This window comes from Malania oleifera, chromosome 2, assembly GCF_029873635.1.
Source record: "Malania oleifera isolate guangnan ecotype guangnan chromosome 2, ASM2987363v1, whole genome shotgun sequence".
Taxonomy (NCBI): domain Eukaryota; kingdom Viridiplantae; phylum Streptophyta; class Magnoliopsida; order Santalales; family Ximeniaceae; genus Malania; species Malania oleifera.
Genome location: NC_080418.1, coordinates 6,565,662 through 6,630,507, shown reverse-complemented (window position 1 = coordinate 6,630,507; position 64,846 = coordinate 6,565,662). Strand labels below are relative to the sequence as shown.

General features: G+C 35.5%; 4 protein-coding genes and 1 long non-coding RNA gene across 8 annotated transcripts; 4 read left to right on the top strand and 1 right to left on the bottom strand.

Annotated features, from left to right (window-relative positions):
- The first annotated feature begins 14,957 nt into the window (after positions 1 to 14,957).
- On the top strand, positions 14,958 to 16,569 carry LOC131149907 (uncharacterized). The gene is made up of 2 exons (XR_009135321.1): positions 14,958 to 16,260; positions 16,458 to 16,569. It is a non-coding gene; the product is annotated as an uncharacterized LOC131149907 (long non-coding RNA).
- Positions 16,570 to 19,524: 2,955 nt separating this feature from the next.
- Positions 19,525 to 24,566, top strand: LOC131149903 (non-specific phospholipase C1). The gene is made up of 3 exons (XM_058100697.1): positions 19,525 to 21,158; positions 23,193 to 23,369; positions 23,973 to 24,566. The coding sequence occupies exons 1-3, from the start codon at positions 20,060 to 20,062 to the stop codon at positions 24,293 to 24,295; spliced, it is 1,599 nt and encodes a 532-aa protein (XP_057956680.1). The 5' UTR covers positions 19,525 to 20,059; the 3' UTR covers positions 24,296 to 24,566.
- Positions 24,567 to 24,898: 332 nt separating this feature from the next.
- LOC131149904 (ammonium transporter 1 member 3-like) lies at positions 24,899 to 26,809 on the top strand. Its single transcript, XM_058100698.1, has one exon. It carries the CDS (start codon positions 25,136 to 25,138, stop codon positions 26,513 to 26,515), a length of 1,380 nt encoding a protein of 459 aa, XP_057956681.1. The 5' UTR covers positions 24,899 to 25,135; the 3' UTR covers positions 26,516 to 26,809.
- Positions 26,810 to 26,847: 38 nt separating this feature from the next.
- Positions 26,848 to 31,214, bottom strand: LOC131149905 (E3 ubiquitin-protein ligase AIRP2). Of its 3 annotated transcripts, none has more exons than XM_058100699.1 (5): positions 30,833 to 31,214; positions 29,210 to 29,360; positions 28,147 to 28,213; positions 27,747 to 27,981; positions 26,848 to 27,223 (listed from the first exon to the last, which is right to left on the bottom strand). In XM_058100699.1, exons 1-5 carry the CDS (start codon positions 30,895 to 30,897, stop codon positions 27,013 to 27,015), a joined length of 729 nt encoding a protein of 242 aa, XP_057956682.1. In that variant the 5' UTR covers positions 30,898 to 31,214; the 3' UTR covers positions 26,848 to 27,012. The 3 variants fall into 3 exon arrangements, with proteins under 3 accessions (XP_057956682.1, XP_057956683.1, XP_057956684.1); XM_058100700.1 differs by having other exon boundaries at positions 29,654 to 31,211; XM_058100701.1 differs by having other exon boundaries at positions 30,894 to 31,186.
- A 3,235-nt stretch (positions 31,215 to 34,449) lies between these two features.
- LOC131149475 (protein DAMAGED DNA-BINDING 2) lies at positions 34,450 to 45,336 on the top strand. Of its 2 annotated transcripts, none has more exons than XM_058099931.1 (11): positions 34,450 to 34,792; positions 34,934 to 35,024; positions 35,584 to 35,711; positions 40,559 to 40,681; positions 40,832 to 40,920; positions 41,030 to 41,150; positions 41,347 to 41,438; positions 42,771 to 42,900; positions 43,089 to 43,337; positions 43,435 to 43,631; positions 44,775 to 45,336. In XM_058099931.1, exons 1-11 carry the CDS (start codon positions 34,565 to 34,567, stop codon positions 45,001 to 45,003), a joined length of 1,677 nt encoding a protein of 558 aa, XP_057955914.1. In that variant the 5' UTR covers positions 34,450 to 34,564; the 3' UTR covers positions 45,004 to 45,336. The 2 variants fall into 2 exon arrangements, with proteins under 2 accessions (XP_057955914.1, XP_057955915.1); XM_058099932.1 differs by having other exon boundaries at positions 34,469 to 34,792; positions 43,435 to 43,621.
- The last annotated feature ends 19,510 nt before the right edge of the window (positions 45,337 to 64,846 follow it).

Genomic DNA, 64,846 nt, shown 5'->3' with positions numbered 1-64,846 from the left:
TTTCCTCTATTTTATCGCTTAGTAATGGAAAAATTAAAAATGCTTAGAGTTTTTTTTTTTTTTTTTCGGTTCTCTATGAGATTTCCTCTTCTTCATTGAGTCAATGGTTAGTTATGTAAAACAAATTTATGATGTTATAATTATATAAATAAAATAATAAATATATTATATTATAATACAAGCTAATACTGCATTGCTATATAAAAATGATATAGTTTCTTGTTTTAATATTATAATAATTCATTATACAAATATGTTTGATAATACTATATTATAAGATAATATATATTTTCATATTATTTTATGAATATAGTAGTGTAAATACATTTTGTGCATTATTATACTACATAATAAAATAGCATGGTACTAGTGGTGTTGCCTAATTGCAATTGATTCATGAGCCTTAGTAACTATAATTTAGGGTTATCTCAAATGTATATGATCGAGATTTGTTCTCGACTCTCCGACCATTGTAGACTAAGGTTGTTTTGGCTTTGCGTAATTATATTTAACGTGGTCAAATTTCATACTTGTCCTTTTACTTGCCTTTGTTGAGAAATGATGTTTAAGTTTCAATTTATTTTTCTTTTTTCTATATATATATATATATATATATATATATATATATATATATATATATATTTATTTGTTCCATGTCCTTGCGATCCAGCATCTAACTCCTTTGTAGGTTTCAGGAAAGAGAAAAGTTGAAACTAGTGGGCTTAATTAGTGTAACGATCCCAAAAATATTCCATAATAAATATAGAATAATATCATTATATGATAATACCACAATGCAACATCCACGAACCCAGTGGGGTCCAGAATAATACCATCTCATAATTAATTTAAACAAACGAACAATGGAAGCAAAATGCTCTTCTAATATCAGGCATACTAGAGTACCCTCAACCTTTGTATCCATATCTCTCAAAATATATTACAACCCAAAATAACCAAAAACATTTAGATATAAACAAAATAGTGTTCTATCAACACTCACTCTCAACTAGCTCGTCTAGATCCTACCTTGGAGCTTCTAGACTTGGTTACCTGTAGACCCTGAAAAGTTGATATATTTATTGGGGTGAGACACTTCTCAATAAGGCGAAATTAATTATTATCAGTATGTGGTTAACATGAGTTTCAATGAAATCAGACACATTCTTTAATTTACTTTATCTGACAAATATAGTATTTGTATAACATAACTCACACCTATACAGTTGAAAATACTCAATTCCTTCATAATATAAATCAGCTCAGTAAATAATATCATTTACATAAATTCACATATATATATGCGTAGAAAAAACCCCATTTTGGACAAACAACATCATCATGTATAAACCCCCATGATCGGGTTGTGTGGTCCGAAGATTGGGCTGAGCCATAACTAGCTTACCACTAGGCTAAGTCAGAGAATCCCATCTGTTAGTTCGATTTGCCTACCCAGTCTGCTTCGGACTCCAGAGGGGTACAAAAACTCTTCACGACCAAATCAACTGTTTGAAGGCCTACACATCTCACTACCGTGTGACTGCACTAACTCATTGATTAGCAACGCCACCATGCTCTCACCACATCTGGTCCTTAGGGTTCTTAAACCATATAATGTAATTTAAGTAATAAAAACTGTAATATAATTTCATTTTTGTAATTCAGTATAAAACTTGTCATATCAAAACCCGACATTCAATTGTCATATCAAAACCCGACATTCAACCATCATATCAAACCCAGCATTAAACTGTCATATCAAACCCGACATTTAGTCGTCATTTCAAACCTGACATTCAGCCATCATTTCAAACCCGACATTTAGCTATCATTTCTCATTTCCCAACTTCCACCACTTTTCCAGTATTTCCATCAATTAGTACAAATCACATTTTCACTGTATAATACCATAAAAATACTTAGATTCAATTGTGCAGTAAATAAATCTCATGTCACATGATTTTTGACTGATAAATCATAATATACTAAAATGTCTGGGAAAAATATATTTTTGTTGAAAACTAGGTCTGATCATCTCCATAATTTTATTCAACTCAAAACACCGATTTAATAAGAAAAGGAGACGATCAACTCTACTCACTTTGGTTTTCCCCAAATATATATATATATATATATATATATATATATATATATGATAACCAAAACCCATCATTTCCATATGCCTGAATAATTCATAAAATCATAAATAGTATTTCGATATCCATATTCTCAATTCAATCAGTTCAATTTAGAAAACAAACTGACATAATTTATTCCTCTACCTGTTCCTGAAAAACTGCCTACCACGCTCCCTGGGGCAATTCCTAGGTTCCTTAATATGACGGGAAGAAGGCCACCGGCAAGTCGAGAAGGAAGAGGGAATGACTGGAGGGCTAGCCGGGGCCTCGGGAGACCTTAGGAGAGAGAGAGAGAGAGACGTGCGCGGGGATGAAACCCTAGTAGAGAGAGACGTGGGAGAGGAGAGAAAATGAGATGAAATGATTTTAAAACACTTAAGTTCTATTTATAAGTTTCTAGCTTGGGACGAACCGTCGACAATTTGGCTTTTAACCAAACCAAAAACCTCGTATCTTTTCCTCAAAACCTCTCGGTAACTCAAAATCGTTGACGGTTTTCCTAAGATTTCCAAAACCGTCGACGGTTTGGTCTCAAACCAAACCATTTTGCTTAAAATCGTTGACGGTTTTCCTGAGTCCTACAAAACTGTCGATGGTTTGGTGTTATACCAAACCATTTCCTTTATTTTCTTTTTCTTTTCTCTTTTCTTTTATTTTTCTTTTCTCAGTTCGGATTCCTACAATTAGTCTATATTAGAGTTGTCAAAGCTACACATCAAATTTATTACCATTAATGAATCATTTGTGTGTTCCTCATAAGGAATTTTTAGGCTTATTGTTAAACCTTCCTACAATTAATAGAGGTCTAATGAGATCTTGTGTTACTAATAAAGTAGGTAATAAATAATAAACTAAAATGCTTGAAGGGATTCACTTAGCTTGGCTCAAGGCAAGAAATAAGAATACCAAGTACAAACTCATTTGTTAAGCGTCATAGTGAGTGCTTGCGGTGACATCCAGGTCTATACGCAGAATTACAATGTTTGAAATTTCTAGATCATTCATTAGGATCGTGGTTTCATTTTACTACTCTATTTAGGACACTTCGACAATAGATGTGAGTTGTTTTTGTAATATGTCCTTTATAAAGAATGAGCCACCTTGAAGACGATACGATTCATCCCATAACTAGAGTCATCTCCTTTTCAAATATCTATTTTTTAGGGCATTCTCCCTAAACTCTAACTTTACAGTTTCCTTCTACCATATTTAAAAGTGTGCTTTTGATAAGGAGGCTAAATTAGTCTACTCTAAGTGCACATAATTGATTTCTGTTTTAGAGAATGTGAGTGAACGTTGAGCATCATTGTTCTTTATGGAGGCAAGAACTTTTCTTCTTCTGAGACGAGATAACATATGCAATGAACGAGTTTCCTCATATATATATATATATATATATATATATATATATATATTCATATTGAATCATCTAATAGAAACAATATGATATCTAATTTGAGGAGTTGAAGGGCAAATTTTATGACTTATTCAAATGTAAGAAAAATGAGTTATAACCTTCCTCCTTACACAACTTAGCACATCTATTTGAAGTAGGAACATTAACAAACAATTGCATTTTGTTCATTTTTCTACAAATGACTATATTTTGATCTTGAGATCTTGATTAGATTGAGGGAGTACATATAATTTAACATAGAGGTTTTTAATACTTGAGGGAATAATGTAATAAAGGACAAAGTAGGCTAATAAGTAATAGTACCATGACCACTTATCTTTTCAAGAACATGTAATAAAGTGTTCCTGATAAAACAATTATGAGTTAATTAAGCAAATTATGAAAATCATTGATGGAAAAATACTTAGGAGGGTCTGTCCTTTTACGTGTGATTTGTAATCTGTGAATTTATTGCAAGTCTCTAATAATGTGTATTTTACACTACTTTAATAAATTTAAACACTAATATGATACCTTATGATTGATAAATTATTATTTTTATGTGAAAAAAATTATCTTTTTTAAATCTTTCTTGAAGTGAATATCAAACTCATACGGTTTGTCTAGTTCGTGGAATAACTATTCCTTATATTAGGATGAAACATAATAAAAAATTTGAAAATCTAGGTAATACATATTCCTTATATGTTCTTTATTATTTCATTTAGCATATGAAAAAAAGAAAAAAAAAAAAGAAAAAATCATCTATATGGTAAAATATGCGAATAATTATTCTTTATCTATTTTTTTATTATGTGTTAATCTGTCCTAGCCGAGAGTATATAGAGTCAGAAGGGGGTGAATGGACTCTTTTCGCATAATTAAAATTTTCTCTACAAAACAAAATATTTGGCAAGATTCAAACAATTATATCACAATATATGGAATGTAAATTGATTACGCGTCAAAGTTGCGTAATTAACCGTTTAAATTCATGCATTAAAGATTATAATTTTAATTAAATGCCTGATTATGTTTATTATTTTAATCACTAAGTTCGTTTGATAATTATCCCATTTTATTGAAGAATTTACAAATTTTTATATTTTATTATTGCGGAATAATTTTGGACATTAAAGTTGAAATGAAAATGTATACGGGTCGTGCATAAGGAGAAGTCGTGTATGTGAGCTTGAGCCCGTGAAGAAGACATGCAATCCGTGAGTATTAAATAAGATTACACGTCAAAAGCTTGCGTGAATTCAATAGTGTTAGAATTAATTTTTGTTAAGAATTTAGTTTATTTCAATTCTAAGTTTGGATTAAATTTTTGTTTAAGTTAGTTCTTTAATTTAAGAATATTTTTATTAGATAAAGTTTTGTTCCATCTCTCTTCTTTTCTCTCTCTTTCATTCTCTCTTTTCCTTTAAATGATTGTTTAAGTTAATCTTGCTTATTTAAGTTGTGTTTTAATTTAAGTATTGGAATTTTTAATTTATGTCTGGTTATTATTAAAGTTCAGTTTTTAGTTTACGTTTTGTTAAGTTCTTGATTGTGTTAAAAATTTAATTTTGGTTGCGTTAGTAGTTGATTGAAGATTTTAAGGTTGAAGGTTTCAGTTACGTGATAAAGTTTTCGTTTTTTAGGCGTTGTCCGAAATTTCAAACATAGGTTTTATTCCCTGTTTGAATGGTTAGACGTAGGATTATTTTTCAGCAGTTAATTTTGTTACCATCTATTTCATTGTGCTTGTTTCCTGTTTCTTGTCGTTAATTTTATGTGTGTTAGGTTTATAGTTTAGTTTTTATGTTGTTTCAATTACATCACAAATATCTCAAAAATCTCACAAACCGATTCTGAACTATGTTTAGTAAACTTTTCTTTTCTGAATTTCTTTTGAGATTACACAAAGTTTGGAACTAAACTACATTCCCTGAGGAGACGATCTGATCCTTTGTTTAATTATTACACGACTGAACTCCTATACTTGGGATAACCTTCACGCTGCTCATTTTTAGTTTCAAACATCAAAATCATCTTTCAATTCATACCACTCTCCACTATGCATTGCTCTCAATGGTTGAGCTGTAATTAGTCTTCTGTCAATCCTAGTATTCCACTGTTGAGCATTTTCAGCTAAATGATCTAGAAATCTCAATGCCTCATCAGGCTCCTTGTTGAAAAAATTTTATGCACATAGTATAGACGAACTATTTTGAGTCAGAATCAATGCAGTGTATAAATAGTCGACCAAATGCTATGATTCAAATTCATGGTAGGGACACATATTAACCAGATCTTTAAATCGTTCACAGCTTTCATGAAATATCTCATTAGCTCTTTACTTGAATTAACTAATCTGTGCCTACAAAAATTGAGTTCTCTGTAAAGGTGAAATTTGGTATTCCCCGCCGTTACCAGGGAATGCCAGATTTAGTTTCAAACTTGTGTTTTTCCCTTTTATTTTGTTTTTCTTTATGAAAAAAAAAAAAGGTTTGGGAAAAAAAAAAAAAAACAAACAAACGAAATATGACTACACCTACATCACGCACGCTTATGGATTTTTTGCAGCCTACATGCACCGCTGTACCATCTTACATTGCTTTACCTAATAGCGCACTTAATTTCATTATTAAGCATAAAAGGATGTCATTGATACCTCAGTTGCACGGGACGGAATCCGAGTGTCCTTATCAGCATCTGACGAATTTTGAGTTAACTTGCAATACTTTTTTTTTTTTTTTGGTAGAGTTAGAACTGATGAATTTACTAAACTTCGTCTATTTACTTCCTCTTTAAAGGATAAAGTGAAGATGTAGTTTAATTCTTTGATGCCTCATTCTGTCTCTAGTTGGAAAAATATGGAACGTGAATTTCTGTATAAATTTTCGCCCTTACAGAGAACTCAATTTTTGAAGGCACAAATTAATCAATTCAAGTAAAGAGTTGACGAGACATTTCATGAAAGCTGAGAGCGATTTAAAGATCTGGTTAATATGTGTCCCTACCATGGATTTGAATCATAGCGTCTGGTTGACTATTTATACACTGCGTTGATTCTGACTCAAAATAGTTTGTCCATACTATATGCAGAAAATTTCTTTGATAAGGAACCTGATGAGGCATTGAGTTTTCTGGATCATTTTACTGAAAATGCTCAGTGGTGGAACACTAAGATTGATAGAAGACTAATTGTAGCTCAACCATTGAAAGCAATGCATAGTGGCTAGTGGTATGAATTGAATGATGATTTTGATATTGAGGCATGTCTGGCTGACCTTACTAGAAGATTAGATGCTATGGAGATGGAAAAGGAGAATAGTATAGAGCAACTTTGGAATCAACCTTCCCAGTCCTGTGCACCCTCTTATCAGCCGTCATATCATCAGGCTGTCTTTCAGCATCAGTATCAGTAACAACAAATCTCTCTGAGCTATGCATCTCAAGGATTTCAATCTAATATAGCACCTGCTGCACCAGAGAAATCTCTTGAGGATACACTTTAGCAATATATGCAAACCGTAAATGAATTGCGAGGCACCATTAATGAGATGAGCACACAATTGAATATCTTAGAAAAAGGGAAATTTTTGGCACAAACTCGGCCTAATCCTTAAGAATACCTGCAACAACAGCAACAAGTACATAATGTCTCAGAAGATTCTCTTGAAACAACAGAGGTCGTTATTACTTCGAGAAGTGGAAAAGAAGTTTCCCAACCTGAGATACTCATTGACAGACAAACAGTTGTCCTGGCACTTGAAGTTACAACTGAAACAGATAAAGTCAAAGAAAAATCAGAGGAAGCGAGCCCAAAATTTAAGAAGTCAATTAATGTGGAGACCTAGACTAGTAAGGAATACCAACCTGTGGTACCTTATCCTCAGCAATTGACAGTTGTGGAACCGTCATTCCTTACTGGAGTAAATGTCAAGGAGTGTAATGCTGAAGCAAATCCTTACAATGGTAAGGTAATTGGTACACCCGATAAAGAAGGTGAGCAGAATGGTGAGAATTTAACTTTCAAAGAACCAGGTAAAAATTTTAATATTGATACTTCTGAAAAACCAAAGGTAACTGTTCTGACAACTTTGCCTCAAAAACCAGTTCTTAAAGAAGTACATTCCCTAGAAAACATACTGAATGAAGATCATTTCTTGTTAAAACAAGAAAGTCAATCTGCACATGTATTGTCTGGTATTTTGAAGAGCATTAATTCATTACGGGATTTTCAGTTTTATGGTTTTTTTTTTTTGGGAAAATTGGGGTTTCGAATATCATCTCAGTTTCTATTGGAAAATCATATTTTGAATAAATTGTATTATAGGGATGATCGTACCTTTATTTATGTTAAGTTGTATTCTCGAAGTAATTATGTTGTAATTTTTTATTTACCCAAATAAGTGTGGCATGAGCTTGTGTATTTAAATGATTTGAGTTGTGAATCGTTGAAATGAGATATAGGAACAGGCGTTCCAAATTGTTCCAGGTTTTGTGAAAATGTCGAGTCAGAATAATACTGTAGAGGATATATCAAAGCAGGTCTGATTAAAAAGCCGCAAGCTAAGATATTGAACCGAGTCAGAATAATACCGTAGGCGGCTGAGTCGGTTAACTACCGTAGGCTTAGATATTCGACTTGAGGCTGAGGGTGTGAAATATCACCTATGATTCCGGTTTATCACTGAAGGGTGTGAGACACCAGATTTGCGCTAGTTAAATGCTGTGGAGGCTAATGCTATGCCAGATTACCAGGGGCGTCGTGTAAAGCGGTCGGCTTAGGCCGAAGAGTGTAACGACACTGATAGATCGATGTGATTTGTGAACTATACTGGAACTGTATTGTGAAAATACTGAAATTGTGAAATGTTATGTTTTACTGTTGAAATAACACTCATGTTCCCACGCACTGATATAACATGATTCTCCTTTACCAAGAAGTGTCTCACCTCAATCATAAAAATGTGTTTCAGGTCCTTCGAGTAGCCGACACTAGCGTTCTAGCGTTTTGGGAGCATGGTTGTTGGTCAAAGTTGTATTAGCACTTGTGTAAGTACTAAACTATGGCCGAGTGGTCTTGTTGGGTTATGTTGACACCCGGGGGTACATTTTGTATTATGAGACTTAGATTCTGGTTTTGTATAGATTCTAGTATGGTGTTATGAATGTAAGAGGTTGAATATTTTCACTGCGTATATTGTGTATGTGATGGTGTATAGGGTATACGTAAACACAACGGGGTCGGACCCTTATATTGTGTAGTATCATGGATGGTTGTATGATACAGGGACATGGTAGGTTACTAAATCACACATTGGAGCCCATTTCCGGGTTCGAGGCGTGACATACCGACTCTTCGGTAAAGATGGATTATGAGATAAAGAGGTAATTGACATTAGTTAGCAAATTTCGAGGATGAAATTTTTATAAGGAGAGGAGATTGTAGAGATCTGAATTTGGAGAATAAAGAAATAAATAAGAAAAGAAGGAAAGGGAAGAAAAAAAAGGGAATTTCAGCAGGCTTCATCGGCGAGTCCCTTGTGTTCGTCAACAAAGGCCCTTCAGTGGTTCGTCACTGAAATTCAAAGCTTCGTCGATGAAGAGATCCAAAATGTTCGGAAAATATCATGCTTAGGGGGTTCATTGACAAGGTCCTTCATTCATCAACGAACAACCTTGTATGGCTCGTCGATGAAGGCATCATTTGTTGACGAATTTGACCGGGTCAAGGGGTCTATAAATAGGATATTTTGTTTTCTTCTTCATTAAGAAACATAATCTCTCTCTCTCTCTCTCTCTCTCTCTTTAACCCACACCCACGCACTTTCTCTCTCTCTACGATTTCTCGCTGCTTGTTGACAGATTCGACAAACAGAAGCTACTACGAGGATCTAGTGAAGATTCTTTACAAGTCTAACGAAGCAGATCTTTGATTTGAGCATTTTGAGCGTTAGTAGTTTTTAAGGCTTTATGGTTGTTGTGAACATAAGAAGGCTTAGGAAATGATTAATGGTTGTTAATCTAGAGGTTGTGTTGATTTATTTAGGGAAATTGTGGTTTCAGGATTTTGAATTACAAACACCGTAAGGCGTAGAGTTTGGGATTTCCAGAGGGCTTTCTTGTAAGCTAGATAAGGGGATTTACCTTACATCAGTTACTTTTGAAATTTGAACCGGTTAAACTGTATTTTATGGTTTCGGGAAAATTAGGGTTTTGGGGTACGGTTTTCATTTTTCTTTAAACTTATATATTCTTATTATATTAAAATTTGGAGATGCTTGAAACCTTATTTTATGTAAATTGTAGTTTTACAAGCCATTTATTGTATTATAACATATTTAATCAAATGAGTGTGACAAAAGATGGTAAATGTGAATGAACTGAACTGGTGAAATATTGGTATGAAAAATGGGAACTGGAGTTCCAAATTGTTTTCAGGGCATGTGGAAAATGAGATGCCAGTGTAAGACCGAGGGCTGTGAATGGCTGGTAATGCTGATGAATGAATGAGTTTGTGAAAAATACTGGAATTGCTTAAATGTTTTATGGAATGGAAACAAGTTACTGTGCTTTCATTATAAATTGTATATATGATGTATCAACCACCTAAGGAATTGGTTACTATGGAAGCACGGTACCATTGCTAGTGGGTGATACAGTGCAACCACACCTTATTGGTAAGGGTGGGTATTTGAAAAGTCGATTGGTCACTAGCTCAGGTGTTTGATCCAGAGTGGGATTGACCAAGGCAAACTTGTAACATTGAAGCGATTAGACTGGTGGGCCGCCAGAGCTAGATCGGGTCTACGAACCGCACAACCCATACCATGGGGGAAGTAAATAGTGTTTATGTGGTGTTCCTAGGTAGGGAGGAGTTCGATATGCATATACATTATTTAAAAATAAAATGGGCGGAGTTACAACTTTGAGTACCAACCAGATGGATTTTACAGTGTATGGGTCTGTATCCTACCCTTACCTCAGAAACTCTCACTTGTAATGAGCTACACTATCTTTTGCGGGAATTTTATATATATATATATATATATATATATATATATATCTTCTATATTACAGGATTAAGAATGTTTTAACTATGTAATTCATTTCAGTTAAACCTACTATTATTTTCTATTGGAATAAATTCATGCAGTCACGCACTGATGTAATATGATCCACCTTACTGAGAAGTGTCTCACCCCAATATACAAATCTTGTTTCAAGTCCTACAGGAAACCGAACCTAGCATTCTAGTGGGTTTTGGAGCGTAGTGTTTTGGGAGTCTTTTTTTGTAAGTACTTATGTAAGTATTGGACTATGGTCAAGTTATCTTTTTTGGGGTTGTAATAGAAACACTGGAAGTATTTATGTAATAGTATTAACTTAGAACTCTGGTATGATATTTTGGAGATTGAAACTTTTCCGCTGCAGTATTGTATGTTGTTTATGGATTGGGCATGTAAGAACCTAAATCGTGATATAGGGATTAAATTAATAAGAGAAGGGTAAAATGGAAAATTGAGCAGGCTTCGTTGACGAAGCCAAAGTTCGTAGATGAAGGCCTCAGGTTGCTCGGCGACGAAATGTAGAAGCTCATCGACAAGGAGAAGCCGAGAAGTTTTGGGAACTCGGAAATCTCAAGCTTATCAATGAGGTCACCGTCTCGTCGACGAACTGTCTTCAGTGACTCGTCGACGAGGACGCCATCTCGTCGACAAGAGTAGCCGAGTCAAGGGGCTATAAATATCTGTTTTCATTACTTCCAAGCTAAGAAATCTTAAATCCTCTCTCTATCTCTCTCTCTCTCTCTCTCTCTCTCTCTCTCTCTCTCTCTCTCTTTAGATTTATTCATACGTTGTTGTAATCGTCGATCCGATGTTACCACAAGGATCAGGGAAGGATTCTCTTCAAGATTTGTGGATCAGATCTTCGTTTTAGGCATTTTCGGGTTTTGGCATAAAAATAAGGGAAGACTCGGTTTTCATTTCCGTTCCGATAGTTTAGTAGAGAACGGAGTCGTAAGTATATTCTGTACCGTGTTTTACAGGTTTTGAGAACTCGATTCGCTATTTACGAGCCATAGAGTTCGAGATTGGTCATTTGGGGGAAAGGTAAAGGGATTCTGTTTATGTCAGCTATTTTTGAAATCGGACTTGGTAGAACTGTGGTTCATGGTCCTGTGTGCATTTTGGTTACTCATTTGGAAGAAATCTAATGGGTAAATTTATAGGTTTTTTCATGTTACATTTTTGGGAAAAGGGGGCGATAGGTTGTATCCCTGGTTTTGTTGGAAAATCGTAAATATATTATGATATATATTGTGTTATAGGGATGATCGTGTCTTAACTTGTTTAAAATATTTATGTAGTGACCCGAAGAATGATAGTATTTAAATAATAACAAGGGAGAGAAATGGAAATAGTGACAAAAGGAGGCAGCCGACTTCGTTCGTCGACGACATTGCATTTTGGAGGTAAAATTTCTAAGAAAATTTTCGAGGCCTTGTCGACGAACACAGGGATTTTGTCGACGTTGGTAGTTTAGGATCTCGTTAACGAGGTCCCATCTCATCGACGAGAAGATACCGTGAAAGATTTTTTAGAAGTCTGAAATTCGTTGACGAAGGTGTAGGTTCGTCGACGAACTTCCTGCAAGACTCGTCGACAAGGTGACGTGGCTCGTTGACGAATCCCGCAGTATAAATAGTGCCTAAACTCAGTTTTTAAGCAGAATTTCAGCGCAGACTCTCTCTTTCTCTTCTCTCCTACGACCTCTCCCTCTTCTCTCTTCGATTCCGGCCCCGTCGTTTGCGAATCGACGGCCTGAGGCTACAACGACACTCCTAGCGGAATTCTCTTCAAGTCTGCCGGAGCGGATCGTTGGTGCAATGAAGTCGGAATTCATCCCAAATCCAAGGTGAGGTCTTTTATTTGGAATTTGGGTTTCCAACAGTTGTAAGAAATGTAATAGACGTAGAAATAGTAATGTTTTGTTATGAGATTTATGGTTCTTAGGGTGTTGAGTGGAGAACCCTGCGGGTGTAGGACCCGTTATAGTAGGAGAGTTTTAGTAGAAATCTAATAAGAGAAATATGTTATGCTAGGTTATTTGAGTATGATTTCAGTATAAAATTATAAATGTTCCACCAGAGTTGTAGTGACCCGAAGAATAATAATATTTTAATAATAAGAGGGAGAGAAAATAGAAACAGAAACAGAAAGAGGCCGTAAACTTCGTCGACGACATTGCATTTTGGAGATAATATTAAATAATCAAAATTTCAGAAAATTGCTAGGCTTCGTCGATGAATACAAGGTTTCGTCGACAAAGGCCTTAAGGATTTCGTCGACGAACACAAAGCTTCGTCGACGAGAAAATACCAAAAGAGGGTCTAGGGCAATCTGAATTTCATCGATGAATACAGGGCTTTGTCGACGAAATTACTAAAGATTCGTTGACGAAGTGATGTGGCTCATCGACGAATCTGACAGTATAAAAGGAGGAAAATCAGGATTTTTATCATTTCTCTCGCCGCTCTCTCTCCTCCCTCTCTCTCTCTCTCATACGACTCTCTCTCCCTTCTCTCTTCATTTTCGGCCCTACCAGTCGCCGGATCGACGATTTGAAGCTACCACGACGCTCCTGATGGAGTTCTCTATGCATCTACCGGAGCGGATCGTTGGGAAATCGAAGTTGGAAATCATCCCAAATTCAAGGTAAGGCTTTTTAGTCTCTTTTGGTCTTGTGGTAGTTATAGGAAATGATACAGGCAGAAAAATACTAATGTTTAGTTCTGGAAAATATTAGTTTTAGGGTGTTTTGTAGGATGCCCTGCGGGTATCGGGCTAGAGTACAGTAGGGGTTTTTCAAAGATAAGGTAAGGGATATATCCTATGTTAGGAAATTTCTAAATATTATGCAGTGTATTTATTTATGAAAATTATGAACTCAAGTATGGTGTGGCTTGAGAATATGTATGTAGTATGAGAGTATGTTTTATGAATTGTAGTTTCATGATTTTATGTATTTTAGTGCTATGATTATGTGAATTACAGTACCATGATTTTACATATTTTAACACCATGATTATACGAATTACGGATACAATATTATGATTACGTAGTTCCAGTATTATGATTTACAAAGTTTAAAGCATGCCATGATTTCTATTACCATAACATTCAAAGTATATAGAAAGAGTATTTACAGAATAAATAGACAGTTATACAAAGTTAGCATCGAGATGCTACAGTTATAGTATGTATAGAACAGAAAGATAGTGCTATGGTAATTTTGAAAACATGATGAAAATAAAGAGTATATATATGAATATGTATATAGTATCAGACCCTGTTAGACCATACAGTTTACAAAGCATGGTATCGTAACTACATGTAGTATACAGTTTTCAGAGTGCAACCGCCTATTCAGATAATAGGTTGTAGGTCGATCGTATAGTGTCCTTGACGTGGACAGGCTCCCCATCAGATATGGGTAGAGGTGGGCAGATCGACCGAGGGAGTATAGTGATTTACCTGGTCGACTAGCTAGTGTAGATCCCGCCTATGGGCCGCACAACCCCGTCATGAGGGGTTAAATCATGACACACAAATATCCACAAGGAAAAGTTTACAGTTATTATTATGTATATTCTGATTTACAGAGACAAGGGAATTACTTATGTATGTTAGAAGTATTTTGAATAGTAACTTAAATACTGATGTGTTAAATGACATGAAAATGGTAATGAATATTATGATTTGTACTGTATTTATAGATCCAGATATACATGATTATATGGAAACGGATTTTTATGATATAATGACTCATTTGCCACACATTAGTAATAGCATATATCGTCTTACTGAGCGTTGGCTCATCCCAATGTTGAAACCTTTTTCAGGTGATCTGGGTAGGCGAGCAGATCAGGCTCGCAGGTAGAGGGGCGTTTGTAGTGCCTTGACAGCAAAGTGAGTGCAGTGGAGGGTTTTTGTATTCGCCCTAACTAGCTAAGGGTAATTTTGGGGATTTAGTAACACATGTATATATTCTTTTAGGAAACATGATAACACTCTGGTATTGTATAGTATGGTATATCATTATGTATGAAAATGTTTATTTGTATTATATTTCTCGCTGCTTAGGATAATGTTATGGTATCAGAGTATGATAATTATTATAGTGGAAAAAAAATCATTTTAATTAAGCAGGTCGTTACAAGAGTATTATTCACAGCAGAGACTTATACAGTTTATCAATTATGATTAATATGTTTTAAAATTACTATGTAGCTTGAGAATATAGATATAGTATAAAAACATGTTTTACAGTATTTTTCAGAGATGTGTTTTACAGAATATACAAACAGTGAATGTATTTTATAGAAATTATAGAAATACCATGATTATGCAAGTTTATAGTACCATGACATACAAATTTACAGTTAATTATAAAAACATAGTTGATATAGATACAATTTTTTACAGCGTCATGGTTTATACAGTTATTACAGAATCATGGTAAAACAGATAGTTGTATATAGAGATGTATTATATAGTATCAGACCCTATTGGACCATATAGTTACAGAGCACGATACCGTAGCTACATACAGTATATAGAGTGTGACCACCTATTTAGATAATACATGGTGTAAAGGTCAATCGCATAGAGCCCACGAGTGGACAGACTCCCCATCAGATATGGGTAGAGGAGGGCTGATAAGACCTATGGAGTATAGTGGTCTATTCCTGGTTGGCCAGTTAGGGTAGATCCCGCCTACGGGCCGCACAACCCTGTCATGAGGGATTAAATCCTGACACACAGTTATCCACAAGAAAAATTTTAGTTATTACTATGTTTATACAGATGTACAGAGACAAAAAATATATATATTTATTAGAAGTATTTTGAGTAGAAGCCTAAAGTATAGAAATGTTAAGCAATAGATAAAAGATAATGATTTATATTACTGGTATTGTACTTTACATATTCAGTGATACATGATCATATAGTAATAAATTTTTACAATATTGTAACTCATTTGCCACACACTAGCAATAGCATATTTCGTCTTACTGAGCATTGGCTCATCCCAATTAATTTAACATTTTTCAGGTGATTCAGGTAGGCAAATAGATCAGGCTCGCAGATAGAGGGGCTTCAGTACTGCCCTATTAATAGAGAGTGAGTAATTGTTTAGAGTATTTTTGTATAGCCCTAACCAGTTGTGGGTATTTTGGGGAACAGTCATATATGTATATATTGGGAAACATTTTAGCACTCTGGTATTGTATATAATTATATATACTTATGTTTATTTGATTTCTACTTCTCATTGCTTAGGTTGATGATTGAGTTTAATCCAGTGTGGTATTAGAGCATTTTAAATGTTATAGTATAAAAAATAAAAAATAAATCCAGTTAAATAGCAGGTCGTTACAGTTTATGTTTGGAAAATCATGATTTTAGATTACGAAATGGGTGTGGTTTGTTTGGTTATATGAGCATGCATGGTTGTGTTTTGTTGGAGTGCAATAGGAACTGGGTTTCAAATTGTTTCAGGTACTAAAAAAGTGTCCGACTCTATATCCGAGGGCGTGAGCCTTATCGGCTGATCACCGAAGGGTGTGGATCCACCAATTGTATAGGTACGATGTCATGGGAGTCTGGAACTACGCCATGTGTTGGGGACGCCGTGTAATGCGGGCCGGCTTCGAGCCAAAAGGTGTGACGACACTGGGTTTTTTGATCATGTGTGTGTGTGTGTATGCACTGTATTGGAACTATATTGTGAAAATATTAGAATTGCATTAAATTGTATATGTTTTGTGTTATGATAACACTCATATGCCACACACCTATATAACCTGAATCTACCTTACTGAGATGTGTCTCACCCTTGCTGTACGTACATATTTTCAGGTCCTTCGAGTAATCGGAACTAGCGTCCTTGAGTTGGGAGTATAATGGTCGGTGTACTGCGAATAGCGCTTGTATAAGTGCTAGGACAGTTGTTTTTGGGATATGGTTGACAACCTAGTTTATGTTTTATGTTATGAAACCTGGACTCCTGTTGTATAGACTCTAGTATGGTACTGTATATGTATAGAAAGACCTTTTCTGTTGTGTATTCGTAATGTTTATGAATGAGTACAGGGTACTTGGGAATCCCACAGGGTCGGACCCTCATTCATTATGTTGTATCTTGGGTTATTTGTATAATACAGGGACATGTTAGATTACATATTCACCCCTGGGTCCCTTTACTGGGTTCAGGGCGTGACAGGACAACCATGACTCTTTGGGGTCGGACCCTCTTGTGAATGGTATCAAAGAATATTTTGTTTTACTTTATGTTTTCTAACACTCCGAGCTCACGTGGCGGGTCAGGGCATTACAATGGATGTGATAGATTCTCCCTCATCCATTTTAAACATTTCATACTCATTGACTAACATATAAATTTTGTCACTCAAAGCATATGTGACTTCAATTTTTTAACTTCTTAACTTGTGAGATACCTTCATATGTGACTTCAACTTCTTAACTTGTGAAGTACCTTCATTTGTGACTTCAATTTTTTTCCATATTTCTTTACTAGTATCACAACCACAAACACGATTGTATTCATTGTCACTCAAAGCATAATAAAGAAAAATTTTGGTTTGAAAGCTAAGCTCAACTAAACCTTATTTCGGTGTTCGATAACTTCTCAAGTTATTTTGGTTCACCTTTGGCATTTTTGAACTCATAGTCAATTAACCACATTTTGAGATTGTGTGCTTGGATGAAGATGGTCATTCAATTTTTCCAAGCAGGGTAGTTGGAGCCGTTGAACAATGGTGGCTTGGTCGTGAATTGTCCTTGTGAAGAGGTGCCCACCAAATACACCATTTGATCTTTTACGCTCTGGATTTTACTCCGAAAAAATGCAAGTGCCTCGCTCTGATACCACTTGTTAATCCATCCCAACCGAGAGTATATAAAGTCAGAGGGGGGTGAATGAACTCTTTTCGCAAAAATAAAATTTTCTCTACAAAACAAAATACTTGGTAAGATTCAAGCAATTATATCATAATATATGGAATGTAAATCATGCACAAGAAAAATAATAAAGAGTATAGGGAGCGAAAACTTAACATCGGAGATTTAATGTGGTTCAGCACCAAGCCTACATCAACGTCTTAGCACCAAGCTAAGGATTCCACAATCCACTAAAATACTCCTTCACCGGCGGAACAAGCCTTACAACTCGGGTACCAAACCCTACTCTTGGGAACAAATCCCTACACGCTCACAAAGAGCCTTCAGTTCACAAAGAACCTTCATCAACAACAGTTCACAAAGAACCTTTATACCAAGAAGATGATTTACAAAGAGAATGCTCCTTATTGAGCTAATTACAAATACAAAACAAACCTTACACTACTCTTTCAAGGAATGATTCAAACAAGATCAATGAGTAAGAGAGAACTTGAGCACTTGTGAATGAATGAACAAAAATGCAAAGTGCCTAGATTTTGTGTTTTTGAGTGTTTCTCACTAATAGCTTATATAAATCACCAAAACCATGCTAAACAAGTCTATGAACTTGTATTTATAGCCAAAACATGCAACTAGCCGTTATTGGACCTTTGGGAGCAATTCCCAAAAGAAATTAGCCATTTTCTAACCGTAATTGCGTTGTTCACGATGCGTCTCATCGACTAGTCTACCCTACTTTTCGATTAGTCACACTCTGCCAGCAATCGTTGACATTCTTCTTGCGACTTGTCGGCGAGTGCCCTGAATAAAAAAAAGTCATCAATATGAAAGTTGTGAGATTTTTTCTTAACTTTCTAGGGACACCAAGATCGTCCTTTTTGGACTTTTTAAGAAAAAGTTATTCCCAAAATACCGAAAGGTATTCAAGACTCAAGGCTGCACTACGTTAGTTGACGATTGCTCTATTTTTCCTTGTCAAAAAGTCTTTTAATGACTTAAACACTCTTTGACAAAAGTATATAAAATATATTAAATCTAATGACGATTAAAATTTGTCCAAGTGAGTTTCCTTTTGAATATAAGATATCTTGTTAAAGAAAACACATTTGAAACTTGTTTGATATCTTATATGTCAATTTGTCCTTTAATGAAAATATGCTTTACTTTCTTTGAACTTCTAAAACATAAGACTCGTTTTGACAAAATCGGGACTATGTAAATGTTTGTAAAATCAAGATATCTGAAAATTTGTCTCTTTAGAAAACATATTTGGGTTAAAGATTCGTTTGACAAACTTTTTTATTTTACTTTGAAAATTATGTATGTTGAGTTTGTAACTTTGTGAAATCCTATAAACTCATATATCTTAGTATGCATGTGCAATTACTCAACTCTTACTCATAAATCATGCAAGAAACAAACCCACAAGAGTTACAAAATGTTCCTACCTCACACAACCCTTATTACATATAATTTAACAATTAAACTTTCGTTGGTTGTGTTTGAGGCCTTTTCGAGTGAGTGTCATTTTGATTTTTCCTTCTCGACATCAATTCGATCCAATCTTTGCCTTTGATTTAGTATTTCATGCATTTGTCACTGGAACATGTACTAAACATGATCTACAAAAATAGAAAATACTAACAACAACATACATAAGTTAATATCATCAAAATATATAAATCTTGATGGTGTAGCCAACAAGGCTAACATTATGAACTCATAAAAATTTCACATAATTAATTATTTAATAATGAAAATATAAGTTTTTAAATAATTACTTTATTCTTAAACATTCACATTTTGGGAACTTAGGTGTGCTTTCAATAATGCTCAGGTCGGATGAAATTGTCAATGTCCCTTGGTTTGGCATATGCTCTTATGTTGTGGGATGCTTGGAATATGGTATATACCATTACATTCTTCAACTGTTACATTAAAAAATAATGATAACTAAGGCATGAATTAACAAAACATAAACTCCATTTATCGGCTGTTACCCAATGATTACAAAAGGGGAAGAAATATCTGGGGAGATGGTCACATCACCTATGATTTTTATTTTTCTTTATGAGATCATAATTATAATCAACAAGACAACAACACTTTGTTTTTCTCCTTTTGTTTTAAAAAATTGGTACTTTTTTTTTTTTTGGTAAGCCATAGGCCACACACACATAAACCTCACACAAGACTGAAGAGCGAGAAACGTATGCGCTAAGACTTTTCCACAGAACGGGAGCACGCAAGCGCGGGCAAGGCGGTGCGTCAATCATCAGAGTACACACAAATTTGCCATGGGTCCGATCGGGATAGTCCAAAGATTCATACTTACCATATGATTGATATACATACATACAATACAAGATTGAAGATCATTCTTCATTACTGATCCCCAGTCTCCACCTACCTTTGGTTTCGTATCCTATGCTGGATCACATCCTTTGCTTTTAACGATAACTTTGGATTTTGTACAGTGCAGATAACTCCGATACAGTTGAGTCGTCTCCGATCACCGCTAGGCTTCTCCGTCGCCGGAAATGGCTTCTCGGCGGACCATTTTCGCCGCCGTCTTCTTCATCTTCCTCATTGTGTCGTGTCAGTCCCTCGACTTCGACATACGCAGGAAGCACAAAATCAAAGGACCCATCAAAACCCTAGTGGTGCTGGTCATGGAGAACCGGTCCTTCGACCACGTTCTGGGCTGGCTCAAGTCGACTCGACCGGAGATTGACGGCCTGACTGGGAAGGAATCGAACCGGGCGTCCGTCTCCGACCCCCACTCCGACGAAATCTTTGTCACCGACGACGCCTTGTTCGTGGACTCGGACCCGGGACACTCGTTCCAGGCGATTCGGGAACAGATATTTGGTTCGGAGAACTGCTCTGCGAACCCGGCTCCGATGAACGGGTTCGTCCAGCAGGCGGCGAGTATGGAGGAGGGTATGACGAAGACGGTGATGAGCGGGTTCAAGCCGGCAGTTCTGCCCGTCTACACCGAGCTGGCGAACCAGTTCGCCGTGTTCGACCGGTGGTTTGCGTCGGTGCCGGCGTCGACCCAGCCGAACCGGTTCTACATCCACTCGGCTACTTCACACGGCGCAACGAGCAATGTTCGGAAGGACCTCATCCATGGTTTCCCCCAAAAAACCATTTTCGATTCATTGGACGAAAATGGGCTTTCCTTTGGGATTTATTACCAGAACATCCCCGCAACCTTGTTCTTCAAGAGCCTGAGGAAGCTCAAGCATGTGATTAAGTTCCACGAGTACAAATTGAAGTTTAAAACGCATGCTAGAAGGGGTAAGCTTCCGAATTACGTGGTTATAGAGCAGCGTTACTTCGACGTCGAGTATTTTCCGGCGAACGACGACCACCCGTCGCATGACGTCGCATTGGGGCAGAGGTTTGTGAAGGAAGTGTATGAGACTTTGAGGGCTAGCCCGCAGTGGAAGGAGATGGCTCTGCTGATTACTTATGATGAGCACGGTGGGTTCTATGATCATGTGCCCACCCCTGTTTCTGGGGTCCCAAACCCAGATGGGATCATTGGGCCCGACCCATTTTACTTCAGGTTTGATCGGTTGGGCATTCGTGTCCCGACCATACTCATCTCGCCTTGGATCGAGAAGGGGACAGGTGAGCTCTTCTCTGTCTTGGTTTGGTGTTAGATCTATGAGAAATCTGGTTGACTGGTAATTATAGTGTAAGAAGGAGAAGTCTGTCTGAACTGAGGCAATATCAGGGTTTTCTCACTTGGGATTTTGCTGAATTATGTTTTCAAGCTGTGTGGATTTCAATATTTTGCTCCCTTTGGTTTAAGGATTTTGTGAGAGAAAAGAATGGATAACAAAAGAAAATAATATGGAAATCAGATTTTGATTATTTTCTTTATATCTGAAATATGATCAAGAATGAAAAATTATTCAAATATGGTTGAAAATTAAGAAAAATTAGAGGTTAATGGCATGTGAAATAGATATTTTGTTCATTAATTGCTACATATTTTACTCTTTCTCATTTTCTTGGTTACCAAACAAGGAAAAGTGCATTCCTTTTATATCTAGCTTTCCTTTGTTTCATGTTTTCCAAGTTCTAGAGGCTTCTTGTTTTAAAAAAATGGCTTTGTTGGACTCTTTGCAGAAGACTATGCCTAATTGATTTAGAGTTATGTTTTGCTTACTGTAAGATGAATTTGGGCTGAGTTGTGCTGTCTCACATGCTTGTTTGGTTGAATGAACTAGAATTATTCAGGTTTCATTGTTGGGGAATCAAGTTTTGTTAACTGTGATATTGTGCTATTTTGTTGACTTCTCTTTGGTATTTATTGAGTCTCATATACTTTCCTGCTTTAGGGATTCTCAATTTTGAGTAATGTATTATTTTACCTCTGCACATCAAGTAACATGCATCATCCACTTGCTTTTCTTCTTGGTGGTTCCAAGTTCAAAACAATTGGGATTGTTTTGGGAGACATGGAGACCGTCTCTGGGTATTTCTTTCCTAGTTTCCTGCATTTGGAATTTATTAGCCCCATACTTGAAATTTGGAATTGAGGCCTTGTTTTTGAAATTTTTTGAGTTGGAACAAAATTTAATGCGTCTTTTTATTGAGTCTTGTCCAAATCCATGATTCCAAGTCCAAGGCCTGAATACATGCACCCAAGCCACAGTGGCTGCCTCGGCTAGATGTCCAATATCTACCTAGAGTGTGAAGATTCTTGTGGAATGGCTGAGAACTAGAGCATGATATTGTGATCCTGCATAAACAGTTGAAAAGACGCATTTGTGTGCATTGTTTTTCAGCTTTGAACATCTGTGATGGTCGTTACATATATTTCAAAGTTAATGACAATTCAAGCAGTTGAGTTGTTACTTTTTGTGCGTGGGTTGGGGGGAGGGGGGAGGGGGAGATTATTGATTATATCTCTCATCAGCTTTGCAAAGAACAGGCATGTGCATGTGCACACAGTGCTGCTGCACAAATCTACTTCCTGTTACTGTAGGATGCCACTCAGTGGAAAATCTGACCAAGTTATGGTGCTACTGAAACACAGTACATCTTTTGTCTATTGGTATAATAGTTTTGATTTCGAGAAGAAGTAATTAGGTAATGGTAATGGTAGTTCTGAAGCCTCACCAGGTTGGCAGCTCAGACTAGCTTTGTCTGGAGATTTAGATTGAAGAAACAAATCAATAAGCTTCTTGTTTATCATCTTTGTTGTGTGTTTATCATTTACCTTATGCCCCATCTTATGGTCTGATCATTTTCCTGTTTTTAAAAAATAATGGGTAGGGGGTTTCTATGGGAATAGTTTCTGTAGCTGTTGGTTTTAAAGCAAGATTAGTATCTCTGATAATGAATCTTTAAATCACGATGCTAACTAGTAAGGTCCACATGGAAATTGTTGCTGCAAAACTCAGATGAAGGAAGTGTTTTAGTTGTGTTGCTATGTGGTAGCTATAGAGAATTAATTTATTCATTTTATTCAGTTCACTATGATATGTGAATTTTCTATTCTCACTACATGTTATTTGAGTGCATATGTGACCAGCTTTTAAAGGTAAGAGCTATCATTTTTAGTGAATTATATATATTATATACTCTTTGTTTCAACTCCATGGCTTTCTATTTTCATTTTCTTTGGGGATTCAAGTATCTGGTTTGCTGCAGTGATCCATGAGCCAAGCGGACCAACTCCACACTCGCAATTCGAACATTCCTCCATTTCTGCAACAGTGAAGAAGCTTTTCAATCTAAACTCAAACTTCTTGACAAAGAGGGATGCATGGGCTGGGACCTTCGAGAATTACTTCTACCTCCGAGACACTCCACGTGATGATTGCCCAGGTTTGTGTCATACTCTTTGAAAGCCTGTTATTTAATTTTATCCGAGGCTTTGGATTGATAAGGATATTTTTATCAGGATCTTTAATTGGAAACTAGGACTCTTGTTTCTTGTAAAAAAATCATATTTTAAACGATCTGTTAGTTTGTTGGCCATGAAAAAAATCTGCAATGTGTTGGAAAATGAGGGAAAGGAAAAAGAGTTTTTCAACTCACTATTTTTTAGAAGTACATGCAGCTTGGTGCCTAGGCAGCACTGGCTGCTGATTATTGTTGCAGAGTGCTATACTCTTGAAGGAGGCAATTGTATTTTTCTCTTATTTAGTGTCCAACTGTTAATTCATAAGGATGTTTTTTATCCCTGAAAGTTGAGCATCTTCATAGGCATTTCATTTCTTGAACTTGCAAGTATGAAGTAGACTGCCTAGAAAGAGATTTAGTTCTAGGCAGTAAAGCAAAGTTTCAGAGCAGTCTAATCGATAGAGATTTGATTATATGCTTCATGTGCAAGTGACTTTCTGATTACACTATTTCGAAGTCATCTAGGTTTCATGTCCCTTCCACCATAGATTTAAACTTACCCTTGATATGCGGATGGTTGTACAGAGAGACTCTCGGAAGTGACAAACTCACTGAGGCCACGGGGACCGAAAGAAGACCTTCACCTCTCAGAATTTCAAGTCGAGCTTATCCAGCTTGCGTCCCAGCTGAATGGTGATCATGTCCTCAACACTTACCCTTACATAGGCCAAGGCATGACTGTGGGTGAAGCCAACCATTATGCAGAAGATGCAGTAAAGAGGTTCTTAGAAGCTGGAAGAGCTGCTTTAAGAGCTGGAGCAAATGAATCTGCCATTGTTACAATGAGACCTTCCCTCACCAGTCGATCCATTAGTGCAGATTACCACCATTACATAAAAACTCAGTAACTATCGCAAATCCGATCATGTAAATTCATATTTGTGCTGTTATACAGCTGTGTCTAGAATCATATATTGAACATAATTCCGAAGCAAGCCAATGCACAAAGCTCTCACTGAAATGGGCGTAAGAAACCAGTGTTGATTCAAAGCAAAGGAGCTGGTGTCATTTTGTTGTTAAGTGCGTTGGATGTGATGTCATTTTGAATGTATTTAAAACAGCTTTAAGGCCTTATTTGCAGCTTAAAAACAAAAAGGAAAAGAAAATATTGAACTTGCATCTTTTGTGATTTAATTATCAAGGAAATGAGAATGAAATATTGTGTAGTAGATCATTTAAATAATTTTTTTTTGTATTGTCATTATTCATTTATCTTTACTTTATATTTGGAGAGATCTTTGATTTGAAGTTATATTGAATTTAAATAAGATATATTATAAAATTGTATTGAAATTTGTTCAACTCCATTCAAGTTCAAATTTAAGGTGCAAAATTTATGCTCTTAAATACAATCTTAATCTATTTACATAATCATATTTGAATCCTTTTTATTTTTTAAATTGTGTTTGATATATATGTAAATATAATGAAATAAAATCTTAATCCAAATAGAATCTAATTACTACTGATTTAAAAAAAAAATAAACAAAATTTAAAGCTATAAACAAGCAATTTAGCAAGAATATTGGACTGGTTAACTAGGTCGCAGCTTTTTGGTGTACCGACAACCACTGGTAAAACAATGGCCATTGGGCACCTACCATTCAATTTGCTTGACATGTGTAGCATGATATCCATATATCTCCTTCTCCTTCCTTTATTCATCGCCAACCATCTATCTCTCTCCAATGGAGGTTTCGTGGGAAACTAGTGTCACAGACTCCATCAATACTATCTACCTACTTTTTTCAGCATACCTCGTCTTCGTTATGCAGATAGGCTTTGCCATGCTCTGCGCCGGATCCGTTCGAGCCAAGAATGCCATGAACATAATGCTCACAAATGTGGTGGATGCTGTCGTCGGCAGCATTTCCTACTACCTCTTTGGCTTTGCCTTTGCCTTTGGCAGCTCAAACCCTTTCATCGGCTCTCAATACTTTGCTCTTAAAGATGTCCCGAACACCAGCTATGACTACAGTTTCTTTCTTTTTCAATGGGCATTTGCTATTGCAGTTGCTGGAATCACTAGTGGCTCGATAGCTGAGCGAACCCAGTTCACCTCCTACCTAGCTTTTTCCTTTTTCCTCACTGGATTCGTTTACCCGGTTGCAGCTCATTGGGTTTGGTCCTCCAGTGGGTGGCTTAGCCCAAGTTCAAGCACTCCATTGTTCAGTTCAGGTGCTATTGATTTTGCAGGGAGCGGTGCAGTGCATTTGGTGGGTGGAGTTGCAGGATTATGGGGATCTTTCATAGAAGGCCCGCGGATTGGCCGATTTGATGCCTTTGGAAAACCCCTGCAAATGCGAGGACACAATGCCACTCTTGTGGTACTCGGGACATTCTTGTTGTGGTTCGGTTGGTTTGGGTTCAACCCAGGTTCATTTGATAAAATTCTTGTTGCATACCCTAATACAACAGATGAGGGCAACTGGACTGGGGTGGGCCGAACTGCAGTCACAACCACACTTGCTGGGTCAATGGCTGGAATTACAACCCTACTCGGCCGACGCTTGCTCGTGGGTCACTGGGACGCACTGGATGCTTGCAACGGGGTTCTGGGGGGATTCGTCGCGATCACGTCAGGCTGCTCCGTGGTTGAGCCATGGGCTGCAATAGTATGCGGGTTTTGTGCTGCATGGGTCCTGATTGGGCTCAACATCTTGGCGCTGAAACTGCAGTATGATGACCCACTAGAGGCAGCTCAGTTGCACGGTGGCTGTGGAGTCTGGGGTCTGCTATTTACAGGCTTGTTTGCCAAGGAAGAATTTGTTGTTCAGGCCTATGACTCGGGCCAGAGCGGTGTGGTTCGCCCATATGGCATCTTGATGGGTGGGGGCTGGGGTTTGCTCGGAGCCCAAGTGATTGAGGTTCTGGTGATTGTGGGCTGGGTCAGTCTCACAATGGGCCCTCTTTTCTACATCCTCCATAAACTCAGGATTCTGAGGATTTCTTTTGAGGATGAAATTGCGGGGCTTGATATCTCGAGTCACGGAGGGTACGCATATGTTGCACATCCAGAAGAAAACTATCCCCGCTTTTATGCAGATTACATGCACATGCAAGAATAGCAGCGACCGAGCAGCACTGCAGCTTTGATGGATTATTTACAGTTCAATCTTTTAATATTCCCCGGACAGAGAAGACTGGGCTATTGCAGTGGCAGCTATGGAAATTCCTCCTACCACCGAAACCCAACCCAGATGCCAAAGGGATGTATCCTTCCAAGCGCAAGAGATGTGTACCCGATCAAGCGAAGACTCAAGCTCGAGTGAAAGTTCAACGAATCTAATGTTTATTTTTTAAGGGTGAAGTGAACAACCAATCAAAGATTGCAATAAAGACAGACAATTAGTTTCCTTGCATTATGTTTTTTTCTTGGGAGTACCAACCATCTAAAACATTTCCAAAAAACAATTTAAATAGAATTAAAATAAGAAAGGTTTTATATTCAATACAGAAAAATCATTGAATAGAAAAAACTCTATGCATAAGATGTGCCGGCTGGAATTTACAAGTTCAAATGTGCATGTTCGGGACTTATATACAATCAGGCATCCTCTACTCCTCACCTGAGATGAGAATCATAAGGAACAAGCACAGAGTCTGGAACGATTAAAGGCAACTTGTCGATATATATGAATAGCCTCTTCAAGTTCTCTTTCAAAACTATGGATAGATCAACGATGTCGATATTGCAAGGGTAAATCCAAAGGTCACCTGAGTTCACCCGTTTCAGGCTATCTCGACAGAAGGGGCATGATTTAGCCCGTGCACACCTAAGGGAAACAACAAAATAATAAATCATCAGGTTTCACTTGGTGTTAAGACCAGCAAGGAAAACTAAGGATCACACAAAGGAATGAAAATGTTAAACAACAATATAGGAATGAAATCATGAAGTGGCAATGAAGTCAATAACTGAAGGTTAATTTTGTTCCATAAATTAGATGGATACTTCAATTATGAAGGAAAACACTTGTGTACCTTTTTGTGGATCCTGAAAGGATTATCCAAGATTGGTATGCTGATCTTACACTTTGAAACTGAATTCAAAAAATCAGCAATTCCCATAGGCATGTGAATTGCCATCACGATCCCCATTGGTACCAATTTTTCTTTTCAATGGCCTCTCAATATGTGAGAGATGTATGGGGCCTCAATATAATTTCTTGTCCAAAATAAGATTCATGAGAAAGGGGTCCAACTCTAACGATCCACAAATAGTATAAGGAAAAAATCTATAAACTATATAGTTATAAACTATTTCAGATACAATCTACTGAAAAACAGGGAGCTCACCATTCCTGATAGCAGTTCATGCACAATGAATGGCTACAATTGGGCAATACAACCTTGCTGTTCATCTCCAAGCAAATCCCACACTCCTCTTCTCTCTCTACATCAGAAGCAGAGTTTTTCCCCCTGTTCAATTCATCATTCTTTTTGTACCTAATAGTACACACCTCTCTCTGTTTGCTATCTTCCAAATCAGTGATCCCTTTTTGAAGTTGCAATAAAGAAGGAAATATCACAGCTGTTTATAGAGAGAGAAAATTTAGCATACCTCCTATAGTGAAAAGAATAAAAGAACGGACTATACAACATGGTTTTTCTTCCCCTTGAAAAGTGAAATATATCAATAATAACAAATGGTATAAAAATGACAATTTAAATTTCACCTTCTCAGAATCTCACTCACCATAGAATTCTCTAATGCTTGCTTTTCTTTCTTGGACAGACATAGTCGTCTTCCCATCTGCATATGTCTGGATCAGTCCACCACATGCCATTAACACACACACACACAGAATGAGAATCCCAAAAAATAACAAAACAAAAAGTAGGATTATAATTACTTCATAGTCAAATGGAAGGACAGAAAGCAATAATGACATTTAAAAAATAAATAAATAAATGAACAAATACATAAAGACATATACTTTATAAATCTCAGAGAGAGAGGTTGAGGATGACTGTTGTTGCATACGCTGGTTTCGTCCCTCTAATGCGGGTTATTCAAGGATTTGGCTTGGGGTTCCTTCTGGTTCATTTTCCACAAAATCTTTTCTTGTCAGCTCTTTAAAAGGCCAAATTCCTCTTTTTTTCCTTTGAACCATTTTATTTGGAATGCCAAGGTTCCTTACAAGGTCAGGGCTTTTATGTGGACTCTGACCCTTAATAGGCTTAAACACTAACATTTTTCTGCAATTGAGGAGACCTCATGAAGCCATAAGTCCAATATTTGTAAGCCGGTGAGACAAGTGATCACTATTTCTACATTGTAGGGTGGCTATGCAGCTTTGGTTTTTCTTTTTCCTTGTGATTCTGAGACTTGATATCTTCCTGATGGTATGGTACAAAGGACTTGGCAGGAGTAAGCCAGGGAAAAATTTATGGAGATATGCAGTTTTTGGCATTTTTTGGACTTTGTGGAACGAAAGGGATGCAAGGATTATCAATGGCCATACAAATTTTGTGCATTTTCTTTGGGATAGAGTTGTTTCCAGGGCTTTTTTTTGGGCTCATTCTTCACGTTTGTTTCAAGTAATGTTGTCACTGGATCTTCAAACGAACTGGAAAGGGATTTAGTTGTAATTGTTTTTCTTTATTTTTTTCTTGGCTTTTGATCTTTGCTTATTTTTTTGAATTTTTTAATGCATTAGGAGGATTTCTTATCCTCATTTCCATGCAATTCTTTTTTCTATGCATTAATGAAATTTTCTTTTCTATAAAAAAAATACCAAGTAAATGAGGGGCAATACCAAATGAATTAATATTCTAAGGAAGCCCAGAGCACCAGCAAGATGACAGTCTGTCCATTGAACAAGAAAGAGAAATAAGCGAGCAGCAGGACTGTAGGACAGTCTCATCTGAAGGCATGCTCCGTCATTCTCCCTTGGGCAACCCGAGGCCCTGGAAACCATAAGAAGGAATATTATATCAGATATTCAGTAAAGGTTTGTGTGTGTGTGTGTGGGGGGGGGGGGGGGATAAAAAATCAATGAACATAATTTTTTTTGAAAATCATATAATAAATTTATGGCAGTCACTCTTAACCATACAATACAGTAAACAAGTTACCAGGGTTAAAAAAAAAAAAATGAAAGCACAGCATCCATGGATAATAAGATAAATGAAAGGAAAATGAATTGATAAGATTGTTTAAGATCTGTTCGATGGGGGGAAAACACCATTAGAAAACTTACATGTTTAGAACTTAGGCACAAAGCAATAGCTAGTGGATTGTCATGCCTCAAATGAAGATCAATAATCCAGTATCATACATATCCAACAGACCAAGCAAGATTAGAATAAGGTTGCAATATCACATATGAATGTGATTCTTGAGCTAATAAGGGCTTCCTAAAACTTTGCCCGCTAGTTTGGACGTCCACTTCTAAATTTTGATAATAAAGAACATCAAGAAGAAGGTTCATGAATAAAGTCACCCTGTGTTCAGGAGGGTCAAGGGTGGATTTGGACAAATTACAGTACAAAATTGTATTGAACTTTGTCCAAATTCACACAAATCCAAATCCTAGGCCTGAAATTCACGCTCCTAAACACATAATTAGATGTTATTCTACACCAGCTAAGGAATCGAGGCTTGCCAAAAATCACTGTAGATATGCTCTGTTCAATCTGGATTAAAAATTCCCAATGTCGATATTAATACAGTTGAAGTCTGAAAACTTATCAGTTGAACAAATTTGGAATTTCCATGTATTATCATAGCATTTAAGCTTAGTGACTAACTTTCTCACACCCAATGGCCAAAGTATAGCATTAACTTTAGCTGTTTAAAGACCAAGAAGAGTACTTCCCAAATACCAAGCAACATCCTAAGGTTTGACATTTTCCGTCACATACTTCACAAATATAACCGCCACTTAACAGTTCAATTACAATGCACCGACAACAAACGCATACATTGCACTGCTCAGAAAATCTCTCGTTTAACAATTTCTGGGAAGTACTTGGGTTATAATAACTTTCCCTCAGAGGTCAGTCATCGAACAATACTTATTTACTATAATTAATAAAAATACTTACTTATAAGCAGTACCAAACGGGGCTTAATCCCAACCCATAAAATTTCTAACCAAACCAAACTCATATCGTAATGCCAAGAGCTGGAGAAGAACAGCTGCCAGTTTACAGAGTGAAATCGGTAAAAAGAAAAATGGTAGCACGGAAGCTGTATGCTACTCATCGCACAACTGAAATTTCAACACCAATCACTAAAATTTTCAGAAGAACAGCATATTAAACTGCAGAATCAATCCAAAAGCAACACTTTGACATGAAATTAACAGAAACACAGTATTCCGCAAGTAAGAGAGGTTTTAACAAAACCACAGCTTCAGAGAAAGAAATAGAGTTACAGGGTATTGGCATGCTGAATATCAGCTTCGAGCGCTTTGAGAGAATCCTTGAAAGCCTTACCCATGGCCGCGTTTTTCCCGGAAAAACCAATCCCATCCAACAAAAAAAAAATCCCGCGAAAAATCGAAAGCCCTAGCAATCCCTCCCCCCCATTCCTCTCGATCGATGACACTAGAGACTTTCCGAGTCCCGAAATCAAAGCGTGCGAGGGACAATTGACGTCAGAGAGGGCCGGAAAGCGAGACACCTACACCGCAACCGCCGTTTCGAGCTTCTTATACTTGTACCGGACCGTACTGTTCCCATCTGCAAGTCTCTCAAGTGACTACTAGTATTTGGACGCCTTGCGTATCCGGGGGTGGGTTGGTAATTTGAATGGCCAAACGAGGAGCACAGTGAGCTAAATGGATAAATGCTGTGGGGACACCGGTGGGCCGACCCGGAAACCGATCGGCGCAGCCCCATGTTTCGCGGTGGACCGCTAGGCAACTTGTTGTTGTCAAATGACTATATTAGCCTTGGGAAAGTGATGAAATGGGAATGAAATATGTGTGAGGCAAGGGTTAGGGGGGGGTATTTTTGTACAAAGGTAGAGGTTTAGTTTACATTTTTATTTATGAGTAGGCAATAATGCTATATGTACCTATAAAATTTAATTAAATTATCTCTGATATCCATAAATATGCTTTTTGAGAATAAATTAACAAATTATGATTTAATATAAAATAGTTAAAGGCCAGAACTATTTATAAATCACGCTTGAAGTGGTTGTTTTTGAGAAAAAAAAAAAATAAGTGATTTTTTTATTTTTTAAAGTGAATTTGATTTTTATTTATATATTGTTAATTCAAATAGTTAAAAAATTATTAAATTTATTTTCTTTTGAAGTTAGACTTATAATAATTAATAAAAATATAATGTTAGGTCAACATTTTTTATGTACCGTAATAAATTTTATTAGCGTCACTGGATCTTATTAGAACGAGAAACATAATTATGTGAAATTATCAAGATAAATAATTAATTATCATAATTAGAGTATGAAGATTAAAGTGAATTTAAGTTAATAAAAATGAGAAGCTAACTTAAGAAATTTTTCTCATTGAATATAGAAATAGATTTATGCCTACATTTTTTTTTTGGTTGCCTTTTTTTAATTGGTGTGTAAACATACATCAATTTCATTGCTTTGAATGGAATAGCAAAACAATTTAATACAGTTTAATTTAATACTTAAATCAAAATTGGGAACATACAATTTAGGTATTAAATTTATATTTATTTAAACTTAATAAAAATAAAATTTATTAATTTTGTATACATTTTTTATAGTTATATAATTTCAAATTCAAAGTAAAAAAATTAAGTTACAAGCATTAGAATTTAATTGAAAACTACAATAAACCAATATCAATTAGGGAAAAAATACGGTCAAGCTCATGTTAATCAACATTATTTGAAATACGAATAAGTTTGATTGGTTAGGTTAATAGACAAACTAATATTAAAATGATTTATCTTTTGTGTCTCAAAGGTCATTGTTTTCAATTGTGATTGAGTTGAGAAAGGCCAAAAGAAGTTAGGCTATGGGTTTTTTATTTGTGTCTGAAAGGAAATTAAATGATAAAAGATATTAATTGATTGAGGAATTGGATACGAGAAATTTCCCTATAATGAATGAATTGGCATCCAAAATTAAAAAAAAATTTATCATTTAATTTTGTTATACCTTTTATTTAAATTTTCGTTTTAGTCATTTCCTTTTCCTAATTCATCTGCAAATCAAATACGACGTCAAGTGATTTGTCATCAAATATATTTGCTTGAATGACAATTAACACATTGAGGATAGATTTAAAACATGGCCTTGATAACCAATTAGTGAAAAAAAACAAAATTTTGTAAGAAAGAAAGTTAAGCCAATTGATGAAGAAGACATTTAGTTGTCCGACAAAATATTATTTAATCTTTTCTTTTAGGGTCCGTTTGGATCAAGAATATTACTTGAAAAAATAAAAGGAAAGAAAATAAAATTAAGGAGGAGGCTCATTTTTCCTTTCTATGTTCCTTCTTTATTAAATATTATAAAAGAATGAATGTTTGTTTTAAACAATTAAAAATTAAGAAAAATTGAAATTTTGTTTATGGATTTGGTGTATTTTTTTATTTGTTTTTCTTACTTTTTTTTATAACCAAACATGAAAATATGAATTTTTTGATATTTTATTTTCATTTTTCTTGATATTTTTTTGAATTCCAAACAGAACCTTAAAGATTTTTTGGCAAACTTATGGGCTGATAAATGAAAATATTATTTTACACCATCTTTTAAAGACAACAAACATAAAAGATGTATGATTTTTAAGTAAAATATGGCAAATTGATGGTAATAATAACTTAAAAAATGTTTCTTTTGGTTTTTTAAATTTCTCAGTAAATAAATATTATCAAAACAATTATTATTATTTTTAAATGTGAATGTATGTGCATTTTAAACAATTATTTTTTATTTTTATAATTATGTTATTTTGGACTAACTTTGTCATTTTATACACTTTTAAATTAAAATTATTATAAAACGATCATATGAGTTTAAATATAATTAAAATAAAGAGATAATAATTTTCAAAAAATAATAACAAAGTCATTTATAATATAATTTTACGATTTTCATAATTTTCAAAAAATAATAACAAAGTCATTTATAATATAATTTTACTATTTTTCAATTGTCATGCCTAATAAAATTAATGTATAACAATTAAATAAAATAATCATAATAATTTTATTTTTGTTGTAGTATTTTTTTAAATGTGTATTGTTTTGTAATTTTATTGTTTTAATCATATTCTCATAAATGTAACGGATTAAAAAACATAAATAAGTATTTTTAATTAAGTTTTAAATTTGTGTTTTATAAATATTAATCAAATAGATTGTTAATTTATGAGGTTTAGTTTCTATTCATAGTTTTTTATTTTTTTATTTTATTTTTAACAATGATATCAAATGAATCCTTAATTATTGGATAAATAACAATGGTGACTAGCTCATCCATATATTCTTACAATAATTGCCTAAATATAAGACAAATAAAAACTCAAGTACTTAAATATCTAATCACAATCATTAAAATAGATTTAGCTAGATTCACCTTAAAAAAGTCTAAGGCATTTAAAAAAAATAATGCAATAAAAGAGAGGCAAATAAGCACGCATTAAAAGAGAAGAGGAAATTCGTAAACCCATTAAATAGGATTAATTAAATTGCAAAAAGTGATGAGGAAAATCATGTGATCCTTCAAATTCTCAAAAGGGTGGGATAAAAATCGAGAAATTGTGTGAACATAGCCAGGGAGGAAACAATAAAACGACGTAGTTTGCGTCGTCCCGAGGCGGCGCAGGGTAGCAGTATGCCGATGCTCTCCTCCACACCCCCCCACACGTGAGAGGCACGAGCGGAAGATTACTCCGCTCGGCTCAAGGCGCGCCACGTCATCTCCCGCCCTCTTCGTGGCTTAATGTCGGAAACAACCCCCACTTCCAACCGTAGAAGCGCTGACTGACGAAGGGCAAATTAGTAATTCCATACCTGGGGTGGGCTTCCCAGACAAGTCACAAGAGACAGTTGCCTTTGCGATTTCAGCCCTCAATTCTTCTCTTCTTCTTCTTCTTCTTCGGCTCTTCGTCTCCACTGCAACTGGAACTGAAGTTTCTTAACACTTTCCTAAAATGCCCCCCGAAACCAGAAGAATGTCATTTCCGAAAGTCGTCATCGAGAGAGAAACGGATTCCGAAGAAAGTTCGTCGGAAGAAGAAGAAGAAGAAGAAGGAGAAGGAGAAGAACACGAAGAGGAAGAAGAAGCTCCAGATACTGATAAGGGAAAGGCTGAAGAGGCTTCGGATTCAAAGAAGAAAGGGAAAGCGCCTATTACGATTAGTCTGAAGAAAGTTTGCAAAGTGAGACTGGTTTTGTGTAGTCATACTGGTGTTTGTGATTTGTGTGTATGTTAACTGTTTGTGTTATGGCTGTGCTTACGATTAGTGATTGCTATATTTTTCAATGTTGAGTTTGAATTTGTTATGCTGATGGTCTTTTAGGTTTGTAAGCGAACGGGTCATGAAGCAGGGTTCAAGGGGGCTACTTACATTGATTGCCCAATGAAGCCCTGTTTTCTGTGCAAAATGCCTGGTAAGATTTGTATAGTTTGATCGTATTTTAGGGCCTCTATAGTTCTTAGAAAATAGTTTTTACGTTTCGTCTTTGATTTTTGAAAAAAGTTACAGAGTGTCACGTTAGTTGAATTTGGAAGTGTTCGCAAAATGTCTCTTTAGTTGAATATGAAAGTGTTTTTCAACTTTTTTTGTTCGTATTAAATACAAATGTTGAAAACTTTAAAAACAAGTTGTTACTTTATACAAAATAGACCCTCATTTTGACATGACTATTTGAAATGGGCTTGTCAAAATTTCGAGCTTTGGTACTTGCTTATATGCTCTTTTGCAGTGCTGTCTAGAAAATGGGCATTTTATGCTTTTTATGAATAGCCTCATTCATATTATATTTTGGTCATTCTAGGCTTCTAGCTATCTATCATTTACAATTTTGTTTTGACGTGTCAAATTTTTAGGTGCTCAGTTCATCTTTCCATTTAATTTTTTATGTTCTCTTCCTAGCACTACTGTTTTGCAAAATTTATGACCTTATGACACAAATTTATGTTATTTTACATGGGATTTCGGGATTGAAGGTCACACCACAATGAGTTGCCCACACCGAGTAGCTACGGAGCATGGGGTCACCCCAGCACCTCATAGAAACACTCGAAACTCATTGGAGTATGTCTTGGAACGGCAGCTCAGAACCAAAATTCCTATTGTAAGCCTATATGCTACTACATTGCTTATTCTTATGAACAGATTGTGTATGTAAATTGTAAATTGACATTTTTCGCTGCATCTTAAACAACATTTGATAAATTCTATTCCCTGGCATACTTGACAGATCTGAGGTATCATTTGGCATGTCAAGTGTCAGATTATAGTATGATAGTCTTTGATTTCCAATTTTAGATGCTACTAGACTATTGATTTATTATTATTATTTTTTCCATATTATTGCAAATTAAGGCTTTAGTTGGACCGAGGATTTTCTTAAGGGGACAAAAAAAAACAAAGGAAATCAAATTTTCATTGTATTTTTTCTATCTCAAATACATTTAGGAATGAAAATTATTCAATTATGAAATTGAGCCTAATGACCTCTTGTGCTTAAGGAAATTTTACATAAGCTGCTAACTATTTGGTGATTGAGTGAGTCTAATTGCTGCTAATGATTAAGGCAATTGTAGATTAGGTGGTAATTATTTTATGAAGTTTGTGTAGTAATTTTGCTTGCTTTTGTGATTGAGGAGATCTTGTACAAGTTGTAGTTTTTAATATTGAATTGATAAGTTGATAGAGTAGAAATATAATAAATCTCCCAATTTTGAAAAAAATTCTCTTTGCAATGTAATTGTGTTGTTGCACTTCTCATGTGTTCCATGGCAGTAGGGCATGTTGATCATGCTCATAATATCTAGTTAAACTCTCTCTATCCTTAGTTGAGTTTGTAAATGGAGTTGTGCTATCTTGGGGCTTGATTGTTTGAGCTTTGAGTTTTAGGATTTTAGCTTGTGATATGTTTAGAAGCTAAATTCTAGTTTCCATAGATTTTTTATCGTTGAACTTTGTTAGTCCATCAAACTCTTATTAATGCCAGTTTGGGGATGATGTGGCTTGCATGCTGAATGATATATATGATATTTGAATAATTTGCATTTATGCCATGACTCATATGATGAAACTAGAGCAAAGTTTGAGGTCCATTTAGTTGTGAAAAATTGTTTTCATTTTCTTTTTAATTTTCTAAAATATTATAGAAAATTTAACTAATTTTTCATTTTCACAGTATTTGTAAGAAACAAATGACAAAATTTTGGCTCTATTTTCACAAAAAGGCTTCATTGCTTTCCAATTTTCCAAGTTATCCCCTATGAGCGACATGTTACACTCATACCACTCAATTGTAGCGAAAAGCGGGTGAGGATGAGCTAGGTCGTTATCTTGAAACAACGCGCCATGTTGGCGCTCGGGTACGATATCAAACATGTGAGAGTTCATGCATCATTCTACACATGTACTGGTAAAGAAGCTAGTTTAGAAGACTAGGACTAACTTAGCAAGTTGGAATATATGGATACTAATAGATAAAAGCATGGAGATAGTGGACACAATGATTAGAATGAAAATTAATGCAATCTATCTTCAAGAAACTAATTGGGTAGGTGAGAAAGCTAGGGAAATTTAAAAATCAAGGTTTAAACTTTGGTACACAGGAAAGAAAAGCATAAGAATGGGGTAGGGATCATCGTAGGCAAAGACTTAAAAGATAGTTCTATGGATGTTAAAAGAGCAGCAGATAGAATCATAAAAATCAAGATGCTCTTGGGCGAAGAGATATAGATGTAATTAGTGCTTATGCTCCTTAAATAGGCTTACAGAAAACCTTAAGAGATAATTTTGGGAAGATATGACTAATATAAGGAATATCAAGGACTGAAAAAATATTTATAGGAACGGATTTGAATGGACAGATTGGAAAGGATAGTAAAGGTTATGAGAGGATACATGGTGGACATGGCTATGGAGATAAAAATGAGTCTAGGGATACGATCTTAGATTTCGCCATGTCATATGATTTTATTACAATGAATATTTCTTTTAAGAAAATAGAAGAGCACGTAATAACCTTCAAGAGTTGACAAAATAAAAGTCAAATAAATTTTTTCTTATCTAGGAGCGTAGATCGTTTATCATGCAAGGATTGTAAAGTCATCCCAGGTGAAAGTCTAACTACACATCATATAGTTTTAGCTTTAGGTATATGTATTAAAAAACGAAAGAGAAAGGATCATATAAATTAGTGCAAGAGAACTAGATGGTGAAATCTAAAGGAGAAAAATATAATCAAATTTAAAATTAAAATGATCAAAGATGGTGATTGAATAATAAAGGATGGTGTAGACACAAACACTTTTTGGAGTAGGGTAGCTAGCTCTATTAAAAAAGTAGTAAAAGAGATTTAGGTAAAATTAAGAGCAAGATTCTTGAATAGAAAAGAAAATTGGTGGTGGAATCAAAATGTCCAAAAAGCTATAAAAACAAAAATAATTTGGTAAAAAATATGGCATAAATGTAGGAATATGTAAAACTTTGAGAAGTATAAATAGGCAAGAAAGATGCAAAACCAAATGCCATTGGTGAAATCAAATATAGATCATTTAATAATTTTTATATGCTAGATTAGATACAAAAGGAGGGGAAAGAGACATATTTAAAGTTGCTAGAGCTAGAAAAAGAAAGAGTAAGGACTTAGGTCATGTAAAATGTACAAAAAGTGAGGATAAGATTGTCTTGGTTAAGGTAGAAGACATAAAAGAAATGTAACAATGTGATTTTAGTAAGATATTTAATAAAAACCAAGTATAAGACTTAAATTTAGAATTGAAAAAAGACGAAAAAAATTTAAAAAAATATGAGATTTATTTGCAAAAATTAGAGTCAATAAAGTTTAGTGTGCATTAAAAAAATGAAAAATAGAACAGCCTTAAGACCAAACAACATCTCAATTGAGGTTTGGGAATGCCTAGGTGATAATGGAATCATATGGTTTATTTTACACAATTATAAAAACTAAGAAAATGTCAGAAAAATAGAGGAAGAACACTTTAATGCCTATATACAAAAATAAAGGAGGTATTCAAAATTGTAATAACTATTGTGGAATTGGACTTACGAGTATGCAATGAAATTATGGGGAAGAATTATTGAACAAAGATTTTGGTTAGAAATGAGGATCTGAAAAAATCAATTTGATTTTATGCCTAGAAGATCTATTATAGAAGCTATATGTATTTTAAGAAAATTAGTGGAAAATTTTAGCGAAAAGAAAATGGACTACTTGCATATGATTTTTATTGACCTAGAGAAAACATATGATAAAATACCTAGGGATGTTCTATGGTGGGTTTTAAATAAAAAAATGTATGCGGTAGGTATATTGATATCATTAAGGATATGTTCGATGGAGTAATAACTAGCGTTAGGACTACTGGTGGAGAGGTTACGAAAATTGCAATCGTAATAGGCATACATCAAGGATCTATTTTGAGTCTTTATCTTTTTTATCTTGGGATGAATGAACTTATTAGGAATATGCAAAATGAGGTTCCATGATGTATGTTGTTTGCAGATGACGTTGTCTTCATTGATGAAACTAAGGGCAGAGTAGAATCTAAAGGTTTTAGGATTAGTAGAAATAACTAAAATAAGATAATACATGAAATGTAGCTTCAGTCATAATAGGAGGAATATTGGAGAAAAGATTAAACTTAATGGTTAAGAAATTAATAACACGAGTAGATTTCGATACCTTAGATTTATGATGCAAGTTGAAGAAGAAGTTGAAGAAAATGTAATGCATAGAGTTAAAGCAGGTTGGATAAAATTGGGAAGTTCTTTGAGTACGCTGTGTGGTCATAGAATACCCTTAAAATTAAAAGGAAAGTTCTATAGCATGGTTGTAAGACTAGTTATGCTATATGGGTCAAAATGTTGGGCAACTAAGAAACAACATAGTTAGAAAGGAAAAGTTATCGAGATGAGAATGCTTAAGTAGATGAGTGGTATAACTTTAGAAGATAAACTAAGGAATGAATATATTTGTGGTATGTTAGGTGTTGCTGTTGTAGAAGATAGATAAAGGGGGGATGACTTAAATGGTTTGGGCATCTGCAACATATGCCACATGGTGTGTCAATGAGGACAAGTGAATTATTTATTGTGAGGGGCAGTAGAAGGGTAGGGGTAGATCTAAAATAACGTGGAATGAGATAGTTAGTAAGAATTTAATAGCCTTGAATTTGTTAGAGGAAATTGTCCATGATTGCGTAAATTGGCAAAAAAGGATTAATGTAGCTAACCCCACCTAGTGGGGCTTAAGGCTTGGTTTTTCATTGTATATAGAAAGTTGGAAAATGTCTTTTACATTATTTTCTAAATTTCTAACTCTTACTGTGCATATACGAGCATTGGATTCGAATGTTGAACTTTAATTTGTGGGGCTTATGCATAGAATTTCTTCTAAATTCTTACAAATCCAAACTCCAGCCCCAAAATCCATGGTCTCAAAAATTACCTTATATATTTTTGGAAAATTGGAAAATAAGTTATTTCTTTAGTTATTTTGAAATCTAGAAATGAAAAATAAAAAATTGATTTACACATTTAAACAAACTCTTTATTTTCTACCTTTTTAATGCAACTCTTGGAAAAAAAAAGTTAAAATTTTTATAATTATTCGGAAAATTAAAAAATAGAAAGTGGAAAATGTTTTCCACAACTAAATGGACACTTAGTTTTCCTTTCTTTTGAGCCTTAACAAATTTTTGTTTTTGAATTTGAGGATCTACATGGGATGGCTTCATAGACTTTGTTCATGAAACTTTCTTTTGCTTGAATCTTATTCATTTCCTTTGGGTGTTTTTCTTTTCATTCTTTTATTTGAACAAAAAAAAGGAGAGCTTTGAATAGTGCTCCTTAACAGGTTGAGTGCTTTGTTAAGTAATTTGAAACATTTAAAAATGTTGAGAATTCCTTAGTGTTGTACTTTGATATCTTGTGCAGATCAAACCAGCTTTTGTAATCCCTGATCAAGTCAATTGCGCAGCTGTCAGATATCATAGTAGACGGGTGACTTGCTTGGAGTTCCATCCAACAAACAATAACATTCTGTTATCAGGGGATAAGGTCAGTGTCTTGGTTATCTTCCACATTGTGTTATATGCAGACAAGTGGCTTATACTTTGTTTCTTCGTATATAGAATTGTTTCTTCATATATATAATTAATTCTTGTCTCCCTTTTTGTTTATTTATTTATTTTTGGTTAATTGTAAAAGAAAGGACAACTTGGAGTTTGGGATTATGTTAGGGTATATGAGAAGACAGTGTATGAAAATATACACAGCTGCATTCTTAATAACATGAGGTGAGTTATCTTATTATGAGGCTGGAGCATATATCTATAATTAATTTTTGTTTGTGAACATGCATGTATACTTAATCAGCTGATGGATTGTTATCATAAATTCTTTTAGGTTCAATCCCTCGAATGATGGAACAATATATGCTGCATCCTCAGATGGAACCATCAGTTGCACCGACTTGGAAACTGGAATTTCATCATCATTGATGGACGTTAATCCTGATGGATATCAGGTAATTTTAGTTTATAAGCTTCTTACTTCTTTATTATAATTTATATCAATGTATTATTATTATTATTGTTTTTGCATGTGGGGGTTGGAGGGTGGGGGGTGGAACTCTGTTTGTGTGTGTGTGTGTGAGAGAGAGAGAATATACTTCTTAAGTTGTGTTGTGTTCAATTTGTGAAGTATAGATGTTTTGCTTGTAGGGTCCAAGTAGTTGGAAGATGCTTTATGGCATGGATACTAACTCAGAGAGAGGTCTTGTGCTTGTTGCAGATAACTTTGGGTTTCTCTACTTGTAAGTATTCCTCTCACCACAAATAATGCGATATAAAGAAAAGAAGTAATGGTGATATGAAAAGATGCACAAACTGTATCCAATTATGTGAACTCTCAGCCGTTCTTTATTTGACTAATTGCTTCTTCTTCCACTTTAACCCCTTACTAAGATAGATATTGGTTCTTTTATAGATATTATATTTTATGGGAATTTCTGGCATCTGAAATTATCATTTTCATGGTCTGACTCTAAGTTGAATTCTAACCTGAAATTATTTCAATAGGTGATTCTAACCACCCAATTTCTTCTCGGTGAGCATCATGCCTGGCCCAAATTTGTACTAATCTGTTGATTAATATGATGGTTGGGATTATCAAGTCTATGATGCTTTTGATCTGCCATTGCACTGGTTATATTTGAACAGTTAACTGACTACGTAAATTTGTAAATTTGGGTGTTAATTTGAACTCATGAAAACTATAGTAAACTGGGTATCTTGCTTTGAAATGACTTGATAGCCTATACTGAATATAATCAATGTTTTAAAAGCTGAATGTGTAAGGTAGGGCAACTTAATGCTTATGAGGTGAGGCCTAAGCTTGGAGGCATTGAGGCATAAGCCTTTTAAAAATTTTATTTTGTAGATAAAAATATGTAAATAAATTAATTATATTTTTTGAAAAGAAATAGAAAATTAAGAAAATTTAAAATAAAATTTTAAAAATCAATTATAATTGTAAATTACTTGGTTGCCATTCAAAAAATCAGATTTGAGTCCTTTAAGTGAATTGCATAAATTCATATTATATTTATTAACTGAGGTGCGATTCTCAATTATTTTGGAAAGGTTGAGGTTTAAGAATTTTAGATCTTTTTTTATGACACTTCTTTCATATAACATGTAGTTAAAATTTTATAGTCAAGTATAACTTGAGATTCAGAGATCCAATATGCGTTGGCTTCAATGCTTTTTGTTCAAATGTGCAAGACTCGGTGTATTATGCGATGGCTTTTTTGGGATTTGATATTTTACACTGAGTCTTGAGGTGTTTTGGACGTGTCTTATCTTGAGGCAATTCACAGTTAAGCCTTCTAAAGAAATGCTAAAAGTTAAAAGGGAAAAAGATACAGGACAGGATTTCAATTTTGAAATTAAAAACTGACCAGAAACTACACCTTAAATGTGCTAAAACTGTTATTCTTGATGAAGAGAATCTTTTTGGCTACACTGGAAGGGACAATTGAACAATTTTCTTTTAAGCATTTCAATATATGATGTTCTTTATTAGTACAGATGTACACTACTTTTGTTTCATTCTCAATACTTATTTATTTCCATGATATCAATAGGGTGGACACTCGGTCCAATACCAAAACTGGGGAAGCTATTTTGATACATAAGAAAGGGAGCAAAGTTACTGGGCTCCACTGTAATCCTCTTCATCCAGATCTTTTTTTAAGTTGTGGGAATGATCACTTTGTAAGCTTCCTAATTCTAATTTATTATTGTTGTTGTTGTCACCTACTTATCAAACAATTATACCTGTTAAAAACAAAACATAGTGTGGAATTACACACATCCTTCTAGGCGAGCATGTAATTTCATATTAATGTGTTGCTATGTTGGTTTTACTAGTCCTTAGAATGAAGGGTTTTTTCTCCCCTCAGGCTCGTATATGGGATATGCGACGATTAGAAGGAGGGTCTTTTCTTCATGATCTTGCACACAACCGTGTTGTTAGCTCTGCCTATTTCTCTCCACAGTCAGGTAGAAAAATTCTGACTACATCGCAGGACAACCGTCTTCGTGTATGGGATTATATCTTTGGAAATTTGGATTATCCAAGCCGAGAAATTGTACACAGTCATGACTTCAATAGACATTTGACTCCTTTTCGAGCTGAATGGGATCCAAAGGTGATTGTATTTCTGAGCATGGAAGACAACTGTCTTTAGATCTGGTAATTTCTTTTTTGAATGTATATTTTCTTTATGCGTTTTAATTTTGATGCAGGACCCATCAGAGTCTCTTGTAGTTATTGGTCGCTACATAAGTGAAAATTATAATGGAACTGCTTTGCATCCTGTTGATTTTATCGACATCACTACTGGCCAACTAGTTGCCGAGGTCATGGACCCAAACATCACAACTATCAGTCCTGTGAACAAGCTACATCCACGGGATGATATTTTAGCATCTGGTAGTTCAAGGTTTGAACTTTATGGTTTCATTAATTCATTCTTCCATTATTTTTAGACTGCTATTCTTTCATTCTGATTTTGTTGTATTAGCATTATGTTCTTCTTGGGAACTCTCTGACAAGTTATCCTTTTCTTAATTGATTTGTGATCCTACTGTTGCTTCTTTTGCTCCTTATTCAATGATTTGGAGGCTATAGTTTTCCTCAAAAATAGAATCTTTTACCTAGACTATGATCCTTCAGGTAATCACTATCAAGAACTTCTTCAGAAGAGAAGACCTGATAACGTCCTACCCCTGACATTTGTGTCCTTAGTTTGAGAAGGAGACTTTTTTGCATTTGTTATTACACTGCCCCTTCACTTTGGCTAGTCAGAATAATTTAGTTGGTGTTTTGGAGAAAATGGAGCCTGCCCTTCCGAGTGGAAGGCTTTTTGTGCTATTGTGTGTAGGGTTTTCGGTAAAGAGAAGGATAGAAAAGCTTTGTGGGGGAGCACTGTTGTGATGACTATTTTTGTTTTTGGCTGAAGAAGAATGCCAGAATTTTTAAAGGTGTGGCTACTTCTATTAACTTGTCTTTGGAGCAGATTGGTGTTTCTTAGATCTATGTGGGTTTCTGCAAATGATTTCTTTTGTCATGTTTCTTTGGAAGATTTACAGAGGAATTGGTGCACTTTGCTTCATCAAGATGTCTTGTGCTTGTTCATCTTTGATCCTGCAGCTGTTTTCATTTGACTAAAGGGACAGCATGTTCTCCTCGTCTTTTTCTCCCCATTTTTTGTTGTATTTTTCTCCCCTTTTCTAATACAATTCTTTGTTTATAAATAAAAGAAAATTAAAAATTCCCAGTGATGCAAGTAAGTGCTTCCATTTTCAAACATGTTATAACACCACTTAATTTCTCAGGGTGCACATTTTCATGAAGTTTAAATCAATTGTATGGTGAACAAGAGTTCTGAATTTGCAGGTTTACCAAACGTTTGATCTTTGATATTATTGATGATTTCCCCCAAAAAATACTATTGTTAACCCACATAAGAAAGTGGGTATATGGAGGATTCATGAAGTTGCTTCTTGTTTCATTGTAGGATCATACAAGTATTTTCGTTCACTGATGTGCCTTTGCATCAAGATACATAATTAATTCTTTTCAGGTCTCTCTTCATTTGGAGGCCCAAGGACAAATCAGAGTTTGGGCAGAAGAATGAGAGGAAGATTGTACTTTGTGGAGGAGCCGAGAAGAAACAGAAGAAGAAGTTTGGGGGTGACAGTGATGATTCTGATGATGAGATGTTCAGATCGAAAGGGAAAAACTCAAACTCAAGGTTGAAGAAACCAATGTCGAAATCAAGCCGCCGCAGTAGTCTGAAGAAAAAAACTTAACCCTTTGGAAGGCGCAATGGTGTACATTTCAGTAGGGCGGGAATAGGGAAAGCAAATTTTGGTCTGTGAATTTGTAATTGTGTGAGTTTTGATTAACTTCAATATAAAATCGCATGGAATTTAGTTTTAAGTTCACACAGTTTCATATTCACATGTACATTTTCTGAGGCAACATATATTATTTTCGTCTCCTTACTGGTTGATTACGTAGCTAGCTTGCTATGCCCATTTTACTTTCTCCTGAGTTCTGTAACCTAGAATGGGAATATGTATACCTCAAATGTATCATTCACTCTGTTTTTTCATAAATGTAAGTTCCAAGGTTTGTAGTAAGAAGTTGAAATGATTGGCCCTTTAGGGTGCGTGCCATTAATGTGCAATTACTTAGCCCTTTTCAAATGATTAATGATTGGGTTTGGACAAACCTTGACACGATTAAAATGCCATGCATGTTTTTAAATTGTAATGTGTTCACGTTTTGTTTGGATGAAGGTTTCTTTTGTTTGAAAGAAATAAAGGAGCGTTAAAAAAATTTATTGTAATTTTCCATATTTAGTAATATTTAAAAAATTGTTCTAATATGATTAAATGTTAAGAAAAATAAAATGTTAGTGAGGTGTAAAAATGATTTTATTTATATTTTATTTTAATTTTTTGATAATTAAATAAGAAAGGTTGAATTTATTAATATTTTTCTTAACTTTTCCTTGCATTTTTCTAGTTCCGAACAATGGGGATATTTTAAATGTAACTTGACTTTGATATGCTTGTTTCATGTTTGAGGGTTCGGAATTCATATCTTAGACATGAATGTGTGAATTGGGGTAAAGTGTAATTTAAAACTATCAATTTACACAAATTTAAATTCAAGGCTTTAAAACCATACCCTCAAATGTATATAAAAAAATTTCAAAATCTCTTTATAACAATAACAAGCATTAAAATCAATTAGGTATGGTCGATTACATGATTTTTTTATATTTTACCAATTCATCTAATCGAGGACATTTTCCTCATTTAAGTGAAGAGCTATTAAGTCTTTCCTTACTACCTTATTCTAGATTATTTTAGGTTCACCCCTATCCCCTTTAATATCAAAAATAATAACTAATTCCTCCTTCTCAGAGGTGCTTTGTTTAACCTGCATTTCAAATATCCAAATCATCTAAAGTTTAAACTCCACCTCCCTTATCTTGTCTTCAGATGGTGGTATGCCTATTTTATTATGTATATGTTATCTTTTAGTGTTATAAAACTCATTTACATTAACATTCATATTTCGATAATTTTTACTTTTTGTATATGTTTTTTCTTAGTTGCCTAATACTCTAATAGCATGGTTGGCCTTATAGTCATCTTATAAAACTTAAAAAATTAAAATAAAATTAAGGGTACTCTACAATCACACCATACGCTATGCACTCATTTATTTTACACATCCTTGCACTACACCCTCTCCAATATCTCTTCCGCTTGTACAATAATTTCAAGATAATGAAATTTATTAATGCTATTAATATCATGATTATCAAGTTTAATCCTATCTCCAATTCTCCTTCTTTCATTATTGAAATTACATTTCCTATATTCTATTTTATTTCTTTTTATCCTAAAACCTTTGGATTCTAATGTGATTCTCAAAATTCTAACCTAGACTTCACATGTCTCCAATTTTCATTAATTAAGACGATATATTTTATTTTATTTTTTAAAAAAAAACATGCTCCAAGGGATCTCATTTCGATATTCCTAAAACAAAAAAATAAGAAGTCGAAGTATAATCTTGATGTACACCTATTATGATTTGAAATTCAGTCTCATATTCTTAATACTAGTCATTATTCTATCATGCATTTCCTTAATAACCTCAAAATGTGTACTTCATATTTTTTTCTTTTTTAAAACCTATCAAAGAACTTCACTATGTACCATATCATACATTTTTTCTAGGTCAATAAAAACCATATGCATGTCTCTCTTATTTTTCATAAACTTTTTCATTAATCTTTTTAAAAGATAAATAACTTATATTGTTGATCTCTAAGGCTAAAACCAAATTGATTCATTGAAACCCTTATTTATAATCTTATTCTTTGTTCAATTACTCTTTTTCATTATTTCATCGTGCGACTTATAATAATAAATCTACAATAATTACTACAATTTTGAATATTGTCTTTGTCTTTGTATAAAGGTATCAACGTACTTTTCCTCTGTGACAACCCGAATAAAATGGAGTTTGAATAATTAAGAGGGAAAGAAATAGAAACAGAAACAGAAGGAGGTCGTATCCGCGTTTGTCGACGACATTGCATTTGGAGGATAAAAATTATTTCAAGAGATTGCCTGAATTCGTCGATGAATACAGGGGTTCGTTAACGAGTGCAGAAGAAAATTCGTCGATGAAGATAGGGCCTCGTCGACGAGAAAATACCGAGAGGGGTTATGAGGCAGCCCGAATTTTGTCGACGAATACAGGGTCTCGTTGACAAAATTTATGAAGGACTCGTCGACGAATCTGGTCCTATATATATCAAAAATCCGATTTTTATCTTCATTCTTAAGCAATCAGCGCCTCTCTCTCTCTCTACTACGTCTCTCTCTCACTTCTCTCTTCGATTTTGGCCCCACCAGTCGCCGGATCGAAGATTTAAGACTACCACGACACACCTAGCGAAGTTCTCTACGAGTTTGTCGGAGCATATCATTGGGAAAACGAAGTTGGAAATCATCCCTAAGTTGAGGTAAGGCTTTTTAAGTCAAATCAGACTTTATGGTAGTTATAAGAAATGATGTATGCATGAAAATGCTGATGTTTAATATTGGGAGTTTTGAGTTTCAGGGTATTGATTAGGAAGTCATACGGGGTTTAGCTTAGGATATTTTAGGGGCTTTCTTAGTAACCAGGTGAGAGAATAAACTAAAACAGTTATTTTCCATGCAAATTATTATTAATTATGAGTAAATTTATTTTCAGAAAAGTATATTCTATATTATTTATTATAAATGACATGTATGATTGGGAAAATACTGTTACGATGATTAAAATAAATATGTATGCATAAGATGCCAGAAAATCACGATTTTAGGATATGAAGTATGACTTTTAACAGCACATGTGTGACATGAATATTATTTTATGTGAAATGCAATATGATGTGAAAGATTTTACGAACAAAGCATGGTTTCAGGTATTATGAAAAGATGAGTTATGTTGTGATGATTTTGACGAATATATGATAAATGATTTATTTTCAGAATATATATATATATACTTGAAGCAATTTTGGCACGAGGCCATGTATTTATGTTATCGGCACAAGGCTGTATTTATGCTATCGGCACGAGGCCGTATTTATGCTATCGGCACGAGACCATATTTATGTTTTAGGCACGAGGCCGTACTTATGAAATTATGAAAGATGCTATATTACCAAGTACTATATGTTATCAGAACCCGGATGTTAGTTTAATTCAGTTCAGGAGCTCGGTAGCGTAGCTATATTGTAGATCAGATATCTACGTCAAATTAGTGCTAACCATCCCATGAGGGGATGGGAGATGGATAGTCAATGTGGCTTTTAGTAGAGTGTGGACGTCCACTTGGCAGTTCGGACCAGGGTGTAGCGGGCCAATCGCACTTATAGACATATTTGACTCGGCAGTGGTCGGCCAGCCATTGTCGGGTCCCGCCTTCGAGCTGCACAACCTGTCATGGGGGGTAATACATGACACCAGCTAGCTATTCATCCTAGGTATATGTTTTCAGTATTATCAGTATAACAGATGTTTTATGTATGATATGACTTACTAGAAAATACGAAAGCATGTGATTATTCAGTATAATATGATAAACGTTTACGAAATCTGAAATGTACTACATACGTATAATTACATTAAATATTCATGTTGTCACACAGCTGTATTTAGTTTATTTTTCCTTACTAAGAAGTGTCTTACCCCCAAACTTAATTAATTTTTCAGGAGCCCCTTAGAGACTGGAGGGTCAAGGCCGCCGTTGAGCTAGTGAGATTATCCTATAAGGAGGGTAAGATTTTGTAATAAGGTCATAGTTATTTTGTGTTCGACCCTAAAGATATTTTGATGTATATGAGGATGTATAGAAGTACAGTTTTATATTGTTCAAGAAAGCTCTGGTATTATGCTTTATGGATGGATGTTTGGATTTTATGTTTACTGCTGCGTAGAATTCTGCTGTATTTGACAGGTATCCCTGTTACCCACGGGTTCGAGTTGATCATTTTATTTATTATGCCACAATTTACATTAAGAAATAGAGGGACGTTACCTTTGGTATCAGAGCCTAGGATACTAGGTTCTGTAGACTCTAGAGTGCAGCAATAATAATACTAGAGTATAGGATAAGGGGATTTGAGGTCTAGTTTTGTAGTCTAGATGCAGAACTTCCGTGACGGCTTGTGTGATTTTCTTGGGGTGACAACTTCAGGAAATTCATTGTAAACTATCGTCGGGTTGGGTATCTAGGTTGCAGGATTGAACCTTGAAGTGAGATCAGGAGAGATGAATTGATTAGGAGAAAATACTATATGAGTTGGATGATATGTATAGAGAAGAAGGTTTTGAGTTAAGTTACATGTTTTTCAGGATGGACCTTGGTGGCAATAGTGCCCACGCCAGTGGGAGTGAGGGTGTTGGACTCTCGGGCACTGCGGGTAATGATTCAGATGTTGTTTTACGCAGCGTAGCATAGCAAGTGATGGCAGAGATTGCCAGAAGTTCGAAGGGACAAGGTGGTCCATCGATAGGCCACGGTAGCTCGATAGAGAAGTTCATAAAGATGAGTCCTCTAGCTTTCTCAGGTGGGATAGATCCTGCAGTCGCTGAGAATTGGGTGCAGGAGATGGAGAAGATATTTGCAGTGCTGTAGTGTTCAGAGGAGCAGAGAGTGCTGTGTGCCACCTATAGACTAACTGGGGAGGCCGAGAGATGGTGGTCGGCGGTGAGACTGTTAGAGCAACAGAGGACTATACCTGTGGAGATGACGTGGGAATGGTTTAAAGAAATATTCTTCGACAAGTATTTTCCAGCCTCGTCTAGAGGGGCTAAGATTGCGGAGTTCCTAAATCTGAAGCAGGGACAGTTGTCAGTTTAGCAGTACGCGGCGAGATTCATCGAGCTATCTCGCTTCGCCCCGTACATCATTCCAGATGAGGCAAATAAGGTACGACAGTTTGAAAGAGGCTTGAAGGGAGAAATTTATAAACAGGTATCGATTTTGAAATTGCAAGACTTCGCCGAGCTGGTTGACCGAGCCACTATAGTAGAGATTGGTGATCGGTTGGAGGCTGAGGAGCAGAGGCAGAAGAAGAGATCCACACCTTCTGGTTCCCAGCAGGGAGTCGGCCATGCTTCGTGGAAGAGAGGTGGCAATTATAGGGACTAAAGACAGGAGTCCGGGAACCACGGTTTCCAGGGCGTGCAGCCATCTCCAGCTTGCCCATTTTGTGGGAAGAGACACCTGGGAGAGTGTTGTGCCGGGCAAGGTGTCTGCTACAGGTGTGGGGAGTCAGGACATATGATGAGGGAGTGTTCGACACAGACGAGTTCTGCTCCCAGACCTACACGAGGAGGTTACTAGGCACCACGAGGAGACCAGTAGAGGAATACGGCCCCAGCCAGAGTTTTCGCTTTGACGCCGGGAGACGCGGAGGCAGCCGGCGATGTGGTGACAGGTACTGTTAGTATGTTTTCATTTAAAGTTACTGCACTTTTCGATTCTGGTGCCACACATTCGAATCATTCGTATCCTTAGAGTGTGTTAAAATATGTGGGGCATAAACACAATCATTAGATGTCGAACTATTAGTGGCTACGCTGACTGGGTTAGTGGTGAGATGTAGTAGAGTACTTTGTGGTTGTCCGTTGATATTCAGGGGAAGATTTTATTAGCCGATTTGGTGGTATTAGATATGCACGGGTTTGACATTATTTTCAGCGTGGATTGGCTAGCAGCTAATTCTGCTATTATAGACTGCTGTGCTAGAGAAGTGATATTCAAACCTCAAGGGAAACCAGAATTTAGATTTACAGGGTCACGAGTGCAATCCTTACCTCAGATGGTCTCAGTTGTTCAGGCGAGGAGACTGCTTCAGAATGGTTGTCTGGGATTCATGACTTTTTTGAAAGAGATGTTAGAAAATGAATTGAAGCTTATCAATACGCGTGTGGTGAAAGAAATTACAGACGTGTTCCCAGATGAATTATTGGGTTTGCCGCCTGATCGTAAAGTAGATTTTTCCATTGATCTACTGCCAGGTAGGACGTCGATTTCTAAATCACCGTATCGAATGGAGCCAGCAGAGTTAGTGGAATTGAAAGACCAGTTGCAGGATTTGCTTGATAAGGGCATCATACGACTCAGTGTATCACCGTGGGGAGCTCCAGTGCTATTTGTGAAGAAGAAGGACGAGTCTATGAGGATGTGTATAGATTATAGGGAGATTAATAAAGTAACTATCAAGAATAAATATCCTCTACCCCGTATAGATGACTTGTTCGATCAACTCCAGGGTACACAAGTATATTCCAAAATTGATCTCAAGTCAGGTTACCATTAGGTAAAGGTGAAAGCAAAAGATGTATCAAAGACGGCTTTCAGGATCAGGTATGGGCATTACGAGTTCCTAGTTATGCCATTTGGTCTAACGAATGCTCCTGCGGTATTTATGGACTTGATGAACTGAGTCTTCCATCAATACCTAGAACAATTCGTGGTTGTTTTTATTGATGATGTACTGGTCTATTCGAGGAGCTATGAGAAGCATGAGATGCATTTGAGGCGAGTTTTACAAATGCTCAGGGAGAAGAAGTTGTATGCAAAATTCAATAAATGTGAGTTTTGGCTCGAGAAAGTTGTGTTTTTGGGACATGTTATCTCAGGAGATGGAATTTCTGTAGATCCCAGTAAGATTGAGGCTGTAGTGAATTGGGCTAGACCGAAAAACGTCTAGGAGAGTCAGATATTATCGTCGTTTTGTCGAGGGGTTCTCAGCTTTATCAGGGCCCCTGACACGACTAATGAAAAAGAATGCCAAATTTGCATGGAACAACAGCTATGAGCAGAGTTTTCAGGATTTGAAGTAGAGATTAGTCACAGCGCCAGTATTGATCATCCCGTTTGGGGGTGAGGGGTATACTATTTACAGTGACGCGTCCTTAAAAGGACTGGGCTGTGCGTTGATGCAGCATGGCAGGGTAGTGGCATATGCATCTAAATAGTTGAAAGAATATGAAAAGAACTACCCTACACATTATCTTGAATTGGCTGTAGTGGTACACGTGTTGAAAATTTGGAGACATTATTTGTATGGTAAGTAGTGTGAGATTTTCTCTGACCACAAGAGTTTGAAATATTTCTTCACTTGGAAGGAATTGAATATGAGGCAGAGAAGGTGGTTAGAGTTGATTAAAGATTTTGATTGTACCATCAGTTACCACCTAGGGAAAGCAAACATGGTAGCTGATGCGTTGAGCAGGAAATCCAGGGAATTAGTGTTGGCGGCTATGGAGATCCAGCATCCGATCATGATGGATCTGGAGAGACTCGGTATAGAGTTGGTGGAGAGTGATCTTCCAATATGTATTGCCAGCCTAGTGGCATAGCATACTCTGCAGGAAAGAATTAAAGCCACTCAAAAGGAAGATTCGGAATTAATAGAGGTGATGAATAGAGTGCAGAGTGGTCAGGGAGATGAATTCTGCATTTCTGATGACGGAGCTTTGCGGTTCCGCTCTAGACTGTGTGTTCTTGCTGATACTGACATCAGGAGGACCATTTTAGATGAGGCTCACAGATCCTTGTATACAGTTCATCCTGGTAGTATGAAAATGTACAGAGATCTGCAAGAGTCGTATTGGTGGAGGGGTATGAAGAGAGAGATCACCGAGTATGTAGCCTAATATTTGACGTGCCAGCAGGTAAAGGCTGAGCACCAGAGGCCGGCAGGGCAGTTGCAGTCGTTGTTTATCCTAGAATGGAAGTGGGATCATATATCGATGGACTTCGTGTCAGAGCTGCCGACAACATTACATGGCCAGAATGTCATCTGGGTGATTGTTGACCGTTTGACTAAGACAGCCCACTTTATACCTATCAAAATCAACTATTCCCTCAGCCGATTGGCAGAGATTTACATCCAGGAGATAGTTTGTTCTCATGGGGTGCCTGTATCTATTGTGTTAGATCGAAACCCACAATTTACATCACGATTTTGGAGAAGTTTGCAAGAGGCTATGGGGTCTCAGTTATCTTTTAGCACGGCATTCCATCCTCAGTTAGACGGGCAGACTGAGAGCACAATACAGATACTTGAGGATATGCTTTGAGCGTATGTATTGGACTTTGGGGGTATTTGGACTCAGTTCATGTCGCTGGTAGAGTTCACGTATAATAACAGCTACTAGTCTAGTATTAGCATGGCACCATTTGAGGCACTATACAGTAGGAGATGTCGATCTCCTTTATTTTAGGATGAAGTGGGTGAGCGGTGAGTAGTGGGAACAAAGCTTGTGCAACAAGCGCATGATAAGGTTCGGCTTATCAGGGACAGGATTAGTGCAGCTCAAAGTCGACAGAAAAGTTATACCGATAATCGCCGCAAGAATCTAGAGTTTGACGTGGGTGATCACGTATTTTTGAAGATAGCTCCGTTAAAAGAAGTTATGAGATTTGGTAGGAAGGGTAAACTTAGTCCTAGGTTTATTGGTCCATTTGAGATTCCAGATAAAGTGGGACCGGTAGCCTACAGGTTAGCTTTGCCACCTATGTTGTCCAGGATCCACGGCGTATTCCATGTTGCTATGTTGAGGAAGTACGTCCCAGATCATTCTCATATCATCAGTTACGATGAATTAGAGCTCAGTGATTCGCTGGTGTATAAGGAGGTACCAGTACAGATTCTGGATAGGAAAGTACAGGAGCTACGTAATAAAAAGATTCCTCAGGTAAAAGTTTTATGGAGGAATCATGCAATTGAAGAGGCTTCATGGGAATCTGAGGAACAGATGAAACAGAAATATCCGCAATTATTCCAAGAAGTTTAAATGTAATTAGAAAATGTGAATAAATATGTAATATTTCTTTGGCAGGTACATGTACGGTTTTAGTAATGTAGCATTTTAGTTTTGGAAGGAATTTTCTTTTGGTATATGTAATCTCCCAAAACTTAAGTTGTAACCATGGTATTCCTCCGCCATAAGTGAGGGTAAGTAATAAAACGAGTAGACCATTTTTCTTAATAAGGGATGATGAATTATGTGAATAGCAAATTTCGAGGACGAAATTTTATAAGGAGGGGAGAATATGACAACCTGAATAAAATGGAGTTAGAATAATTAAGAGGGAGAGAAATAGAAACAAAAACAGAAGGAGGCCGTATCCGCATTCGTCGACAACATTGCATTTGGGGGATAAAAATTATTTCAAGAGATTGCCTAGATTCGTTGACGAGTGCAGAAGAAAATTCGTCGACGAATACAGGGCCTCGTCGACGAGAAAATACCGAGAGGGGTTATGAGGCAGCCTGAATTTCGTCGATGAATACAGGGTCTCGTCGACGAAATTTGTGAAGGACTCATCGATGAAGTGACGTGTCTTGTCGACGAATCTAGCCCTATATATATATATATCAAAAATCTGATTTTTATCTTCATTCTTAAGCAATCAGCGCCTCTCTCTCTCTCTCTCTCTCTCTCTCTCTCTCTCTCTCTCTCTCTCACTTCTCTCTTCGATTTTGGCCCCACCAATCGCCGGATTGAATATATGAGGCTACCACGACGCACCTGGCGAAGTTCTCTACGAGTTTGCTGGAGTGGATCGTTGGGAAAACGAAGTTGGAAATCATCCCTAAGTTGAGGTAAGGTTTTTTAAGTCAAATCAGACTTTATGGTAGTTATAGGAAATGCTGTACGCATGAAAATATTGATGTTTAATACTGGGAGTTTTGAGTTTCAGGGTATTGATCAAGAAGTCATACGAGGGTTAGCCTAGGATATTTTAATGGCTTTCTCAGTAATCAGGTGAAGGAATAAATTAAAGCAGTTATTTTCCATGCAAATTATTACTAATTATTTTTTGAAAAACATATGCTATATTATTTATTACGAATGAAATGTATGATTGAGAAAATACTGCTATGATGATTAAAACATATATGTATGCATGAGATGTCGGAAAATCACAATTTTAGGATATGAAGTATGACTTTTAACAGCACATGTGTGGCATGAATATTATTTTATGTGAAATGTAATATGATGTGAAAGATTTTACGAACAAAGCATGGTTTCAGGTATTATGAAAAGATGAGTTATGTTGTGATGATTTTTGACGAATATACGATAAATGATTTATTTTCAGAATATATATACCTGAAGCAATTTTGGCACGAGGCCATGTATTTATGTTATTGGCACGAGGCCGTATTTATGCCATCGGCACGAGGCCATATTTATGTTTTCGGCACGAGGTTGTACTTATGAAATTATGAAAGATGCTATATTACCAAGTACTATATGTTATCAGAACCCGAATGTTAGTTTAGTTCAGTTCAGGAGCTCGGTACCGTAACTATATTGTAGATTAGATATCTACGTCAGATTAATGCTAACCATCCCACGAGGGAATAGGAGATGGATAGTCGATGTGGCTTTCAGTAGAGTGTGGACGTTCACCTCGTAGTTTGGACCAAGGTGTGGCGGGCCCATCGTACTTGCAGACATATTTGATTCTGCAGTGGTCGGCCAGCCATTGTCGGGTCCCACCTTCGGGCTGCACAACTCGTCATGGGGGGTAATACATGACACCAACTAACTATTCATCCTAGGTATATGTTTTCAGTATTATTAGTATAACAGATGTTTTATGTATGATATGACTTACTAGAAAATACGAAAGCATGTGATTATTCAGTATAATATGATGAACGTTTACGAAATCTGAAATGTACTGCATACGTATAATTGCATTAAATATTCATATTATCACACGGTTGTATTTAGTTTATTTTTCCTTACTGAGAAGTGTCTCATCCCCAAACTTAATTAATTTTTCAGGAGCCCCTGAGAGACCGGCAGGTCAAGGTCACCGTTGAGCTAGTGAGATTACCTTGTAAGGAGGGTAAGATTTTGTAATAGGGTCAGAGTTATTTTGTATTCGACCCTAGAGATATTTTGATGTATATGAGGATGTATAGAAGTACAGTTTTATAATATTAAAGAAAGTTCTGGTATTATGCTTTTATGGATGGATGTTTGGATTTTATGTTTACTGCTGCGTAGAATTCCTCTGTGTTTGACAAGTATCCCCGTTACCCACGGGTTCGGGTTGATCATTTTATTTACTATGCCACAGTTTACATTAAGAAATAAAGTGTCGTTACATCCTCCATCCCTTCGATCTCTTTTTTCTTATGTTTTTATAACGGTGTTAAATAGATTAGTTAACCATATACTTCTTTTATTTGTTAAACATTTCCAAACTTCAATTGGTATGTTAATTTAGACATACAAATTTCTCACTTTTCATCTTTTTTAAAATCATCTTGACTTTATTGACTCTAATTTTGCGAATGAATTTCATATTTTAAGTTATTTTTTCATTTGCCACTTTCAAGTTCAAACTTTTAGTTTGATTTTCGTTAAACAACTTACTAAAATATTTCCACAGCCTCTCTTTTTTGTCTTATTCTTTTAGTTAAGACACTATAATTTTCATCCTTTATACATTTTACGTTACTTAAATGTTTACATTTTCATTTTCCAACCCTAACAAGTTTGTAAATGTTTCTTTATCCTTCGTTTATATCTGATATAGTATATAAATATAATAAGTTTTATATTTAATTTCACTAATGATCTTTGTTTTTTTCTTTTCATTTTTTCTTGCATCTTTATACTTTTCTAGGTTTTCTATATTCATATAACTTTTTCATGTCTTGTATTAGTTTCTTTTAGTCTTAATGGTTTTTTCTATATTTTGATCCCACCACCAACTTTCTTTACTGCTCAAATATGTATCTGTGGATTCACTCAAAAAAATCTCTTTTTATGTCGTTATTATACAGTCTGTCATTTTATTTCGAATAGTGTCTGCATCTACCCTACTTCATATTGTCTCATAACACTCTTTAAGGGTATACTTGGATTAAGAAATTCTATTTAAAAAATAAGAAAAAATAAAAAATTATATTTTTCATCATACCAAATACTTTTAGAAATTAAATAAATACATTAAAAACTTAAAAAGTTGAATGTTAATGATATGTAAAATTAATTTTTATTCTTTAATTTGGTATATTTTTTGTATCACATTTTCATAACCAAATATAAGTAAATAAAGGCTTCGTCGGAACAGTACATGACAATCAAGCCTATTTGCTTAATGGAGTTGGATATCTTTGGTGGGTACGGGTCTTTCACCTCCAATCATCTTCTCCAAACTTCAGTCCCTATTTTTTTTTTGGCTAGTACCAACTAGGGTTTCTAACTTTAAGCAGCTGATCATTTAAAATAAATATAATAATTATTTTAATTTTCACCTAATTTATTAATTTTTATATTTATTTTCTTATAATTAATGAAATTATTATTGATCTTATTATGAAGGTTATAATAGTCAATTTTAGATTTTATTAACAGTGTAATCTCCTTGAATACTTTTAAGGGGATTATGTGATGGTTGTATTAATTGTGGGAATTTTGTGCAATAAACATTTAGTGTAAGGGGCTTTTGTACATTTTAGTTCAAAATAAATTTTTTCACATTTTTTTTTTGGATACGTCGAGTTTGCTGGGTTTACGCGCCAGACTAATCTCATGCCTACGTCAACTGTGCCCTCAGCCAATACGTAGGAGGTAAATCGCAGATGTGCGCTACAAGCGGCAGAGTTTGAACCCCCAGATTTTACCTTTGTCCGAGATCGTCTGGTGAACCTCCTTACCACCTGAACTTATGCTCAGGGGCCACATTTTTATTTTCTTCCCTTACCTTATATTGGTAATCATTGATTTCGATGTTTTAATTTGAATTTGAATGAATTTTTTAAAAATTTCAGAATTTTCAAATCAAAATTCTATAATTTTTATCACATAAATTAAAATTTAAAATTTAAAATCTATGCTCTCAAATAAGGGTAACAAAATGGGTTGAAATTCAACGAGTGATTAGTGACCCACCTGTTTAAACCAAGTTTGAATTTAATACAAGTCAACTCATTTATAATTGGGTCAATTCAGACCCGACTCTTTTATTGAACGGGTTAGGTGAGTTTGGGTCAGGTCACTCGGCAGATGACCCACTTATCTACCTATGTATACACATTACACAATGAAAATAACCCTAATTTATATTTGGCTGCTTCTGAAACACTTTTTTTTTTGTTAAATTAACTTCAAACAAGCATAAAGGAATCAACTAAAGGTACTAATTAATTAAAAAGGTAATTAAAAAATTCTCTCTCTCTCTCTCCCTCTCCCTCATATTAATGGTGGTACTTTAATTTAGTGGTGAAAGGTTTGTGGCACAAACAAGGGGCTACCATCGCTGCATCGACTTTAATTATATTACTACATTTGTTAATGTTCTAGTGGAGTCAATGATTTTTCTTTAATTACCTTAATTAGTGCTTTATGTACTCGGTGCACTGTGCGTTGTGCATTGTGCACTTTTTTTTTTACATAAAAAACTAATAATTTATGTAATCTAACGGCCCAATGTCAAGCCAAAACTAATAAGCCTTCTTTAAAAAAATATTTTTTACCAGAAATAATTTACTGCTATATATTTAGTTATCTACCTTTTATTGTCATCTTCTTTTTTATTTTTAATTTTGGTGTAAAATTATATTAATTCTCTTTTAAATTCACGCATCCAAATTCATAATTCGAAATTTATACTTGAAAATATCACTTTAAAGTATTTGATCTGCATTAAATTTGTCAATAAATAAATAGATAAATGGTTGATGTTCGACTGATTTTATCATGAACATTAAAGAAATTAAGATATATTTTGAAACTTGAAAAATATTTGAACTTCGTTTCAAGAAAAAATGCGAGAAAGATACAAAATAACATGAAATAATTTAGTTTTTCACATTTTATTACAAAGAAAAATGAGAAGGAAATAAAAAAATAATAACAAATCAAATATCAACAATTTATGTGACATATGATAAACATTTGATTTTTTAAAAATTAAATTAAATTAAAATTTAGTAGTATTTGAGATGGCCCAAAAAAAAAAAACAAATTCTCTTATGTTATTTTTTAGATTTTTAACTGAACTTGAATAATAAAAATAATAAATTTAATTTTTCATGTTTGGTTATCAAGTAAAATATGAAAGAAAATAATTAATTCTTATATTAGTATTTTATTTTTATAATTTATAATCATTAGAATATAATTTTATTAAATAAATAAATAAAAATAGAGAGTGGTGGCCAGCTCAGTGAAGACGACACCCTGCACTGCACGGCTGCACCCAACTAAAAAATTTAAAGGCCAAAGGTAACTAACTTGGAAAATGGAAATAGAACAGATGACAAGTGGGAAGAGAAAGAAAAGAAAAATTTCTCTTTCTTTTTATCAATTGCTTGCTCAATACTCACTGATCACAGTTCACGCGTGCGTGCGTGCGTGCACACGTCATGTATGAGGCCAGGATACCGTCTGAATTATGATTAGAGCTTTTGAAGCCACGTCATCGGATCGCAACGCTCTGTTTGGTTGAAAAGAATTAGAGTGAAGAAAAAAGGGGTCAACTTCTTCTGCAAGAATGCTTATTTGGTCTAGCTTGGAATAAAACTAACAAAACAATAAATAACGTGGAAAACATAGATGCAGAAGGGAATTTAATTTTTGCCCTTTTCCAAATTAAAGTGACTTGGATAGGAAATAAAATACTTTAGCAAAAATAATCATATTAATCTCAATCAATTTGACATAATTTCAAATTTAGAATTTACATCCAAATGTAATATTAGAACATTCTTAAATAGGCAATCTTATAAACAATTAAATATTACTATAAATGATATTTTTTAGGCTTAATTTTATTTTATGCTATTTATTTTCTTAATTTAAACAAGGTTGACAAAATCAACTCTCTCTCTCTCTCTCTCTCTCTCTCTCTCTCTCTCTCTCTCTCTCTCTCTCTCTCTCTCTCTCTCTATTTTTAATTATATGTATTAATTTTCTTTTAGAGCAATCGATATTGACTTTCATGAAGTTCGGCAAAAAAATAGGAATCTGTCATAAAGTTTAAAAAATCTCATAAACATCTCTTAAAATTTCAAGAACTTGAGGAATTTTTCCTGAGATTTGCCAAAAAGACACAAACTCGCCCTTAAGGTCATTAGTATTTTTTAAATCTCAAGGAAGGTAAATGAAAATTTTAAAATCTCAGGGAAGGTTGTTATCTTTTTTCCAAATCTCAAGGCAAGTGAATGTCTTTTGTCATTTTTTTAATACTTTTTTTTCAACCAAATAAAGTCTGATCAATCGTTATATTTCAGAAAAGTATACATATATATATATATATAATTTTTTGAATATTTTACTAATATAAAGAACTGACTATAATCTTGTTGCACACACAAATGAGAGAAAATAATGCATGTATTGAATAATCTCTAATACCACAAATACACAACCTGCCCCCAAACTAGGGTCTTGAGTGTTCTTGTCCATAATTGAAAACATAAATATGTAACGGAAGACTAACTACTTCAAAATGCATTACCAGAGTTCTAATTATCCCAATTATACATATGTATCTCCATAACATAAATTACATCCCAAAGTAGACAAAATATAACATAATCCAGTATTTCACCGTACTTACATAAACTAACAAAAGAAACTACTCCCAGCTCCATAGCACGTTAAGATTGATTTCCTATAGGACCTGAAATATGAGATGTATATTGGGGTGAGACACTTCCTAGTAAGGAAGATCATATTATCATCAGTGTGTGACTAACATGAGTTTTTAGTGTGAACATAATATTCTCATTTATTTAACTAAACATGAAATGACATTTGAAAATTGTACCCACTTGTATAACTGAAAATACGTATATTTTCCTGTATAACATAATTTGGCTCAATATAGTCTATTTCTCGTAAATTCACAAATATATGCATAGAAGAACTAACCTCTTGGGCCACTAAACTAACGACATGCTTCCGCCCCATGACAGGTTGTACCGCTCGAAGGCTGGACTTAGCATATGGTCGGCCGACAAATGCTAAGTCAATCGAACTGATCTGTAAGTATGATTTGCCTAGACTGTCTCGAAATGTACCTCCATAGGGTCCTTCGAAATGTCCTTTAGGAGGGGTCTCCCAGCATAGCCTACAGGAGTAGTACTATACCCAGGCCAAATCGACTTTTCCTTACCACACTTTCATACCAGTGTGGTTGCACTCTCTCATGATTATAGCTACGGAATCATGCTTGTAACACCCTGCTTAATTAACTGATTTTTTTTTCCCACTGTAATAATTATCATACTCTGATACCATAATATTATCCTAAGCAACGAGAAGCATAATCATATAAATAAAACCTAAACCATTACATACAATACTAGAACCAATACCAGAGTGCTGAAATGTTTTCCAAAATATACAAAAATAATTGTATTCCCAAAAAATTACCCTCAACTAGCTAGGGTAATACAAAAATGCTCCCAAAAATGATACTCACTCTTTGTTAGGGCACTATTGAAGCCCTTCTATTTGCGAGCCTGATCTGCTCGCCTGTCTGGATAACCTGAAAAATATATCAACACTGGGATGAGCCAACGCTCAGTAAGAGAAAATATGCTATTACTAGTGTATGGCAAATGAGCTACTATATATATATATATATATATATATATATATATATATATCATGAAATCTATTTCATAAAAACATGAATAACTGAGTACCAAAGTACAGTACAAGTAATAAAGCACACCACCCCTTTTCCCTACTGCTGAACATATCAGTATTATGGTTATAATTCAAAATACTTCTAGTGTATATAGTAGGATCCCTGTTTTTGTAAATCAATACGTAAATAATAGTAACTAAAACTATTTCCTGTGGCTATCTGTGTCATGACATGCCCCTCATAACGAGGTTGTGCGGCCTGTAGGCGGGATTTACCTTGGCTGGCCAACCAGGAATAAATCACTGAACTCCGACAGTCAACCTGCCCTCCTCAACCCATATCTGGATGGGGAGCCTAACCTCTTCTAGGGCCTAGGTGGTCGACCATACCACGTATATTTGAATAGGTGGTTGCACTCATAAAGTAACATAGTATCTGTAGCAACAGTACCGTGCTCTGAAGCTATAAGTCCAACAGGGTCTGATATCGTATAATATATTTCTGTATATACATGTCTAACTGATTTACCATGATTCTAAAGTACTGAAATAATCATGATACTGCATAACATACTGAAATCTGAATAATCATCACATGAAACTGCATATTCGTAATACTGGAATTCATATAATCATGGTTCTAAGATTCATAAAATCATGGTACGTAAATCTGTAAAATCATGGTGTACTGAAATTCATAAAAATCATGAGACTAGCATTCGTAAAACATATCCCCATACTACATACATAATCACAAGCCACACCCTACTAAAATACATAATTTTCATAAATGAATAAACCATTTAGAAATATCCTAGCATAGCATATTTCCCTTACCTTATCTCTGAAAAGCCTCTATTATACTTTAGCCTGATACCCGCAGAGCCTCCTACAAAATACCCTGAAACCAATATTTTCCAGAACTAAACATCAGTATTTGTTCGTCTATAACATTTTCTCTAACTGCCACAAGGCCAAAAGGGGACTAAAAGGCCTTACCATGGATTTGTGATGATTTCCAACTCTGATTTCCCAACGATCCACTCCTGTAGATGCGTAGAGGACTCCGCCAGGAGCGTCGTGGTAGCTTTGGATCGTCGATCTGACGACCGGTGGGGCTGGAAATGAAGAGAGAAGGGAGAGGGAGTCGTAGGAGAGAGAGAGAGAGGAGAGAGAGAGCGGCAAGAGAAAATGAGAAAAATCCCGGGTTTCCACTATTTATAGGACTGGGTTCGTTGACGAGACACGTCACTTCGTCGACGAGCCCTTCACAAAATTCGTCGATGAAGTCCTGTGTTCGTCGACGAAATTCAGAGAAACCCAAACCGTCTCTCGGTATTTTCTCGTCGACGAAGCCCTGTGTTCGTCGACAAAATTCTGAAGGCCTTTGTCGACGAAACCCTGTGTTTGTCGATGAAGCTGAGCAATTTCCTTGAAATTATTATTATTTAATGTTATCTCCAAAATGTAATGTCGTCGACGAAGTCTATGGCCTTCTTCTGTTTCTGGTTCTATTTTCTCTCCCTCTAATATTAAAACGCTGTTATTCTTTAGGTCACTACAGTGCTCACATAACATTTAATCCCTAAGGGTTTTTAAACCATATATTATAATTTACGTAATAAAAACTATAATAAAATCTCATTTCCATATATCAATGTAAAATATGTCATTAGTGTGTCTTGGCATCAAGTCGATGTTTCATAACTCGGCATATAGCCGTCATTTCAGTGTATTATATCCAACATATACTCGTCATTTCAATATATCATAATCGGCATATAGCCGCCATTTCAGTATTTCGTAACTGGCATATAGCCGACATTTCAGTATATCATAACTGGCATATAGCCGCCATTTCAGTATATCATAACTGGCATATAGCCATCATTTCAGTATATCATAACTGTATAAATCTTTCATAACATATCTTGATAAAACCATCTGATTAAACTGTCATATTTAATCATATCATAATACTCAATCTCATGTCACACAATTTTGACTGATAAATCATAATATAATAAAATGTCGGGGGAATACAAAATTGCTGAAAACTGTTGTGCTGGAGCCAGGAGACGCGTGAGCTGAGCTAGAGATGTGTGAGCTGCAAGCTGGAGAGGTGTTTGCAAGCTGTAATCTGCGGCCATTTAATTTAGATGAATGTAATTCCTCAAATTTGATTTATTGTAATTTATTATGATTGATTACCAGCTACCTATAAATAGAGGAGTTGTTAAGAGATAGTATGTACAGAGAAGTAAAAAGAAGAGGAAGAGAGTGTGGGGAAGAGAGAAAAGAGGCCTGACAGATTGTATTTTCTTTCTCGGTGGTTTAAGTGAATTGTGGCGTGCTCCGCGGACGTAGGTCGATCTTGACCGAACCACGTAAATTTATGGTGTCTCAATTTTTCTAGTTGCTCACAGGGTCCTAACAAGTGGTATCAGAGATCGGTTTGGAGCAGAAAAGCTATATTGAGATTTTTCACCGAAATTATAGCTTTATTTAGTGGCTTGAAATTGAATTTTGAGGCCACCATCACGTTTAACTCGCCGAGATGAAGCCAACAGTGTAAGTCGGAGCTCGAAAGGAGTTTATACAGATGCACACGCGCCAATACGCGCTTTGTCAGAGTGGTTCGTGTTCTCACACACCGTCACGCGCTAATGACCTGTCGGCCACGCGCCCGCACGCGCGCCACACGTCTTCCTGGCCCGGCCACCTTAACCCGACCCAACGACTCGCTCAAGACCCGGACTGCACCCGACCTGACCCTCTCCAGACCTGGACCAACCCGACCCCCGATCCAGATCTAGACCGCACCTGACCCGGATCCGGACCGCACTTGACCCGGACTCGGACCACACCCGACCTGGATTCGTATCCAGTCTGACCCGACTAGTCCACGTCAGCGCACTGA

Bases quoted from the DNA above. Each gene is read 5' to 3' on its own strand.
- LOC131149475 (XM_058099931.1), top strand. From the start codon at position 34,565: ATGCCCCCCGAAACCAGAAGAATGTCATTTCCGAAAGTCGTCATCGAG. The intron at 34,793-34,933 runs GTGAGACTGGTT...ATGGTCTTTTAG, and splicing joins GTCTGAAGAAAGTTTGCAAA to GTTTGTAAGCGAACGGGTCA. The intron at 42,901-43,088 runs GTAAGCTTCCTA...TTCTCCCCTCAG, and splicing joins GTTGTGGGAATGATCACTTT to GCTCGTATATGGGATATGCG.
- LOC131149905 (XM_058100699.1), bottom strand. From the start codon at position 30,897: ATGGGTAAGGCTTTCAAGGATTCTCTCAAAGCGCTCGAAGCTGATATT. The intron at 28,214-29,209 runs GTATTGCCCCTC...GGACTGATCCAG, and splicing joins TTAGAATATTAATTCATTTG to ACATATGCAGATGGGAAGAC. The intron at 27,982-28,146 runs GTGAGTGAGATT...CTCTATAAACAG, and splicing joins AAGCATTAGAGAATTCTATG to CTGTGATATTTCCTTCTTTA.
- LOC131149903 (XM_058100697.1), top strand. From the start codon at position 20,060: ATGGCTTCTCGGCGGACCATTTTCGCCGCCGTCTTCTTCATCTTCCTC. The intron at 21,159-23,192 runs GTGAGCTCTTCT...GGTTTGCTGCAG, and splicing joins TTGGATCGAGAAGGGGACAG to TGATCCATGAGCCAAGCGGA. The intron at 23,370-23,972 runs GTTTGTGTCATA...ATGGTTGTACAG, and splicing joins TCCACGTGATGATTGCCCAG to AGAGACTCTCGGAAGTGACA.
- LOC131149904 (XM_058100698.1), top strand. From the start codon at position 25,136: ATGGAGGTTTCGTGGGAAACTAGTGTCACAGACTCCATCAATACTATC.